Here is a 56,540-nt window from a genome sequence, read left to right as displayed (position 1 = left end):
GATATTAGCATGGCAGTACTGTGATTCCAGCACTTTCAATTTTTAGAATACTCACGTATATTTATCAGGGATGATAAGTTATTAATATGTCGACCATTTTCGATTACAAATAAAATGTGATTTAAAACGTAAGTTTTATTATTTTCAGTTTAGTAAAAATATAAAAATTTTACATTTAGAAGTATTGCAATTTACTTTATCAGACACTGAACTTTATTGAGAGAAAAAAAGTTTTTTAAATAATTTTAACTTATTCATCGATGCATCCTTTTTCAAAAATGTACTAAAAGCGTTTCCTCTTCCAAAGATACTGAATTTTTTCAGAACTAACTTTTATTCTTTATAGTCTATTAACGGAAATTTTGTATTTGTAACGCTTTCAATCTAGTTTAGAGTTTATTAGCAGAGAAATCTCCCTTGGTGATATTTTTGCACTAGATTATGTGACCGAACATACTCCGTTCGAAACGCTGTTTCTGTTCAGTGATCTTAATGTATTTGTACATGAAGTGTTTTTAAGAAAAGTTAATTTTCGATTTAACTTTATTTCCGCACACAAACCCTTACATATTTAAATACTAGACTAAATATGGTGTGAGGTATTTGACAATGGAAACTTATGATTAAATTATTGTATCAAAAAGAAATTAAATAACTTTTAGTGTTATAATTTTTAATATTTTTTGTAACAATATTTATGAACTTTTAAGTGAAAAAATAACATATAAGTGTTTCGCAGTTTAAAAAAAAAAAAAAAATCAGAAAATATCATAGTCTATCGTATCATGCGGCTTACGAACTTAACATTGAAGCAATTCCATTTAGTTGAAGAGAATATCTGCTATCTAACCGCAGCCAACTTCGCAGTCAATTTCACTTTTTGTTGCACAAGAAAAAATGCTTTTAAATAAACTTCATTAATATTTTCAGAAATTTCTATTGTAATATTAAAAAAATTCAGTCTCTTTAATTAATTCTGAACATTCATAATAAAAGTAGCCTACTTTCTTCACAAATAAGTAACATTTTAAAATTCGTTTAATTGAAAGGAATTATTTATTTATCACATTCTAGTTGATTCCTCCAAAATTTAATATTTTTTATGATTTATACATTCGATAAATATCTAATTATAAGGCCATATTGAATGGGAGAGATTCAGAAGAGAGATAAACATTTAAATTCAGATTATGTATAGTAAAAAACGAATATATTTGATAATAATCAATATGGCAGTATTATACTATATTTTCGTATGCGAAATAGGTTTTTTTTTAAAGTGATATATAATAAAATTTTAAATTAATATCTCAGAAGTGATATCCTGATTCAAACATTTCCAATCGAATTGGCAGAAGAATATTGTTTCATTTCCGGCTGTAGGCTCTCTTAGTATGTCCGTTTGATGTGATGCTTTTATATTTGGGAATGATACAAATCGTAATCTTTTAATCACGTTTAACCAAAGCTTGCCTCATCCTCATTTTCCCCCCTGATTAATCATGTGCAACAAGTAAGGAAGCTAGTACATTTTATTTCTAAGCAGCGTAGAGCAGCCGACGTAGTTCTGATTACGACTATCAATCTTCAAATCCGCAGCCTTGTAATTCTGAACCCACCCCAGAAGCCTTTGGAGGACTTTTTGATAGAGCTAACCCGCATTTGCGTTACACCGGGCACAAAACCACGAAAACCTTCCACGGTTAGCCCGGTGATAAGGGGATTCCAACTCATGATCCGTTTACCAGGATATTTTACGCCAGCACTGTTGTCAGTGCGAGCAGGGAGCGGAGTTCGTATCGATCAGCCACCGCTGGAATTCGAACCTGGGTAACTTCATTTGAAGGCGAATTCTCTATCCCGTGAGCCACCACCTCTCAGTTATTTTATTTCATTTTATAACAGGCGTTGAACAGCCGACCCAATTTTGGGTTTACGACTACTAATGTTCAACTGCGTAGCCTTGTAATTTTGAACCCAATCCAGAAGACAAGGGAACTCCTGAATAAAGTATTGGAAAACAATTGCCTTCGTGAAGGACTTTTTGATGGAACTAACTCGCATTTACGTTACATGGAGAGGAAAACCACGAAAACCTCTCACGGTTAGCCTCATGGCAAGAGGGCTCTAATCCATGATCCGTCTGCCACTGAGTAAATTTTACGTCATCACTGTGGTCGGTGCGAGCCGGGTACTGAATTCGTATCGATCAGTACCAGCCTCGCTTGGAGTTAAACCTGGGATCACCTCATTGGAAAGCGAACGCTCCATTCCCTGAGCAACCATCCTCAATTTTGTTTTATAACTGCCGTTGAATAGCCGACCGAATTTTCAGTTTACGACTACCGATGTTCAACTCCGTATCCTTGTAATTTTGAACCCAATCCAGAAGACAAGGGAACTCCTGGATCAAGAACAGGGAGAAATTTGACTTTGTGGAGGACTTAATGATGAAACTAGCCCGTATTTGCGCTACGTGGTGAAAACCCATTACCCTACCTAAATGTTTCCCTAAGTGCCATCACTTAATTTTCCCTACATTAATATTTTTTTGGTTTAGTGCCATTGCTAGGCACTCCTTGTACGGATGTTTTTCATAATATACCCATATCTGGCATGGTGCTATGATAATAACTGTCTATTATTTAAAATAACCAAATAAGCTATATAAAGAAAAATTTGTATTTTCATACTAAAATTAGAATTATTGTTTAAAATTTTAATTTTCTTTAATCATTTACATTTTCTCTAAAAGGAAAAAAAAACATGCCAGTGCTTATAATCCAATTATGATAATCTTAAGACCTACAGCCCAAAACAAGACAAAACCAACAACCCCTTTCTTCTTATACGTCTGATATTCCAACAATTTTCCAACAACGCCTCAAATGATGCTGAACAATTTGAAATAAGAAACAATACAACACCAAAAAAACTAAAACATGTTTTTTCAACAAAGGGACATTTAAATTCATGTTCTTTTTTCTATTAAATTTTGGGAAATTTTTTCCGCTATGAGAGAAAATACCTTCGATCGCTATTATTTAAAAGCTTTTAGAAAAATATACGAAAATTTTTGAAAATTATAACAAAATGTTTGTCATCAGGTAAGAAAGTTTATTTTTTTCATGAAAAGGTAAGAAATTTAGCGTACTCTGTATATTCGACAACAAGTAATATTTCCAATTTTCCATCAAGTTCTACTAGGAGTTCAAATATTACATAAAATTTAATTAAATATTATTAAATTATTTTATTAAATAAAATAAATAGTTCAGGAATTGTAATAAAAGAATAATTATATGCTTAGATTAAACGTTAAAAATACCGCATAACGCATGTTTTCAGACATCTGTATGCACATTCAGATCGATTATTTCATGGAAATATAAAATATTTCAGTAAAGGGTTGCGTTAGACATGACTGTCTTTTGACATGATATTCTTATAAAGAGTAACATGTGAAAAAGAAATAATCTTTCTTTCTTTCTTTTCTTTTTTCTTCTTCAAAAACGTTCGTTTTATTCTCATAATCCAACTATCAGTCATCAAAACAATCAACATTTAGTTAACTTTCATACTTGCTTCGATTTTTTAAGTTTGTTTATAAGTTTTACATTTATTTACACAGTTTGTATTCATTGTAAATTTGCTCATGCATTTATTAGCCGTTTAAGAGTCGGAATTGAGAAAAAAAAGAAGAAGAAAAAAAACTCATGCGCTGGTTTTACGTCGATACACTAATTTCTATTAAATAACACTCGAAAAAACTATTCAGTAGAATAAAAAGTCATTTCGTTTTTTTTTTCTCAATTTTTCAAAGTCATGCATTTATATAAAGGTTAAAGATTGAGCAATGATGTATGTTCCGTTTTATTTGATAAACTTTTGCCATAGTTCTTTCAGTTTCATAATTCCTCCTTCGTAGATGGACCTGTCTTTATTTGCAAAACAAAGTGCTGATTTACAGCTTTATGTCAATTTAACGTCATTCCCTACAAGAAGTTTTGAAGAAAGGGAAACAAGTGGAAATCGGACGTTGAAAGGTCAGGAGAGTATGGCGGGTGGGACAACACATCCAATCCCAGCTTCACTAACCTTTGACGGGTCGCCAAAGATATGTGTGATCTCATGTTGTCATGATGAAACATTACTCCAATGCGATTGATGATGCGATTATTCATCACATTGTGATGAATAATCCACTTTCCATCACCAGTTATCATTCGTTTCAGAAAAAAGGTAGTTTTCTTAACTTTACTTGAACATATCGTAGATTTTATTCGCTCTGTCAAATGAACTTCTTTAAGTGGAACACAACTTGAGGAACACAACTTCCAAGCTTTCTTACATGCCTCAGTTTCTTTGGATGAACATGAACACTATTTTGACTAATTTTCAATGTCTCTGCAATCTCTCGTGCCGTGTAAAGTGGGTTTAACAGGATTAATGTCTTTATTTAGTCATCATTAATTCGGGTAGACTTTCCTGATCAAGGAGCATCCTTCAAATCAAAATCACCAGCTCGTCATTTCTTGAGTCAGTTTCGGCATTGACGTTCTGGTAGAGCACAGTCACCGTAAACTTTACGCAATTTTTCACTGGCTTGACGTGTGTTTTTCCCTATACGGAAGTAAAATTGCAAAATATGGCAAAAATGAACGCTTTAATCTTCCATATTCAACGTGATGTCAAATCTCCAAAACTCAACGAAATACTCTAAATAGTTTTTTACATTAAGGCTTAAACTGACAGGTATCAATGACGTAAAAACTACAATTGTAAATGTTCCTAGTGTTTCAGAAACTGCACTACTGCCATCTTTTCCAAATAAATAAATAATAAAATGCAATGACTTTTTACAAAACATAATAGTTTGTAATGCAAGAAAGCAGTGAGGTATAATCTGTAAAGATACTTTTGGATAAATGAACGATTTTTCAAGATAAAAAATACACATTGTTCAGAAGGTTTAACAATAATTAAATTAATTTCAACATGTGATTAATTTTAGATTTCGTGTTTAGACCACGTGTACCGCAAGAAAGTAGTCGGATATCATGTATTAAGACATGTTCATTATTCTTTCATTAAAATTCACAAGTTTTAATGAAAGATGCTAAGATAATATACTCTGGACGAAAGATAACATGCACGTAATTTAAATGTTTAAAATCCGGATTAATGTTTTCAGAGTCTGGCATCTGTATGCTCATTCAAATCGATTATTTAACCAAATGAAATGAATTATAATTCGATTAAATAATCAAAAAAAAAATTCTTATAAGATAAAAAATATTAATTGTTCCGTAAGTTAAATAATAATTTAATTAATTTAAGCAAATGTTTAGTTTTAGACCACGTTTCGCCCTTTGTCTTGTCCCAATGACTGTTTGCTAATAAAGTTTCATATAGAAAAAAGAAGAAAAAAAACCCAGACGAACTCTAACATCACACTACTATTACAATTGAATTGGCTAATAGAAAAGAAAAAAAAATTCTATATTACTGACCATTTCTCAGGGGGAAAAAATCAAAACTTTCTCTATTTTTCCCTTTTAGTTTGATCGAAATATGAGAAAATGATTATCATTTACTGTGAAGTTTAGTTTATTTCTGTTCTTAGTAATTCTCCATACTTATCTGCAAGTTTGTATTTTTTACCCTCAAAATAATAATTCCTTTTGGGGAAAAAAAGAGTTATTTTTATTTGTTTCCTGTTCATTAATACTCCCAAATATTGTGCTTATTTAAAATCTGAATAGTTTATTGCAATTTTGTTTATAATAATTTATTGCAGTTGAGGTTTTCGAAGAAAAAAAAGGTGCCATTTCAAAAAAATAGTCTAATTGATATTGTATTGTGTACAATGCTTGTAAATTTTTTTTTCTATAAATAGAATATTTTTAGAGAAATTTCAAAATTTTGAAGGAAAAAAAATATTTAGATAGATATGCTGTTGTTGTTATTGTAATTCATTTATGTCACACTAGAGCTGCACAATGGGCTATTGGCGACGGTCTGGGAAACATCCCTGAGGACGATCCGAAGACATGCCATCACAATTTTGATCCTCTGCAGAGGGGATGGCACCCCCGCTTCTGTAGCCCAACGACCTGCACGCGAAGTCGAGCACTTTACGGTAGCACAGTTTAACGAGGACCAATACCGCACACCCTCGGTTTAGATGGATATGCCTTTATCCTGAAGTTATTCCGATGGCGCAGTTAAGGCGTCGCTCACATCGCTGGTTGGAGAGCTGGGGCTAGTGGGCTCGATCTTGACTACCGAAAAAACAACCGGTGTTATACTCAGCAAGATGCACGTTAAATTGATCAGGGCTGAAAGTTTTCTCGTTGGTTGTCGTGTGGAAGTTAGGAGAGAGAGGTGCCAACTCAGGCGCTGCTCACGTCGTTTGACCAAAGTCAAAATTGCGTGGCATTTCTACCATTGCACTACTTGGTAGGGTCGCACAAGAGCTACTTAATGAGCAATTGGTGACGGTCTTAGAAACATCCCTGAGGATGATTCGAAGACGGGACATCGCAATTTTGATCCTCTGCAGCGGGGATGACTCCCCTGCTTTGGTAGCCCGACGACCTGCATGCGAAGTTGAGCACTTTACGGTAGAATAGTTTAACGAGGAACGATACCAAGCACCCTCGGTCCCTACGCAGGCTGATCAAAGTGGTCACCCACCCGCTTACTGACCGCAGCCAGTGATGCTTGAGTTCTTTGTTCTACTGGAAACAGTGTCTTTAGAATCAGTTCACTGCATTACTTGGAAACTAAAGCATATAGTCACTAATAGACATGCATTGATTTCTCATTATTTTAAAAGCGGTTTTAATACATTTGTTTATTCATTTTTTATTATTGTAATCTGAAGTTAATGGTATAGAAAATACAATAATATTTAAATTTGCTTTTTATCATCACCACACACATCGGCGAAATAATATTTGGAGAATATTAGATACATAATTCAGTTTCAGAAACTAATTCTTCGGTGGCTTTTATGTGGTATTGTGTTCATTTAATAAAAGCTCCCGTGTTATCACAGCAGAAAAAGAAATTCTAATCTCCTTTGCAAAATGAAAGAAAGATTCAGGAATTTGGATTCTTATATTTTGATTTTTCCTTTTATTGACATTTATTTCCCGTTATTAGAATACGTAAGAAATGTGCATTGTTGCTTCATAAAAGTAATTACTGAAATTGGCTTCTGACATTAAGCATTTATTGTGAATGAAATTTTTTTGAATCATTTCAACTATTTATTTTTTTAGATAACGATACATTTTATATAAATAACTCTCAGAGATTGCGTATAACTAAAGCAAAATAAATTGAATAAATCACGTTTGAATACAACAGTACATAAATTTATAGAAATTTAGTGTGATTTACTTATAAGCAATTTTTTACTCGAAAAATATATTTTCAATTTAAATCATTATCTATAGAGTAACTCATTATTACAAGTAAGAAAAAAAGTAATATATAAATTAGGAAAATTACGATTTATTAGCAACTTATAACACAATAAAATTTACTTAATTTTCACCTTCAATCTAATTATTAGTTTTGGGAATAGAACTTTATTCACAAAGGTTAAACAACATTGCAGAGTAGTCATCATAAGCATAATTGTTTGAAAAAATATATTATTCTTTTGATGTCTCCAATATTTCAGTTCCCTTCAAATATAATAATTTATACTAACACAAAATGTTATTTAATACAGTTTTATTGGAAGTACTGATAAAACAAGTGATTAAAAACGCATAATACAATATAATGATTAAAAAAAATTAAATAAAATCGAAATAAGATTTAATTTGAGATTGATACAGTTGTAATCCTCAATTTAGAATATTCACAATTATTATTCTTTTGATGTATCCAATATTTCAGTTCCCTTCAAATGTAATCATTTATACTAACACGAAATGTTATTTAATACAGTTTTATTGGAAGTACTGATAAAACACGTGATTAAAAACACATAATACAATATAATGATTAAAAAAAATTAAATAAAATCGAAATAAGATTTAATTTGAGATTGATACAGTTGGAATCCTCAATTTAGAATATTCACAATTATTATTCTTTTGATGTCTCCAATATTTCAGTTCCCTTCAAATATAATCATATATACTTACACAAAATGTTATTTAATACAGTTTTATTGGAAGTACTGATAAAACACGTGATTAAAAACGCATAAGAATTCAAATACAATGTAATGATATAAAAAAAATGAAATAAAATCGAAATAAGATTTATTTATGAATGATACAGTTGGAATCCTCAATTTAGAATATTCAAAATTTTGTTAACAACGCACTATTTCTCATTGTATATGCTCAAATGCCTGGACGTCTTGGCTCTTTGCCCTACTTTCTTTCTATTCACTATTTAACATATTAACCTTCCGCTACACGCGCTCCTGGCAAGTACCGAATATTTTTTTATTCTGTTACTGAAAGTTGTATTAAGGTTTCAATTTTGATTCATCCAATTAATCAGTTTTCGTTCTCTGAATTAAAATGAGTTTTAACTCCAGGCGTAATTATTGTAATGTTTTTATTCACCTACCTAAACGTGTACTTAATATTACGAACCTTACATTTCTTAAGATATACATATAGAATCAAGACAGTCACGAATTCTGCGGGAGCCATGTGGGGTGTCAAATTCCTTTTTATTTCTAGGTTAGGGCCGCGAATTTTAAATTTATCCCGTGAAAAAATGAGAAAAATATTGCTCTTATATTTTTTAACAAACATTAAAAGGGCCGACAATATTTTAATTTATATTGGAAAGGCAGTTTTGAGCCTCACAACTCTACAGATAAGGGCCACATTTTACAATTGCTTAATAAAACCCTTAAAAATTATTTTTATTAAACTTTTTTTTTCATTATATTTGCCTTTATTATTTTTATTCATGTTAAATAGTTTTCTGATATTTATACTGATATATATTTAACATTAAATAATAAAAAAAAGCTTTAATGGACACCTGCAAGTGTCGTAGTGCGGGTGTCTCGATCATGATTGGTTGCTGAAACGTATTATTTGTTTACGTTAGCAACTGTTCTTTCGATTCGATTTCGAGTAAACTAAACCCATAGAGTATCATCAATTCTCTTAGGTTATATATATATATATATATATATATATATATATATATATATATATATATATATATATATATATATATATATATATATATATATATATATATATATATATATATATATATATATATATATATATATATATATATATATATACATATTTTTAAATCCGGCTTTAGTTGGTTGCCACTGACAAATGTGTATAAACTCAAATGTTGAAGGATTATGTAATAAGTATTAAATATACTAATGTAGGTATAAAATATTAAATTTATACATTTGGTGATTATTAAAACTGTACCAATATTAAGCAATTTTAATACCAATACTTTGGACGGCCCCTCGAAAGGGACATGTACCTGAAAAAATCACTTAATAGTGGTAAATTTTAAATGTTATGAATTGGCCGCATCATGCCAAGTGATGCGAAATACATTTTATCTTTATTCTAATGGTATGAATTAATAAGAACGAGCTTTGCTCACTTCAATAACGTAAAGCCACCGAAGATTACAACATATAATATTAAATAATTAAAAAAATGAAATTATTTTACTTATATTAATTGAAAAACGTAGTGAAAGAACCAGGTAAATTTCAAGAACGAAAAAAGAAGTTGCATCCGAATTATTTATTACCAATTTATTAGAAGGAAGTAGTAATAATTCTTTACTTTATTTTATTTACCGCAGCCTAATTTGAAATAAAAATCATGCAAGTATACTAAAAACTAATATGGATTAGTTATGTTATGATAAAAGAGAAAGCAAAAACAGTTCTGTTACATTGAACATACCTATATCGACGCAACCACTTTTAGTTATATTCTCTAATTCATTAATTCTCCTAAAAATGTCATTCACCTGGTTCTGTGTTTCTCAGTGCTGATTTATTGATTCTTTTCTTTTTTTTATTCACCCCGTGCGAAGAACGGGTATTCAGTTAGTAAATAAACAAGAGCCTTAAATTGATACCAAAATAACAGTTCTTAAAATCCTCTTTCTAGTTAATTTATAAAATCGCCATTAAGGGATTATAGCTAATCGCAAGAGTTATAAGAAGTGATATTTCCAGCATAATGTATTTTAATTCATGTACATGCATGTACATTTTATCATGCATAACAATTGTTTTAGTTGCTTTGAAACATGTTCGGAAAATCTGAGAAGTTTCTCGAAGGAGGCTTCAAAGTCAAAATTAAGATAATAACGAAAGATATTACTTCAAGATAAAATAATTCAAATTTCTTTTAAAAAACAACAATTTTCCTAAGGGTCTGCAAGGAAAAAGCAATAAATAAAATATTGCTTGTAACTTATGAAAACAGGGTTGATACAATCTTATATAATTTTCCAGGTAATATGTTAATTTTGTTATTAAGTTAATCTTAAAATTAGTTGTGAGAAAATTTTATAATTTTTTTTTAAAAAAGCAGATGAAAAGTCAGTGGTTCATTTGATATTATTATTATTATTCGAAAACCACCGACTTTTTCTTCTTCTCATCGAGAATACCTTATAAAATTGTTTTAAAAAAGCCGATGGAAAATCGGTGGTCTTTGAATAGCAATAATAAATCCATATTAACCACCACTTTTTCATCTGCTTTCTTAATACATTTTATAAGAAATTCTTGCAACATTTTAAGGTTGAACTTTATATGAAATGAACATAACACCTGGAAAATTAGTTGAGACTATACAAACTAGATTTTTATAAGTTACACGCAATATTTTGCTTCTTTTTTTTTAGTGCAAAGTTATTTTATTTAAAAAAAAAGTAAATTAGTTTATTTTATACTTTTTCATCTTAGGAACATTAAAAACATTGTGCTTTATTTTTTTCTCCCAAAACAAGTTTTAAAAGCACAACTATAAACAAAATAAACATGTGGTTTCAGATAACTTTAGAAATGCTAATTCGGTGACGTAGCACCGATCCACATGCCATTCATTGTAATGACTGATCAAAAAATAATTAAGCATCAAAGAACGTGCGATAAAATCCTAAACAGAATCGTTTGCAATTTTATTTATAAAAATGGCTAATGTTAAGCTCATGCGAAGAATAGACATTTTTCTAACTAAAATTTCAACTAAAATTTTTAACCATTTTTTGAATCGGGGGCTAAAATCGCTCACGTTGTAGATGTCCGAATTTCAGAACACTCCAACAGTTTAATATTCAAGTTGAAAAAAAAATTCGAATATCGAGCAAAATACTGGGTAAACACAAAAGAAAAGTTGAAAAAAGAAATAAATACGCACGTTTGAAAAAAATATTTTAAAATGTTGATAAAAACTATGACCCACGCACACGCACCCGCTCACAAATTTCTTTTGATTGAATAGCTTAATTTTAAACTGCCCCATAATTTTCTTTCTTTTATTATCTTCTCGGAAAATTATTTTACCCATCTTTACAGTTGCCACTTATTTTTTTTTTTTTGAATTTGACATATTTTCGGTGTTATACAGATACCATTCATTAAAATAGACGATAGAGCCAGGGTTTAATGGCATGGAATTGGCTATACTGCGCTAAACGTAAACGTCATCATAACCTATTTTAGGAAAGCTGAAAAAAACGATACAATACAATATAGAAACAATACAAAAAAAAAACAAAAAAACAATACAATAAAGATTTAATGAGAAGAAAAAGAAGTACGTCTCGCTTCACCTAAGAAAAGTGATATCAGAGTTAATAAACAGGGATTAAAGTATAATATGTCTGCAAACTTCTACATCTACGTGTATACTCCATTCCCAGCAGTCTTTGTCCCTTGTTTGTTAATAAAAAAAACAGATAGCTAATGGATTACCTGAGTAAGCCTCTTTTTATAAAACAGTGTCAATTTTTGATAGAGAACAAAAGTGTTAAATTATAATCGTTCGTAGTCCACGTTAATAGAAAAGTAAAAATTATTAAAAGATAAGTAAAAAAAAATCTTTACATATTAAAGGAGTGCAAATTTATAATTAAAAGAAAAAAAAAGAAAAAATGTTATTAAAATTGGGCGAATCATTATCGAAGGAGTAGAATAACAGTTTGTCGGACAAAACGGAAAGACCTTTGTCTTTGATCACGTGTATACATTAGTTTAAGCTTATTCTAATCCCAATTTTGTTCTAATTAATATCGATAATAATTCGCCAGAGTTTGGCTGCGTTTTTGTTGATTTTTCAGACTTAAATAATTATTTGTGACCCTTAGTGTTATGGATTTTATTACTTCATTATTATCAACGTTTAAAAAGTATAGGCTTTAAATATTATGGAGCACCGCACTCTTTAAGTTCTTATTTTGAAATCGCTTTTTTTCTAAATATATAGTAAAATATAAATTGAAAAAAAAAATTTTTTTCTTAAAAATACAAAAAAAAAAAAAAAAAAAAAAAAAAAACATAAACTATCAAAACAAACAAAAAAAAATTTAAAATATTATATCATGGGCCCTCAGGTCAACATTAGAACTTAAAAGCGACGACGCATGCTTCCATTTTTAATTCAGGAAAATAGTACTAGGAAACAGTATAGAGTGAAGCTAGCCAACCTTGTACAAATCAATAAAACAAATGGATTACGTGAGCGAGAATCTTCTTTTTATCTATAAAAGAGTGTCAATTTTTCACAGTAGACATACATCGGCAGTTTCAGTGTCGTATATGATGAATATTTTTCCAGTACGTTTAAGATTCGTTGGCAATCTTGGCGTGATTTTGTCTCATTAGATTTCCCTTTACACTATAAAAAATAGAATCCTCCTGTTTCCCATTATGATAAGTTCCCGCAGTTGATGACTAATTTTTAAAATAGAATAATACGTTTCAGTATTAGTAGTGTAATTCTTTCTACACTTTCAACTGCCATAATTTAGGTACTACAGTTTTTGGAAAAGATGGTTTTGTTAAAATTTATATATATATTTTCATCTCTTACTTGATTTTGTCTTTAAAAAAAAAAAAAACATATTGAGTAGGCTCAAATTTTTTTATATCATTTAATGAAATTATACTTTCTTTAAAATAATGAATGTTGCATTTTATTCTGTAGTGGAAATTTTAGATGTATATAAAATGTCAGGAATTTTAGTTTCTTGCTATATGTTGGAAAGAACCCTTGAGTGCTGTAAATCTTCATGATTATTGCAAGATTCTCATTTAAAACACGATATGTTAACTGAAAACAATTATTTATGAAACATTTTAAATTTTGTTTTTCATCCATGCGAATACTACCCTCTTTCCTCAATATTAAAGCTAATGCATTGCGTCTGTAAATGGTATGTACTAATAAATATATATTTTTTATTTGAAATAGTAATTTTGTTTAATTTTTTTAAAAGACAATAGTTTTAAAATTCTATTTCTCAAGAATTATTCAACAGATTTCGACCAAATTTTTTATCTTGTTATTTAAAATTACGCAGTTTGAAATGATGCATAAATTTGTATACCTTACAATTAAAAATTTTTCAACTCTTATCAATTAAAATAAAAAAAGTAAAATTTTTTTAGCTTTTAATTTACTCAGGATAAACTAAATTTGTAATTCTGTGCGAAAAGTTTTCGCTTGGATCAAAAAATGCGTGAGATATGTCGAACTAAGCAGTGAAGTAATTAATAATAATATTAGGAGCCCAGACTATCGACAGTTCTCCTGAACTAGCTATTGGGTCCATATTTTCTAAATTGCAGCTACCCTCAATATTTTGATAATAAAAATTTCAAATCCATCGAAAAAAAGGTATGTTTATTCTGTATAAGTAAGTATTTGTAGCTGATTCTGCAACTTAATTAATATTTAGCTCTCGTTACTTATCACATTCGAGGTCACCCCCTTTGAAAAATTATGATCGAAACTTTAGTTTGTTAAAAACCGATCATTAGAATAAGAGTTACTCAGGGTGATACTTTTTTATATTGTGCACTGTACAATTGATAATATCTAACCGGTCTTGAAGGGCTACAGTTTTACGGTTTTGTTTGGACGAACGCTTTAACACTTGAAACTACATGAATTTCAAAATTCTTATTTTCTCTGCATTTCCAATGGTTTCAGAAAATATATCTGGGTGGGTTTATAAAAGTGATAGATTTAGTATTCATGAATTTTCAATGCATGACAATTTCAATAAAAAAAAACTTTGAAACAATAAACTACTTTTAATTAAAATTATTAAATAACACTTATAAATTAATAAGAAAGGGAGGAGGCTGTAGACAATATTTATGAATGAGTTAAAAAGTTAATTTAGCATCATTTTGAATATATCTGGGTTCTTTTTATTATTATTAAAATTTTAATTTTTATCTTCAAATTGAATCACTCCGAGGAATAAATTTTTTGTTGCATTTATGCAACTACTCGATCTTACCTGATTCTGGTGCTAGGATTTCAAATCTCAAATTAGTTTTGCTCCTAAAGCTACAATTTTTTTAATGACATTTTTGTGAAACTTTTGTCAAAATTTTTATATATAACAGACTAAATGTTGCGACAAACTTTTAAGGATCATCACCAGGATTAAAATTATATCGGAAACCATGCCCGGAAATGTTGTCGTACTCGGCTATGGGCGCTTCCTCTATTATGATCTATCCAGAAGCACACGAAGTAACAGTTCATAAAAAAGAAGCGTCCACAGAGGCGTATGACGATGTTTTCAGGTCTGGGTTCTCATGCAGTTTTAATTCTGATGATGTGTTTTAACTCCCCTAGGAATGTGTCGCAACATTTATGCGAACTCCTGTTATTATACATAACGTTTTTAAATTTTTAACACTAAAAACTGTATTTTGAAGAGAGAAACTGATAGTAGATTTGAAATCAGTACTATCGCGTGATTCTATAGTTTCGTGTGCGTCACGTGATACGAAAATATTTTAGATCTGTTAAAAAAAATCTCACGCAACATTAAATGTTTTTCCCTTTATTTATTACGTTTATTATAAAAATAGAAATAACTATTCCTACGAAACCCTTTCCATGCCGATCAGCAGCGTATTTAATTCTAGGTGACGATATCTGTTATATAGGAGGTTTAATGTCCAAAACACCATTTTCACTGCGGCCACTGTTTAGTCTTACATATTTCTATAATTACTTGCCCTTACTATGCCACCCCGTTCTATCCCATACATGAGGCAGGGGGATACAACACTTAATATAATTTTCTATTTTATAATAAAAATATTAATCTTTTGTTTTCTTAAAGCATCATTGCATTTCCGAGAATACAGAAACATAATGCGTACAAAAAAAAAAAAAAAATTGCAGTTATTTTAATTAACTATTTTTTTTCCAAACATATTTCAAACTAGGTACACCAAAAAATTTGCAGTTATTTTAATTAACTATTTTTTTTTTCAAACATATTTCAAACTAGGTACCCTACACTTCTCTATGATACATTTTTTTTCGTAAATAGCATTCAAAAATTTCAACCCTTTTATTTAGGTCTGTTCAGAGATTTCAGGATAAAAAAAATTGCTTTGCAATACGATAAAAATTTTTAAAAATAAATAAGAAATATATAAATTTTAAACTGGATCCTCTCTCCTTAAGTGACTTGAAGCTATTTTAAGTCTAAGGTTGCAAATGCGTTTCATCGCATTGGGGCATACGGGGCTCATGCTCCCCTTCCCCATAATTTTCGAAACATCAGAAATGTTTTTAAAGGTATTTATTTTTTAAATCATCAAGAAAGCTATTTTCTATTTAACAAATTCGTGAAATAATTTCGTGATTATCATATTTAAGTAAGTGATTTTAAAAACAATGTAATGATTTTTTAAAAATAATTCTTTCTATTATTACTCGATAATTTCCTTACAAGTTTATAATTGCAGTTAAGAGTTATTTAATTTAATATTAGCATAATGTATTTTTTTTAAGTATAATTGTTTTATAGCAACGTTGTTTAATAATTTTTAAAAACACTTTTTGCTTTCTGTAATTGTCAAAAGTGTTTAGTATCATTTTAACTTACTTTTGTTTAGCAGCAATAAACAACTTACAGCTTCTTTTGATTGTTACAAATATTTACACTGCTAAATTGTAATTAAAGTACATTAGGATGATCCTGATTTTCTCAAAGTCACGTGGAAAACAGTTTTAAGAATGATGTAAATGTGTAATAATTTTTTACATTTCGGACAATATGACAATATTCTCATAACAGCAACCGGATATTGGTATGACCTGCAGATGTGGAACTTTATCTTCCTTGATACCACTGGTAGATAGCTATATGTGAATGCTTTATATATATATATATATATATATATATATATATATATATATATATATATATATATATATATATATATATATGTATATATATATATATATATATATATATATATATATATATATATATATATATATATATATATATATATATATATATATATATATATATATACTGTGGAACATCGTTTATACGACGCCGAAGGGACCACCGAAAAACGTCGTATAATCGATTTTTACTTCTAAAACTGAAACTTACTCTGTTTTCAGTTAATTTTAATGTTTATCGTGTTGATTTACATAAATTTCTAAATTAGACAAAGCAAAACAAACAAATAACCAAAGAAGAAAAATTGCAGTGAGCAATTTGAATGTATGTTAGCTTTAATTATATTTTCTTGCTATTAGTCTCTACAATGCTTTGAATAGCGAGTTGAACTTATTGCTTTCTACTTGTATGATGCAATTGTAGATTTCTAATCACGGCCAAATCTAACGGCAGAAGTGCACTTGTGCAATTTGCTGGGCATTGGGTGCGCTGGACATTGGTTGATGAATAGCAAAATTTTTCGTTTTTGCCTCTTCATAACATTTTTAAGTCATCTAGTAAAAATTACGGTCGTCATCCAAGCATTCATGTTGGCAAATTACGCCAACACAAGAAAAAATAAATACACAAGAAAAAAGAAAAAAATTAAATAAACGTGAACAAAATCTAAAAACTGACGTATAACCGATTCTGTGCGTCGTATAAACGATATATTTTTACATTAAAATGAATAGGAATGATTTGGGACCACACTAAAACGTCGTATAAATGTAAACGTCGTATAAGTGATCGTCGTATAAACGATGCTCCACTGTATATATATATATATATACAATATATCTTTATATAATATAAGAAGAGAGTGAGATGACAACACATAGTCAATCACAGAAGACTTGCGGTTAGTAACGCACGAAACAGCCAATCAAAATTGAGATTGTTGCTGTTGTAGTTCATTTTCATTTACGTCGCACTAGAAATGCACAATGGGCTATCGGAGACGTTCTGGGAAACATCACTCAGGATGACCCGAAGACATACCATTATAATTTTGATCCTCTGCAGAGGGGATGGCACCCCAGCTTCGGTAGCCCGACGTCCTGCACGCGAAGTCGAGCACTCAAAATTGAGAATGCATGCGTGTAGAAAAGGTAATAAATTTTAATAATGCTGCCTGCTCAAATGTTACAGCTAAACTTACCAGCTATAGCTTGCTGCGACAACGTGTCGGTGATCTATTGTTGTCCGCGCATTTTCATTGGCCGGAAAATCAAGTGGTAGGATCCAGTTTTTCCTAATTCATTTCATATTGTTTAAGTTGTTATCAGTATAAAATTACTAAAAGTTATAAAGGTATTGTTTTTCTATAAGTATTTGTGTATCTCTAATTTAAAGTTATTTTCCTTTACTGCTATTATTACGCTTTGAATTCTAGAGTTTAAATGTTGTAGTTAATTTACGTCGCACTAGAGCTGTACTATGGACTATTGGCGACGGTCTGGGAAACATCCCTGAGGATGATCCGAAGACATGCCATCACAATTTTGATCCTCTGCAGAGGGGATGGCACCCCCCGCTTCGGTAGCCCGAAGACCTGCATGCGAAGTCGGACACTTTACGGTAGAACAGTTTAACAAGGACCAATACCGCACACCCTCGGTTTCTACGCAGACTAATCCAAATGGTCACCCACCCGCACACTGACCGCAGCCAGTGATGCTTGACTTCAGTGATCTGCTGGAAACCGCGTCTTAACGATCAGTCCACTGCGGGACTCTAGAATTTGAAACTAAGAGAATTAATTATTTCGATTTTATTATTATTATTATAATGCAATTATGCGCTACATTTTAAGATAAAGTTGTTTAGAAAGGTGGTCTAATATTATTAACCATAATTATTTTTGTGCAAATAACATTAATATACTGTAATAAATTACAGTTAAAGAGATCTGTTAAATGAATTATAATTTAATGATCAGCTTCATGCACGATGAGATGCAAGCAAAAATTGTATTTAATACACTGGTTATCATAAATTAAGGAAAAATCACAAAAATAGCGATAACTCTTTCAAAAGTAAGCCAAACCGTGCAAAATTTGCATATGTTGTCCACTAAGAGTAGCTGAGTAAAATTGCAATATGCAAATTAGTGGCGCTGCACTCGGCTTACGTCATCTGCCTGGAGCATAAAAGTCCAAGTTTGAGAGAAAGCACACAAATTTTACTGTGATTGCGACATTGAAAATCTGAGATAGCCAATTCGTAATAATGACCTCTAGGCATCATTTGCCTGAAGAACTACGATGGAGAGCCATCGGGAGACTAGAGGCAGGGCAGAGTCAATCAGAAGTGGCCAGATGGCTAAATGTGAGTCCATCTGTGGTTCATAGACTTTGGAGGCAATTTCAAACCACAGATTCGGCATCTAGGAGGTTCAGTCAAGGACGGCCAACTGTTACGACCAGTGCCGATGACCGATATTTGACATTAAGTGCACGCAGGAATAGAACCGCTACTCCGACACATCTTAGATCCTCTCTTGCTGCAGCCACCGGAAGGTTGGTGTCAACGTCAACTGTGCGCAGAAGGCTCCACGAAGGTGGTCTGTATGCGAGACGACCAGCCATTTGCGTGCCGCTCACATCACGCCATAGGAGAGACCGTTTGCAGTGGGCCCGACAACATGTCCACTGGACGTCAGATCAATGGAGGCCTGTTCTCTTTACGGATGAGTCCAGGTTTAGTCTAGAAAGTGACAGTAGACGTTATTTGATATGGAGAGAACCTGGGACCCGTTATCATCCATCAAACATCCGTGAAAGAGATGCATACGGAAGAGGCAGTGTCTGTGTTTGGGGAGGCATATCCTTAGGAGGGCGCACATACCTCCATGTCTTTCCAAGGGGAACCGTGAATGCTCAGGTTTATCGAGACAACATCCTTGATGCTTATGTGCGCCCATATGCCGGGGCAATTGGTGATTGCTTCCTGTTACAGGACGATAATGCAAGACCACACAGAGCTCGCATTGTTGATGATTATCTTCAACAGGAAACAATTACTCGCATGGAGTGGCCAGCTCGATCCCCGGACTTGAATCCTATCGAGCACGTTTGGGATGCTCTAGGGAGGCGTGTATCTGCCATCAATCCGCCCCCTCAGACCCTTGCCACGCTTGCAACTGCTTTACAAGAGCAATGGCTCTCACTTCCTATTGAACTGATAGACCGCATAATTGAAAGCATCACACATCGCTGTTTGTGCTGTATTGCTTCTAGAGGCAATCATATTCCATATTAAAGGTACTTTTTCTATTGCAAACCGATACTTCCAATTTGTTTATTTTATACATGTGCTAATTTCTATACTACTATTAATGTCTGATAATTTCTTTTTATGTTGTTTAATACCTTACTATGTGTTGTATATTGTGGGTAAGTTTCATAAAATTCCATGTGTAATTTCTTGAGTTATCGCGATTTTTGTGAATTTTCCTTAATTTATGATAACCAGTGTATATCCGTCCCTTTGGTAAGAGAAAATATTAAATTACGGTTGTGAACTCATCAAAATTGTTCGAACAATATAATGTTATAGCAATATAAATGTTATTTTAAGAAATGATTACTTAGAAAATCTACTTCTGCTCATCAATCGATCTAAATATTAATAATACTTATCGATAATTATATTTGGACGTGGGAAGTGGAGGCAGAAGCGTAAGCAAACAGAATTCCTTTCATCACATATATGTTACGATTGTTACGTGTGAATAATTTTAACTTAAGTAGAAAAACTGTTATCTGCCCAGAAACGTCAATTATTGCGAAGCAATCATCGGGGTTGGTGAGCGGCAGCGAACAGGGGACTTAGCCCCCTAGTATATATACATATATATATAAGTTCAAAATGAAGATAAAACAAAGAAAAATTACAGACATATGAAAAAAGGGAGAAAAAGAAAAATAATAATAAGAAAATAACAAACAACTGGAAAAAAAACAGGATAAAATTTTTTTAAAAAATCCGGAAAATAAAAGACATAATCTTTTTATCAGCCCACACGATTATATCCGCAAAAAAGAGTGCTTTCTGATATTGTATGAATATAGCCAAAGCAAAATTTTTTTACAAAAATTACAACTAATAAAATAGAACACAATAAGTAAAAATAACGCGTAAAAACAGAAAATGAAATAAAAGGAAAAAAGAGAATAAACATAAACATAAACAATAAGGCTTATTGTTATTTTCTTCTTATTATTTTTCTCCCCCCTTTCCCCCCCTATGTCTGTAATTTTCCTTTGTTTTATCTTCATTTTGAATTTATCTTATGAGTTCTGTTTACTTGCAGCTTATGCGCAATAACTGAAACTTAGTGTTTTTCTTAATTTTCTTCGTGTTTTTTTTAATTTATTTTGTTGTATATACACATATATATATATACATATGAATAAATAGAACATGCATGAAATTTCGCGAGCTAAATTTAAAATTTCCGAAACGCAAATACGTAAAGTTTGTGCAGTAGAAAAAAGCCTGAAGCAACTATCAATCGAAGTAGAAGAGGTAGCGCTGTCGTACTAAGCCGATAAGTGATGTCATGTCCAGTGCGCGCCAAAACCTAACAACAATTCTATCAGCTTTTTGTGTTTATATTAATTTACTGTTTTTAATTGTTCTTCATTAATTTTTTACTGTATAATTTGCTTATTTTTTCGATTAAATTGTTTCGTCTGGAAGATGTAAAGCTTGCTTATAAGAAAAATTTTATGTATGAGTTATATATAATTATATGGATTATAAGAAACACAATTCTTGTCTTTTATATTTTTCAAGGCTGATTCTATAAATCATGCGTTATTGAAAGATTTCAAAATTATATTTCATGTGATCATGAGATTTACTAACATTTATGCATTATGTATTTGAAAATTTATGTAATTTAAAATTGTTTCCAGTGAATGCTCTCTAATGTTTATAATGCTATAATTAAAACTTAAAAGTTTAAAATTTGTCATAAATAAGTTTTGTAGTATTTAACCAGGAAAATTTTTTCGTTGATTTCATGAAAACTTTTCCTAATTATAATTTTACAAATGATATTTATGTATTATTATATTATTACTATCCTATATTAAAGTTTTGTATAAGTAGTAATAAAATAGAAATTGTTATTTTCACAGCATATTTTATTACTCTGGCTAAAAAAAGTGCTTCACATTAAGTTATTATTATTGAATCTTAATTAAAAGTCTTTTTTTCTGTGCTTTGTTTACAATAATTTAAAATGTAGATATTACAACATTAACCAAGTTAAATCTATATTTATGGCTAAGTTTTCCTTAGTGAAATAGCATTTAACTATGTATTAATTATATGCCTAGTAAATATAATTTTTTATTGAAAAAAAATGCTATTATCATTACATTACTGTTATGTGGTTAATGCTTGTTTTTTATAAACTTTTTTTATAAATAATTTTAGTTTTAATTGTTTTTCTATTACTACTTATACAAAGCTCTATTGTCACCTGTTTAAGTATTAGGCTAGAAATGATATTAAATTTAACATGTTGAAAGTATCTGAAGAGATGTTTATGTATTTATATCTACAGTGAAACCTCTTAGGAGCGACCACTCTCAGTCCCTCAGTAAAATGGTTGTTGATTGTTCTTAGGGGTTATCTCCATTGACTTCAAAGTGTTATTGAAAGTACATAATTTTTCGCAAACAATTCTAATTTTAGTCAATGTCATGCCATTTCCTTGTCTTTAAATTTAAACAGTGTCTTGTCATTTCCTTGGTGCAGAAATGCCATTTGTCTTGGTGTCATGAGAACCAGATCGGTGAATGAAACTTCACGTCAATAAAATTGATCCCTACTGATATAATTATGAGTAAAAATAAATTTTCCAATTATGAATGATAGAATTATTATAAAAATGAAATATTATGTTTTATTTTTTTTAAATTCACATTTAATTTTATATTGAAAATTAATTAGCTTTGAAAAAAGAGAAGAGGTTAGTTTAAGATGCTCAGTTCTTTCTAAATTATCTTTTACATTCTAAATTATCTTTTACATTCTAATTTAACTTTTAACTCTAAAAATAAATCATTGATAATGTCATCTTTAGTGCATTCTTGACCTGAACATGAGGTTGGAGATTTCTTTCAGAGATCGTCAAAAAGAGTTCTCTAAATTAGAACCTCACACAATTATTTTGAATACATTTGAATCTACTTATTTGTTTTGTTAATATCTTTTTTGTTTTTCCTTATTTGATCTTTTCGTCATTTTGGGCAAAGGTTTTATCATTCGTTGGGAGAGGTTTTAATGACCTGTAAAAGGTCTAAAGGTTTTCTTCATCATAAAATGGAAAAAATTATGTTTCTCCCAAAAGTGGTTGTAAATAGGGAGGTAGCTACATAGACGTGGTCTTTCCTAGATGTTTCACTGCACAAAAATATCAATGGATAGATTCCTGTCTTGTGGTTTTATCGAATAAGTTAATGTTTTGCTTGATAGAATGAATTAATAGTTGCCTTGACTGTAAGTTCTGCTTACTAACTTATTAATTAGAATAAATTTCAGTTTATTTAGCTATTTTGTAGTTTTTTTCTAGTTTGTGTTCTTTAATTAATATTCTCATTAAAAAAGTGCTTTTTAATCAGTTTCATTGTTAAGCAGATTCCTTTATTAATGAAGTGAGTTTAGAATGTTAGCTGTTTAGTTCTTTAAGGGTTTGGTTAGCATCACTAATAAAATAATTTATTTATCTAAGGTTGGACGCGCAACTTTTATTAGGACTGAGATAAGAATGCAATCAAATTTGCTGCTAGTCCAAGCTGAAATACCATCTATAGAAGTATATATGTACTTCTATATTAATACTTCTTATTAAATTAAATGAAATTATTCCCACTTTCATGCTGATGCAAGTCTTTAACACTTATTTCTGCAGCATACCTAATTTTTCAGCTTATTTTTGCTGCTCAACAAATATCTGTGACCAGATGGGATGATAAACAATACATTAATAGCCATTATTCGAACTTAACCCATTATTCAAATAGTGCTTACAATTACTATCTAGATAATTCATTACAAAATGTTATGCACATTTATTGTTTAGATTTGAAAATTTTTCATCATTTTTCTAAAATATTTAAGTTAAAGGTAATTATTGTTTATATAATATAACTATGCACTGCTTAATTTTCTTTTTTTTAATTGGGTTATATATTTTCTAAAAGTAAACATGTTTTTTAGCTGTTCAGGCATGTGTTTTTTTACTAAGTGAATATATTTTAGGAACAGTCTTTATATTTTTTTGATCCCTTTTATATGAATAAATTTTAAGGACTACTATATGCATTTTTTATTTTCTACTCTTCATCAAAGGAATAAATTTTTAGGCAAATCTTGAAAAATTAATCCTCTACCTTCTCTTCCAAATGAATAAATTTTAAGGCTAACTCTTAATGTGTATTCTGTTTAATATTGATAAGTATTTAAATATATTATGTTTTTGAAAAGAAATATTCTCTTTTTCAGAAATATTTGCACAATATATCCTCTTAGCACTGTTGAAAATGCCTTTACAGGACGATCAAAAAGGTAATATTTAATTTGAAATTATTTGCTTATAAATCTGTATGGTATTTCTTTTCCTTTACATTTTAAAATGTCATTTCAATTTTTTATTTACTATTAACAGTTGCTTAAACATTTTATATTCAATATAAGACTCTATACACCTTACAATTGCATTTAAGGAACTCAGGTGTTAAAGTGCAGACACAATTGTTAAGCGTGAACTCATTACATGACTGTTATCTGATATGTGTGCTTTATTTAACTTATTCCATGTAATTTTAGTGTTTAAAGTTGATATTCATGTATCTTTGCGATTTTCTTTAAAATATTTGCCGGATGAATTAGGTATTTCACCCACATCAGCCTTTATGAAGCACAGGTCAAAAGATCTCAAGATATAGTTTGTCTATGGTAAGACCCCTCATCCCACTGGTCACTAAGTCTGGGCCTGTCTGCTGCTATGTCCTATGCTATGCTATGCTGCTATGAATAGTATATTTCAAGGAGAGTAGCTTCTCTTCTCTCTAGGGCTAACACAATATACTGAAGAAAACTATTCCCTTTCTCTCACGAACCCTACCCTAAACAGTGACCCCACTACCCTACTTGAAATGGTTACCATAGTCACCTTGTTACCATAGTCACTGCCATGGGCCCAGACAAATGGCTGGGGGAGTTCTTAGTTTAGACAAACTGTACATTAGTGATCATTGCTGAATTTGTTTTATTCCACCACTTATCTGCTTGCTTAATAAATATTCAGTGCTTCTGTTTAACACTACAAATCTTTTTTCAGTTTATGTGAACTGTTTATTTAATTCCACCCACATATATTCAGATGAAATAATGTTCTAATGGTTTTTAAAGTACATTTTCTTTTTGAAAGTTCAATTACATACTTTTTACTTTATTTAAGCTTTTAATATTGAGAAATTTTGATTCCCTCATGAAGGTATAATAATTTCAAATATTAATTTTTGGTTTGATATTCATTATTTAATATTAGTCCCCAATTTCACGTTAAAAAGCCATTGGCCTATTTTCTTGTGTTACTATAAATATTTTATACATTCTTAAAGGTTAGATATCTGTTAAATTTAATATGCAGCGCAATGTTATATTTATGATAATGTATTAATTTCTTAATTTTCTCCTTTTTATGATTTGATAATTTGAAAATGTTTATTTTCTGTGATGTATAGTACTTATTTAAAATTAGTATACTATTTTTCTATAAAATTTCTAAACATTTATGTGTATATATAAAAGATATAACTTTGCTTTTATGCTACAAAATGTATTTAAATTCATAAATTTACTTGGTGAACCACTTAACATGTTTGTGTATTTTCCATTTTTTTTTTTTGGATCAACTAAAATATATCGACTTTTTCTAAGAAATTTGTAGATCTACATTATGCCATATTCTTTTTTTTATTGTAATGTTGCTGCATGTTTATTATATTATGTTTTTCAATGTGTTATGTGTCAAAAGTCAGAAGTTTCAGCTTACAGTTCACCTTATATATATATCAGGGTTGGGTTTTTGCTGTCAAAAACTGGTTTTTGACATGACAGTGGTAAAAACCGTGTTTTTACCAGTAGAAACCGTCTAAAACCTATTGTTTTCTTTAATTTATGGCATATAGCAGACAATATATTATTTTCACATAATTGCCTTTATAAATGAATGTTGTAAATGATTGCTATTGATTTTGCAACTATATACATGTATTCTTATAGAAGGATATACATTCATACAGAAATATTGAAACTCTAAATGGATTTCCCATGTCTCATTTCTGTGTAAAATATTGAAAGCAAAATTGATAAGAAAAGTTTATTTTATGAGGTTTTCTATTTATGTGTACATGTGTTTCTCATAGCAAGATTTTATGAATGAAAGTAATCAATCTTGACATTCTTCAGTAATGTAATATGCCAAACAAAATGATGCTAGGAAATGTTGAAAATTTTGTTTAGTATCCTAATATTTTACTTCAAATAGTATGTTTTGATATATTCATGTTGGGAAAGAATCTGTTCTTAAATATCTTTTAACAACTTTTTTTCTAATTTTATTGCTCAAAAATGAATTAATTTTAAATTATAAGCAGTTAAACTCAAATAAAAGCACACTTTTACCAAAACTATGGGTTTTTGACGTTTCTGACACAGAGGTTTTTGACATGACGGTAAAAACCATGTTAAAAACCGTCATGTGTCAAAAACTTGCCAACCTTGATATATATATATACTAGTAATAATATAAATTTACTCAAAAATAATTTAAATATAATTTAAATAAAATTTAAATAAAGATGTGTGTTTACAGAGCAGCACTTCATCAGGGGACACACTATCTGTAAACACACAGGAGCCTTTCTGTTGTTAGTGGCAAAGCCAAAACTAACAGTGCCCCGAGGCCCCTAATGAAAATACAAGCATAAAGAATAATAATAATTACCACATTAAATAAATATTTACCATTATAACATTCATATAAATAATCACCTTTACTGAAACAAATATACAAAACACTTAGATGACATCAAAAAAACCGCCCCTAAAGCACATATAAGTATTCAAAACAGTTACAGTTAGTAAAAATGAAAAAGAAATTCCTTATATATTCCAAATCAGCTCAAAAAATAATGTGCTGACACCTAGATAAAAATCAAGAAATTAAAGAGCAATAAAATCCAAGTGCTGCCATCTGTCTAAAAAATCCCAACAGAATAAGAAAACATAATCCCAAGAAATTTTTGTAAATGAAAACAAAATCCCAGTAAATAACAAGATGAAAACCAAATAATTCACCGTCTAGGCCTGCTTAGACGGGCTTCAATATCGGCCAAGTTAATAGGATTTTTTTTAAATGAAATTTATTTTTCTTTAAACTGTTTTTTAATATCTCAATAGCGGTCAAAAAATCTATACGAATCTTGAAATTTTTGAACATTATTTGATTAATGAAAGTATTGACAAGGAAGACTGGATTAATTTATGCAATGTCAACATTTTTGAAAATTACCTTTTTAACGGTATTAGTTTTTACAGGCAAATTAAGGGTATTTCTATGGGTAATAGTTATTCAAGTGCATTCGCTAATATTTTCCTTCACTTTTATGAACATAAATTTTTACAGAATAATTTTTTAAAAGGTTTCAGGTTCATTGATGATTTAATCATATTCGATTGTTGCGATTTTGATTTGATTAATAATATTTATCCTGAAGAACTGAGTTTAATTAAAACCAATTCACAAGACTCTCGTGCTTATTTTTTAGATCTTGATATAAATATTTCTGATAACAATAATCTCATAGGGGTTTATGATAAAAGGAGAGATTTCAATTTTAATGTTATTAACCTTACGCATTTTTATTCCAACCTTTATTATAAAATTTTCAAGAACATTGTATTTGGTCAAATATTGAGATTCAAATTCATTTGTAATAACCGTATAGATTTTTTGACCGCTATTGAGATATTAAAAAACAGTTTAAAGAAAAATAAATTTCCTTTTAACTTTAATAATTTTGATGTTTTGATTAAAGTAACTCTGTAAACACACAAGACTCTGTAAACACACAACTTTATTTAAATTTTATTTAAATTATATTTAAATTATTTTTGAGTAAATTTATATTATTACTAGTTTATATGATTTGAATTTGGTTTTAGCTGCCTTGTGCGCTGTTCCAATTTGAATTTGAATTAATGTAGCTATGGTTATTTTTATTTTTCTAACTCCTGTTTAATTTATTTCACTTAAGAATTTGAATTTACGTTTGAGTATATATATATATATATATATATATATATATATATATATATATATATATATATATATATATATATATATATATATATATATATATATATATACATATATACATACTTGTATGTATATATATATATATATATGTATATATATATATATATATATATATGTATATATATATATATATATATATATATATATATATATATATATGTATATATATATATATATATATATATATATATTATATATATATATATATATATATATACATATATATATATATAATATATATATACATACATACATACATACCGTAAAATACCGATAAAGCGCCCCCCTTAATTTTGACGAAAATCGGCGTGATATAGAGGGGGGCCGATAAACGGTACTCAAGAAAATTCTAAGCACCGTTTATTTCTAAAAAATCGTCTATATTGGTTGGGCATTAATAATTATGAATCGTAAAATATACAGTAAAAATAATCATAGCAAAAGAGAGAAAATATAAGTTTTAATTAGTAAAATCACTTACCTTTACAGTGATCCTTCATTTTTAAATTTCAGTGCGATTGCGGCACATGCAAATAGGTGAAAAAATAAAAAATATATACAACAGCATATTTCATAAGAAGAAAGATATTTTATTTAGTTACTTTAATCATTATCTGAAAATCCATTAAAAGAAATATCAGAATCGTCATCCAAAATAAGGTTAACACACTCTTCATTCAGTTCATCAGTGATATCATTGTCTACAGATCCGACATTGACTTCCGCTAATCTGGTATGAAATAGCCCATCTTCGCTTCCATCTAAAGCGTTCGATATACCACAACGCTTGAAGGATTTAGAAATAGTCTCTTCGGTGACCGCTTCCCAAGCAGCTGACACAAAACCAATAACATCTTGCCGAGTTGGCCTTTTTAAATTCCCAGCAAGAGTCTTTTGTTTGTTTCTAATGAAGACGGCCCATTCTCTTCGCAGTGCACTTTTGAAGGGCGCCATCCACGAAACATCTGCTGGCTGCAGAAGACCTGTGCACCCTGCCGGTATCAAAACCAAATCAGTGTCTAGATCTTTTAATTTTTCTTGGAGACTTGAAGTTTTATGGATTGAAGCTCGATCTAAGATAATCAATCTTCTTACATCATCTTCATTGGGACCCCAAATCCTCGTTAACCAACTTTCCATAAGGTTGGTCGTCATCCATCCGTTGAAAGAGCAGGTAACTTTTACATTATGAGGAACTTTTAAGTCTTTCAGCACGCGAGGTGGGATGCGTCCTGTTGGCTCTTTTAAAATCACGAAAGCGGGAAGCTTATGCCCTGAGGCAGTTGCTGCTAGCGCTACGGTAAAGCCTCGCTTTTTGCACCCCGTGTTTGTGATTCTGATTGTACTTTTTCCAGCAATATCATTAGTCCGAGCGTATGGCTCATCAAACCGCACCATCGTTTGATCCATATTTCGAATATTATATGGCGTGTAGTCATTTTTTATTCTTAACGAACGAATAGCTTGAATGAAGCTATTTGCGGCTTCAACGTGATCACTTGGCAACTTCTGGCTTTCATTTGTTCCTCTTCGCATGGAAATGTTGAACCTTTTTTTCCATCGTTTTATATACATAGAGGATGCTTTGAAATCTATAAGTCCAAGAGAAGCTGCTATTTTTAATGCTTCTTCTTCTAGCATTCTGTTGGATACAGCAAAGCCATTTTCTCTTTCTTTTTCTAAAAATTCAAACAGGGTATCATCTAATTCTTCTGATAAAGGTTTTCTCCCAGTGATTAATTTCCGAATTTTCTTTTGTTCCCCATGATTATTAGCTAATAAAATTTCTTCTTTATTAATCCACTCTCGAATTCTTTTTCTGTCGATGCCGAAATGCCTAGAAGTTCGGTGTATAACAGAACCATTTTCCTTATGCCATTGGATGACTTCCAACTTTTTAGAAACAGTATAAGAGCTGATTTTAGGCATCCTGCTTGTTAGAGATCACAATAAGGACTGATTCTAATCTCTGTGAACAAGGGGAATGTTCAGTCTCCACCCCCAAAATATTCTGATTTTTCTTGCCCCTGTAGTACAATTCTAAGAAATGATAATTCCCTTTGACTCCTTATCTCTTTCATTCAATTCCACCCCCTTCCAATTTACATTCTTCTTCCCCTGCTTGGCAAAGGATATTCTTTCTTTTCTGCTCAATCTTTTACATTCAACTCTCCCACCACACCCTAAATTTTTCTCACATTCTTATCAGTGAGTGTACATTCCAATCAAGGTGACCTTGACTTCTAATCTTTTTCGTTTTTTCTTTTAAGAAATTTATATTGTTAAGACAAAAAAAATCAGCTATATTCTTTTTATTTTGAATTTTATTCTGTTGAAGTAACTTACTTTATTTTATCTTTTAAAAATAAAAACGAAGCCTGAAGAAAAAAATAATAATAAATCTGTATCAAAGGAAACATCTGTTTCTAAAGCAGTTTAAAATAAAGTGAGAAGTAAAAACACCCGCATTTCCAATGAACAAAATAAAGAAATGGAAGTTGGAAAAAACTGATCAATCAATCTTGACAGCTGTGCTTTACTGCCCCCGAATTTCCCTCCTCTGTTTGACCATAAATTGGCCACACCCAGTTGACATTGAAACTACCACATGGACAATAAAATGAATTTATCCCTTTTGCGATTTTTTATTCGATTCATTAATTTTTTTTATTTTGCCGCTTTTTATTTTTTCTTGTTAATTGTTGCTTGCTTGCTTTTTTTCTTTTTTTATCGTTATTAATTTTTAGCTTGTTTTTTGTTGCTATTCATTGTTAGTTTGTTAGCATTTAGTTTAAAAAGCTTTTTTTTTTTCTTGCGAGGTAAGCGTCTTTTGTTAAAACAAAATGTTATCTAAAAGAAAAAACGAGAACTATGATCTCGCTCCAAAGAAGAAACGATTATTTCTTCTTCATAGGATTCTGATTATTTCTTCTTCTCTTATGATGGGCCAGTTTTAAATTCACCCCATCATAATCTATGATCGAAACTTGACTAAATTTATTGGTTTTTCTGAAATTAACAGTGGAATTGAATTATAGTAATATTTGGGGGCCATATTGGAATTTCCGAAAGAGATCCGAAGTGCGGCATTTCGTCAGTCCCGTGAGTGTCGGATTTAGGGTCCTATTCTTCCTTTTCTGTTCACTTAAATTACAATTGCTAAGGCGCTAAATAGATTTCTAGCTTGCGATTTTTCTTCAAGCTGGGGGTGGATACAAGATGCATACCTTTTAAATTTTCTCCTTATGCGATGTTTTTTTAAAATTATTATTTCGTTTATTTATTTTCTTACAGGCTGCTGCCGAAAGTTAGCTAAGAATTGGCGATGTTCTGCAGCAGATCGCGATACGGGCGAATATTTCGTCGACTTCGTTATTAATTTTTTTTAATAGTCAGAAAATTATTTCTTAAATAACTTTCCTTGACAAATTTTTTTGCTACAAAAAAATATTTCGTCGGAAGCGCCGCTGCATGTAGGAGGGGGGGGGGCGTTTTTTGGGTACTGATTGGCAATCTGCATAGATGTGAAACTACAGGGGGGCGCTTTATCGAGTTGGGGCGCTTTATCGGTATTTTACGGTACATACATACATACATACATACATACTTGTATACATACATACAGTGGTATAATACTGGGGGACTTTTGCAAGCCATGATAATAGTTCTTATGGTAAGCAAACATCAAGACTTGCATTATACAATAAAAATTAATTAAGGAAAATTTCATGCAACATTTTCTTATAGGTTGAATAACCTTTAAGTGAAAACTATTTTTGGAAATCAAAGCATGGTTTGTAGTTAATAGACAGTAATTAAAAACTACTAAAAATGTAAGGTTCAAAGGCAAATGTTTTGGGGATTATTGTGATCTGACACCTAAGCTTTATATATTATTTTTTCCAGCTGCTATAGAATGAGATATATGCAATTGAATTAGTTATGTTTTGAAGCAGTGTTCATAATTAAAGGTAGTAATTATATTTATAAAGTGTGTCTTAAATTGTGAGATTAAATACCACAAAATTTTGAAATGGAGATTCTGTGAAATTAACCAAGCTCCAAAAGGTTTTTTTTTCCCATGGTTGTAAAAAATTTAAATGTGTAATTCTGTATATTTTTCATTTCTAAGTTACTGATAAATTATGAGAAATTGCACATTAAATTTGTGTGTACCAACTGCCCGTTAAAAGCAATTAGTTTAAAATAAAAATGAAAATTTTATTTGGCTCACTTTTATAAAATTATAAATGGGAACAAATGACAACCCAAATGATTAACCCAAAAAATTAAATGAACTTTCAAAATAAACTAACATTTCTATTCAATTAATATAATTTCTGTTTTTAAATTTCGTTAATTATTATAAAGGGTAATTTGATCTTTGTTATGCCTAAATAAAGTCATTAACATAATTTTAAAAGTATCTAAGTATTTAAATAATCTATAATTTATAAGTAAATATATATATATATTTTTTAGGTTCTACACCATTTAAAAATGTAGACATCAAGACATTATTCTTAGCCGCTAGTAACAGAAAACGGAAAGCTTCTTCACCTATACCTCCCCCAACTGAAGCTAAAAATGTGAAAGTATGTGATAAAGATAGTGATGAGGATATTCAAGTTCTTGATGCATCAATAAATTCTGATGTATCTGCGAGTGACTGCAAGGAGAATCAAGATGTGAACACTTTAAAAAGTGAACAAGTTGCTTCTCTTAATAACTCTAATGTGATTATTGATAATGAATTGAAATCAGTTGGAAGTGACGAGCATATATCTGGCGAAGATGATTCATCAAAAACAAGTTCAGATGATTTAAATTCGTCACTGTTGAATAGTTCAATTAATGCCTTGAACACCAGTGGTTTATCTGAAGCAAACCAAAGTATTGTTGAAAAAAATGGTTCTGCAAAAGTAGATGAAGCTGCTTCAGAACTTAAGCCTGGAGATGCAAATGAACAAGAAAAGAAAATTAACACTAAAAAAAGAAAAGTTTGTATTTTTTTAAAGTTATTATTACAAATATATTTGGTTTGGTTAAAATAACAAATAAATAAATAAAATTTTAAGATTTCTAATAATAATTTTTGTAAAAATAAGTTAATATATCATTTACACTACATTAAGAAATTTCAAATTTCTTTCAAAAATTAAAAACCAGCTGTTATGAAGTAAAATATTGTGTTCTGTCTGCAGCACCCAGTTTTTAATTATTAAAAATTAAATTTCTGAAAGTTACTAAAAATAAGAGTTAATGTAAATTGACACTAATACTTATTTTAACAAATTATGTCTGTCCAATATAGGTAATAATAAGTTTCTGCCTACTTTCAAAGAATAATTAATTAACCAATTTAAAGTAAAGCATTCCCTAATCATGGAAGATAAGGCTACATGATTTCGGGACCAACAGCATGATTGTGGCAATGTAGTCAGGCTGCCTTTACTTCCCTGACAAGCTGGTACCCATCGATCTGAAGCTGAGTGGGCTTCAAAGCCTTCACTGGGAATCGAATCCTAGCTCTTCTCAATGACAGCCCAGTGCCTTAACCACTGAGCCATCACAGAATTTACCAATTTACCCAATTAATTAAATATTGTCTTTCATTAAGAAAATTTCTCATCTCAAGCTAAAGTGTTGATTTTGTTCTTTTAGTTAAGAGAAAATAAGTTGGAAGCATTTATTTTCTCTTAATTAGTAAATTTCAATAAAAAAAGTTATGTAATCGATTTCTGTAATAAATATAAAAGTTGTAAGGGCTACGATAAACAGGTATAAATGTGAATGATAATGGTTTATGGAATATTATTTTAAAACAGCACACACTCATTTTCTGTAAGTTAAACTGAACTTGTTAAATATGTTTTGTGTTTCTATAATCTTGAACTAAGGCTACTATAGGACATGTTATCTAGTTTTATCATATAATCTAGGATCTTATAACCTAAATCATCTTTGAATCTAGGATTTCTTGTTAACTAATTTTCTGTTTTAATAGCATCTTAAGTGAAAAAATGTTCCTTATTATACCATTAGCATCAAGAATATATTTGTACATTATGATTATTTTAATTTCCATTGTTTCTTTAATTTAGAATACTTTTTTTTTTGCAGAGAATGACCCCTGAAGAAGCCAAACTGAAAGCTGAAGAGAGGGAAAAGAAACAACAAGAAATAGTAAGTTATATTTTAAATTCTATTGAAATCAATTGAATCCTTAAAATTTTTACCATTAGAGCAAGTTTGTAAATTTAAACCTTGCACCATTTTTCTATTGAATAACACAAAGAAACCAGTTTGCTACGGAGAAAGGCAGCCATCTTAAATTATTAAAAATTCTGAACAATCTACAAGTTTTTATATAGTCTAGTAGCCTCTCTGGCAATTAAAAGGTAGGTGAACAACAACAAAAAAAAGCTAAACAATGTCAATGCCAATAACAATAAAGGGGGAAAAAATGTAGACTTGTAGAGATTTGTGTCTTTTATTTCTTCTATTTATTTGCTTTCATTGTTTTTGTGTCACGTTTTGTTTAAAGTACTTTTTGATTTTGGTATCTGTACTAACCATGTTACATGATAAATTTATTTTTGACCTTTAGTGATATGTTCAGCCATTGTTTTTTTTATGTTAAATTCAATCAAACTCAAGTTAATTAATTGGGATTGAAATCATGTTAGTGCAATTAAATTGGGTGGTGACTTTGGCTAATATTTCAGCTAATCAGTGTTTATTACTTTCTTGTCATTGTAGGCACATTTTAATTTTATATAGAGACATTAATAGCTAAAATATTATAAAAGTTGAGTTTTTAAAGTTTTAATTGTAATACTTTGCATTTTTAAGAAAACATTGTTATTTTCTCTAGCTCCTTAAAAAACAGGAACGTGAGCGTGAATTGCAACAGCGCAAACTTCAAAAGGAAATGGAGAAAAAAGCTAAGGAAGAGGAAAGGAAAGAAAAAGAAAGACTAAGACTTGAAAAGAAAGAACAAGAGGAGAAAGAAAAACAACTAAAACAAGAAGAAAGGGAGGCTCAAAAACGAATGCGCCAATCAATGTTAGAGTAAGTATGTTAAAGTGTTTTTTGTTAAGTAGTTGTATGTTAAAAAGTAGGACTATTTTTCACAAGTCTATGCATACTGAATGGAGAAAGTAGAAATCTATATATTAAAAAATTTGAAAGTAAAAAGAAAAATGTCCGTCTATTTGAACAATTTTTAAAGATTCATCAACAGTCAATTATAGATTAGTCCGTTTATTTGCACCTTCTACAGATAAGCTGCATATTTCAATAGTGGTCGGCAAGAATCTTGTTCTAATGAGTTTTTTAAGCATCTTTACAAAAATCGATCATAGTTAATGATGGAAATATTTTGACTAATCAACTAGATCTTTCCTCATATTATGCTTTTTCCTAACTTAACTACAATTCAGAAATAAAGTTTATAGTTATGATACTTATTATGAAGGAGTAACATACCTCTTTTATGATCTATTGCATTTTAATTAAGAAGGGCTGTGAGAAGAGTTGAGAGTATCTTTTTTTTCCCCAACAGATTAATTATAAGTACATTTATGTGTTTTCAATTATATACATTCATAAAAGATTTTTGAGCATGTAAAACTTTCATTCAGAAATGTATTTTTGAGCTAACAGTTTGAGTTTATTTGAGCCCTGAAATATATAAAGACTGCCTATATTCTTTGGCATGAGCCATTATAAGGACCCTTCCACTATGACAACCACACACATCACCCAACCATCTTGTTGCATTTTTAGGATTCAATTATATAACGGCCATGGTAGGAATGTTCTGTAATTTTGACCTTGATCAGACGCTTCAAACATTCGTATCACAACCAACAAGGGGACTTTCAGCCACAGCAGATTTAATGTGTTTTTTACTGTGCATATGTGCCGGTTTTATAGGGTGCCAGAATCAAACTCTTTACCCCCTGCTCCAACCAACAGTGTGAGAAATGCCTTAATTAACTCTTTCTGGGAAATGTCTCCTTCTAACTTAAAGTTTAAACATGCAGTTTTTGCAATTGTCTTGATGCATGCTATTTATTGAAAATTGTTGCCTCTAACCAGCATATTTTTTTATGAACTTTTCAATTACAATATGTTATTTTAAAAGGTACTTTTGCTAATAAACATATATTTTATTTTTAACCGTCTTTGAACCGCCACCCAATTTTTCGGGTTTACGACTACTAATGTTTAACCCCATAGTCTTGTAATTTTGAACCAAATCCAGAAGACAGGGGAACTCCTGGTTCAAGTATTGGGAGAAATTTGCCTTTATGGAAAAGATTTAAAAGAAAAGGAATGGAACGCTCTACTAAACGATGTTTTAGGAGCGAAAGCTCATTTCTCTTCACTGTAGGACTAACACAATAGACCGAAGAAAGAAGTCTCCTTTCTCTGGCCGAAAACTAGTCCTAAAGAGTGACCCCGCACTCCTATATGAAATAATCATACCTCGTTACCATAGTCACCGCCACAGCTCCAGACGAATGTCTGGCAGAGTACCTATCTTAGACAAACAGTATATACACTGTAGTTATTTACGCTTTTTATTTTTTTTACAATAAAAATTAATCTTAAATCTTCAGGTCAATTATTACTTTCTTTCTAGGGCTAAGCTTGAAAAGAAAAAACAAATGGAAGAAATGAAGTTGAAGCAGGTAGAAGAACGCAAAAAAGCTGAAGAAGAAAAAAAGAAAGCCGAACTTGAAAAAGTAAAAATTATCTTCTACTTTAGAATAAGTGAAAACTATTGTTTTTGTTGTATTGTTATTGTTTATACGATTTAATATCTTTATATTTCATGTTGTATTTTTTAAAAATGATAATTTTAGTAAAAAATTTTGCTCACAGCAAAGAAAGGTAAGAAAGCTGATGTTGAAAATTAATAACTAAGTAAATTTTCTTCCTTTAGTGGGATTTTTGGGACAAAGTTAGTCACAAGGATTATGAAAAGGTCGCTAATTTCTATACATCAAGCAGAATTAATTCAAAATTTTTCGCGAACTTTTCTTGTGCATGCACTAAATTGGAAGAAACCACTGTGTTTTTCTTCCTTGATTTATAGTGGAGGGAGAAATTTTTGAATCTCTGATTCTCTTTATTATGATGTGTGCTTAAGTTATGAAATATTCATTCATTCCATTGTATCTGGTTTGCCATTTTTTGATTTTTGTTGTTTCAAAGCACATAGTCAAATGAAATAATTTTTGCACTTTGCCGTCGTCTTTTTCTGAAGATGTAAGTTTGTTGCCAGTAGCATAAATCCACGCTTTTAATATTTTATTAATCAAATTTATTAAAGTAAGGTTTGATTTAAGGATACAAAATTTAATGCATCATATTGTTTGATAGGTGTGTATTTGTTTAAAAATTTACACAACATGATTAGGAATGTGGAAGTTCAAATTAAATTAGTTTTGTTACTGGTTATTTAAATATTTGTTCCATGTTGTAAAAGTATGATCAGTATTAAAGTGACTGTCACTTAATCACTATGTTGAATCGGTTGAAATTGAGTTAAAAATGTTCTACCCATTTTTAATGGTAGGTTTGAATGGAGATGCATCAATTGCTTCTTGAATTCTTACTTTTAAAATTAAAAGAAAAAAAAAGTTTTGGGAAAATCAAGCAATTTTATTTTCATATATTTCAAAATATTTTGTTTGTTTTAAAGCTAAAAACTTAGAACTCCCACAGGTTGATAGGTCTCATGAAAGGCTTATATGTGTGTTTCAACTCAATCAACTACTTCATTGTCACTTAGATAATTTTAATATTAATCATTAAAATACCAAAGTTTTGGCCAAATGTCTGTAGAAGTTTCTTTTCAGTTTTTTTTTTTTCTAATTGTAAAACACACAGAAATCATCATGCTGTTCTAGAAACCATTTTAGGTAGCTTAGAGTCAAAAGTTGAAGTATTAAAAATGTTTTTTTCTGAGGCATATTCTTAAAGGAATATATTAACAGGTTGAAAATAGAACATGTAAAATTAAAGATGATACTGATATGCAAAGTTAAAAAATTTAATAACTCTGGAAAAAATCTAGGAAATGTCAGGAAATTGAATTAAAATTTCTAAAAAGTTTGAAAAATTAATTTCAGTTTGAGGTAATAAAACTTCCAATATTTTTCCCAAAAGATTTTTCTTGTTATAACTTTTTAAAGTTTAATTTTAGCTCTAATAGCAATATAAGTGTTTTGTAGTACTTTTTATGTATAAGAATTAGGCATAACTTAGAAATCAATTTAAAAATTTTTTCCACTAGAAAAGAATCAGGGAAATTTGATAAAATCTGCCTGGAAAAGTCATGGAAATTTTTTCTGTGTGTTTGCAATCACTCTAAATAATTTTAAATGTCTTAAAAATTTTACATACATTTCTTTTAATGTGTAGAAAATATTTCGATGAAATTTTTTCTGCTGGATGCAAACTCATAACTAACCTTTTGGTATTTATTCCTGTGTTTATCTACTATGTATATTTAATCTTATTTTTTGCTCAGTCTAATTTCTCTTCCTTTATCTTTGCAGGAACAAAAAGAAAAAGAGAAGAAAGAAAAAGCTAAAGCTGCTTTTGTTAAATTTTTTGTCAAAGAAAATGTTTCTCCCCCTCCTGTACAAGTATGGAATGACTTTTTATTTAAGCTTGTGACTTATGAATATAGATTAATGTTTTAATTTTTATTATTTGTTGATATTGTCTTCCTTTAAATTTACGACTAAAATCATATGTTAGCTTGTATTTGATAAATATTGATTTAAAACATGAAGTAGTTAATTTCTTAAAATTGAAACAAAAGATTGATGTGCTTATTATTAAAAGAATTAGTTTTTAAAAAATGATCTTATTTTTAATAAGTTTATATTTTGTTAAATACAGTAGAACCTCGATTAATCGAGGTTTCTGTTAATCGAGCCGATAATAAAGTATGCTTTTTCCCCCTGATATTCTTGTAGTTTAATCATTGCGAAAAGTGGTCTCTGTAATTCAATAACTCTTGTTCAAAGTTGTTCTATATATAAATTAATAAACCATAATTAATGAACTATAGCAAATAATTTAAAACTATAAATTTATGGCAAAAATTTGGTACATATAAAATTACCATAGGATATTCCTACAAGACATTGCTTTTGGTAAAATTTTACCATATACTTTTACCACATACTTATGGCAATTATTATTTCCCATATACACTTATGGCATCAATTGCCCTATGTTGAAGGCAAAGGTGTATGGCAAAATTTTACTGTAGGCAAAACCTCATAGGAATATCCTATGATAATTTTTTCATGGTAATTTTTTTTATGGCAAATTTTCCTAAATGGAATAAGTCCTAAAAAATGACCACGCATTTTAGTTCACTGTCCGGCTCTACTGCCCCCCGAAAATACTCAACTTCCAAAAAATATTACAGCACCCTCAGAAGTCAACAGTGGCAAACAATGCTTTGTTTCCACCAGGAGCAATGTGTTATTGGACTGTACTTTTGTAACAATGTACTTTTGCAACAAAGGTAACAGAATATTTTAGAAAATGGTAATGTAAAATTAACAAATTAATGTATATTAAATTCATAAAAAAATAAAATAATTTCTTGAGATTTGTGTTATTTTTAAAAATGCATCTTTTAGTTTAATTTCAAAAATAATTAAGAAAAAAATTCAATTTTCTGTTTAAAATTTATTACTAGTAGTTAATTTCCTTTTTAAATTTGTTGATCTGCAAACATAACTTTGTATATGTTTATTTGTATCATTTAAAAAGCATTTCTTATTTCGAAAGATGTTGTATTTGCGAGCACGGTGAGTTTTTTGATACATTTTCGATTAACCGAGATTTCTGATATCAGAGGGTCCCAATTCACTAGGATAATCGAGGTTCTACTATATGTAAATTATTACTGCAGTGCATATTGAACTGTTGTAGCATAGTTGATGGTGACTGGGGAGTGCTGAAATCTAACTCATACCTTTATGAAATTATTATTGACAGTTCCCTGGTCAGTTGCCGATAATCAAGTGAAAAAATATGTTGATTAGGTATTTTTGATTTGGACTGTGTTATCACTGTAATTCTCTGAATTATTTAATCTTCATTCATTTTAATTATTTTTACTTTTAATATTTAATGTAATGATCTACTTATAGTACATATGTAACATTTGACCTGTTTATCAAAACATAATGATAAAATTTTGATTTATTTTAAGCAACAATTACAGTTTTTTATTTATTCTTATAAATTCTAATATAATTTTTGTTTTGTTTCATAATTTAAGTATTTTTAATGTAATTGAAACATGTCAACAGAGCAATGAAAATGCATGTACACTAGGGAAATTTTTATTTACTGGTTTGTTGAGTGATTGAATAAATTTTTATAATTCTTCCTTTATTAAACATTAATATTTTTTTGTACTTATTTAGAGGCCTGTTGAGCACGATAGTATCTTCAAGCCTTTTCAGATTTCTGAAGATATGACACTTGCTCCTGTAATACCATCAGTTTCTCAAGAAAGATTTAATCGCGAAATATTTGACACTGCTGTGATTTCACAGGTATATTTGAAATATTAATTTCTATAAGTTATAAAAAACCTTAAACTATTCACACAAAAAAAACTTCATAAGTTTTCCGGGCTCAAACTTTTAAAATTAAATTATAATAAATAGTAATTAATAATAATTATTTAGAATATTTATTATTAATAAATAATAATTGCTATTAATAATAATTATTATTCATAATAATTATTATAACAATAATTAGTAAAACTAATTAAAATAATATTATTAAAGTAAATGAATAAAAATGAATTTCATCTTGACTAGTAAAATTCAATATTATAAATTATAGTATGATTGTGACCAGGTATGATTTACTCCTTTAAGTTGTAAGGTGTGCAACTGATCATAATTTATATTTGCTTTCTGTTCTTTTTATTTATGCTAAATATTTTGATTTTCATTATTAATTATTATATTTGTATCATGTCTCATATTTCCTTAAAGCTTTGTAACTTCTATTATGCATTTTCAATGTCTATAAAGGTTCTATTCTTTTTCTAGTGATATTTATGGTATTTCATAGCACTTATAGAAAAGTGAAACACAGTGGTCAGATGGATTTTTTAAAAATTTTTTTTTGAAACATGGATGGCTTTTTTCTTCTTTTTTCTAGTTCTCTCACCAACCAAAAAAAGTGTTTATAATGCATTATGTCCCTGATTGTTCATTTCACTGTAGTCTTTTTTAATACCTCAGCTTTTTTATTTATATTTTTAAAAAATTATTTTAAATATCCGTTATGCTATGCCTCTGTTAATTTATTTAACTTATCCGGATCAATCTGAAATTCTCATATATATTGGTGTGGATAAATATTTATTCCTTGTTCCATCCCTTACAAATTCTGTTACTATTAGTCACTCATATGTTTTGAATAATTATATTTTTATCTGCTTAACTATTTAGTCAAGCATTTTGCCATATGCATATGGTTGTCTTAACTCTTTTGGATAAAAAGGTGAGAAATTAAATAATCTCTTTATTTACATAAATAATAACACTGAGAACAAATTAAAATATTATTATTTTTTTTAAAATTAAAAATAGATTCTTGGTTAATGTTTTTCTAGAAAATGGGATACGATTTTTTTTATTCAACTTTCAGGTTTATATAATACAATTCATTTAAAAATCCGAAAAAACAAATACCTTAAATCTTAATATCTCCAGAACTAATACAATTTTTTTTATAGACTAAAATCTTTTTTGTGCGTAAGTAAATCTTTTTTATGAGTGGCTGCAAAACTTTGTAATTTTGCTGAATATAATTTTACAGAATGAAATTTTCTGAATATTCTAATATTTTCCTTCTCCGAGAATATTCTCAGGAAAATATTTTGACTTCAAATCACTACATTTAATGCTACTTAATTAGCAAATCATGTATTAAACATACACACTACTACAAATTTATTAAATATCAAAATTCACCTTAAATGTACAATTGCTAATTAAGTAGCATTAAAGTAGCATACTAAATTTGATAATCAAATACTGTAAAGAGGGAATACTCATTGATTCTTAGATAATATGTTATTTAGACTTCTGTATGAAACTAAATTTAATAATATCAGGTTAGTAATTTTTTTTAAGAAAGTACTCATGAAAAACTTATAAATTTCTGGTACTATATTTAATTTCTTTAAATTTTAGATGACCTTGTAATAATCATTGTTAAACAATTTTATTGACCGTTTTTCTTCCATTTCATCCAGTTTTTTCCCTTCTTAAGGTATTTTCCAGTTTCTTTCACTGTTTTGGAAGAAATAGTATTCTTCCAGCCAATATGCCGACCATGATTACAATTTTTTTTTGATTTCTTAAAAAAAAAAAAGAAAGTGAAAAGCAAATTTTCATTAGTATTTAAGTGTAAAGGAAAAGTATATCATGATCTTCTATATATTTATCAATTTCTGTTGGGGATAAAAAGTTAAAAATATATGTATTTTGAAAAAAAAACTAAATGTTGCTGTGAATAGCTATATTTTTTTGTCTTTAGTCTTAATGTATTTGTGTTATGCTAATTCAATTATCAATTTTTTTAGAGTGGTACCCACTTATATCTTCAGCATTTAAAAAGTGGTTCTTATCACGATGTACAATGTAGGAAGAGAAAGAGGAAATCTAAGCAATGTGAAACTGAAGTAATTGTTATTGAAACTGATGAAATTGAACTTAATCTGACTCCCAAGTTAATACAATTTCATGAAAATGTTCGACCACCATATTGGGGTACTTGGCGAAAAAAAAGCAGAGCGATACGCCCACGCAATCCATTTGGGCAAGATGTAGGTTTAATACCTTAATCTAAAGTTATTCAGTAAATTACTTAAATTTTAATATTTAAGTTTAATTTGACTTACTTATTATTTTGCCATTGATAATGTACTTTTGTGTTTGATTTTATTTATATATATTTTATTTTAAGTTTAAAAGAAAACACTAAAGTATTTAATAATTATTTAATTTTGCTTATCTTTACTGTTTTCCTGTTGCTTACCTTTACTGTTTTCCTGTTGTTTACCTTTACTGTTTCCTTGATGTCTAAATTTTTTTGCTAGCTTTAATTTAAACTTTCTGACGCTTTCTCTTTTCAGAGGCAGTAAAATTTTTATTTTTCTTATTAGGAGTTTGTTGCTCAACATTTAGAAATTTAACTTTTGATTTGTAATTTTATATTGTATGTTAATGCCATTAAAAGTGACCTGCCAAAAACATCTTGAATTGTTTTAAAATGCTTTAATTAGTGTCTCATGTTATTAATGCGAACTCTAAAGTGTAATACTGAAAGAAAACACAAATAATTAAATTCGAAAAGGATAAAACTTCTTTGAAAAAACACGCTAAGAAGCAGCAGAAATTTCAGAAAAAAGTATCAATACAAGAAACGAATGAAATAAAAATAAAAATATGACCACCGAAGCCGACGTCTTCAGGGGGTACCGGCCTCGGTAGCCATTAAAAACAAAACCATTTCTAATTGAGGGAGAAGCAAATGCTTAAAATATCTCCCTTAGTACCCCGATGGTTTTGTATAGAGATCCAGGAAAAACAAGATACATTCAAAATAATTAACAAATTAAGAAAAGAAAATCAATCAAAATCATCAGAAAAATAAAAACTCACTAAGTCACTGGTCAAGCATCAACCTCAAAAGCAAGTAGAGGAAAGGAAAACACTGAAAACTGAAAAACCAACGCCCCCTATTATAATGCGCAGAAGAAGTTTAAAATGAAATGGAAAAGGTCAGGAGAAAGAAATACGTAGACAAATTAATAGAATGCTTAACTGGGGCTGCTCAGTTAAGACTGGAATTACGCCCTGTTAAAAGAGAAAAATTATATAAAAACTTAGAAACTATCAATCATTTTTTTAATTAAAAAATTAACATTACAAAAATTAAAAGGAAAATCATTTTTATTCAAATTAATTAAAAAATTATCCACAGCTTCCCAAAAACTTTCAACATTATTGCAAATTTTTTTGATCCTAACTAATTGTGAAAAAACAAGATTTTTGAATATTTTACTACACAAATTAGTTTTAAAGTTGCAGAAAAAAATAACATTAAAATTAAAAGCTTTTCTTTTATCAAACACACCAATTTTAATAAAACTGTTAACAATATCAATTTTAAAATCTAAATATTCAATATTAAAACAATTTTCATTAGTTTTTTTCAGGACCAAATCACCAGGATAAATACTGTAAATAAAATTATAATCATCACAATTAAACAAAATCAAATCATTAATGTATCGGAAAGCATTAAGTTCTTTATGTTCAAGAAATTTAGCCTCAAAAAAATGCAAAAAAATGTTGGCAAAAGCCCCAGAAAAGGAATTACCTTGTGGAATTCCAATAATTTGTTTATAAAAATTTAAACCATTAAAAAGAACATTCTCAAAAAGATTAAACTTGCATAAATCTAACCAGTTAAACCTATCAATTTTTTCATCAAATAAATACCTGTCATAAATACCTTCTCAAATCTCAATAATCTTTCCATGTGGTATACTTGTATACAAATTTTCAAAATCAAAAGTGTTAATGCTGGAAATATCATTACTATTAATAAAATCCAAAACTTCAAAATTACTATCAATAACAATATTTGTCACTTTTTTAATTTTAAGCAAAATAATTTTTAGAAAACTAAAAAACTTTTTACTAATATCAGAATTATAACTCTTAGTACCACATGCTATAAACCTAAACTTAATCGGATTTTTATGAAATTTAACAATTTGAAATAAATATGGAAATTTAATCCTATTTAACTTAAATTTAAATTTTTTACTAATTGCAATAATTCTTTTTTCAATGACTTTTTTATCTTCTTTTAATTTTAAATAAGTATTATTTGCATTATATTTGCCAATAATAAATTTTTTAAAAAAAATATTTACACATAATACAGAAATTATTTGAAGCCTTATCTACAACAGTAACAATTAATTTATCCTTAAGATTTTTAATTTTTCTAGATAAATCATAATCAATATAAGTACCTTTAGGAAATGAACTAAAACTGTTATTAAATAAATTAAATTTAACCTTTTCAATAATTTTAGCTTTCCACTCAGAAAAACCTTCAACGGGCCAATGATATTTTCTGGAAATCTCTAAAATGTAAAATATTAATTTAAACTAATGAATTATATTTAATCATATTAAAATTTCTCTAAGTATCATTTTTATAAAATGTTATTTTAAATTTTTTGAGACTGTAATTGTGTGCTGAATGTAATTACTTTTTTATTTTATTTTCACATAGCATATTATTTATCATGTCATTGAGATGCATGCTGCTATTCATTATTCTTAAACTGCTGTTTGAGTGTTTACAATTAACCAATATTGTTAATTTTTGTAAGCAATATTCTATTATTTAAATTTTTATTTTAAGGACGAAATCTTATTTACAAATATAGCTGTTATGATGAGGTTGTTTATGCCTGTTTTTATTTTTTTATAAGGCATCTGTGTGTTGCATTTTTAATCTGGTCCTTTCGTTTATTTTTTGTTGCATTTTCATATAATTCAATTAATGTGCATTTTCAATTAATGTGTATCATATCAATAAAATTATTGTTTTATATTCTATAACTATTCATGTGTCATTATTATTCATATATTAATTATATTAATTTGAATATCCTATAACTTTTATATTTTGTGGAATCGTTATTGTTTTAATAGGGAGCAGTTAATCCTTTTTAATCATTAAGTCTTATTCTTAAACTTCAAAGTTGTAAATTAAAAAAATGTTTTGAAAAAATTGCAAATCTAATAATTGCAAATTTAAATAAAATTTCATCCTTTTTTTTTTTTTTTTTTTTTTTAAGAAACTGTTATTGTTTTACTTATTCCCCCCCTTTTTTTCTTCATATGTCTATAATTCTTTGTTTTATTCTTCATTTTGAACTTATATATATATATATATATATATTATTATTTTTTAAATTCCTCATTCACTTCTTTTACTTCATATTTTTATCCCATACTTATTAACTACTATAATATCATCTTAATATATTTAATGGTTTAGTGTATAAACAGTGAATATTTGCATTGTTAACTGGTATTTATCAGATTAATTTTATTAAGTGTATCTTGTTCGAATCTCATAGAATAAACTTGTAACGTCAATTAATGTTCCCACATTCTTATTGGAAATTAATTGTTACAGGACATTTTCGATTACGATGTGGATAGTGATGATGAGTGGGAGCAAGAAGAACCCGGTGAAAGTCTTTCAGGAACAGAGGTGGGATTCATGTTTATTGCGTATATAATTATTATATTTCTTGTTACTTTTTTTATACAAATTTAACTTAAAAATAACTATTCTATACTGAAGCAATATCATCAATTAACTCAAAATAATCATTAACTAGATTCTAGAACCAGGGATTGAAATTACTTCTTGCAAGCTTGCCACTTGAGCTTCTAAATATTTAGAGCTAGTGAGTAAATTTGGTCTAGTGTAATGTTGTGTTTCAAATCAAGCTATCATATTGACTTTTAGTTTTATCTGGATAATATTCGAAACATAAAGACAATTTGGCAACTTTATTATTAACATTACTTTGCATAAAATATGTTTCAAGTTAAATTTCTACATTCTTTTATGGTTTTGGTATCAAAAGAATTTTATTAAGTGTAGCAGGGAGTTAAAATTGTAGTGAACATGTTAAAAAGTTTTTATCCGATTTTTTTTTTTGTGTAGTTAATAAGTTTTTCTTTAATCATGCTAACTAAAAATTTTAGATTACTTAACTTTCTGCCATAGATTTCCAATGTTAGTTCTATCACACTCAGGTAAGCTATGAAGACTTAAAAAGGGCTACAGCAAGATTATAGTTATTTAAGGGGATGTTATTTCTGGAAGGTTGATTCATCAATAAATATTTTGATTTGGTATTGAAGAATTATTTAATGTTCTTACGCAGCATATAATAAATATTTGTTGTTGAATTAGCTACGTAGTTAATGTTTTTGAGGTAAATAAAAAGAAAGCTTTTTAATAATGGCAAGAACATACTGTACTTAGTCTTAAAGTTATTAAAGTTAATTTTATTCTTTCTCCTAAATTTTTGTTTCCTTTTCACTCATTTAAACATGTTTGATAACAAATTTTACATATATGTTCGTTATTTGTGTAATTCATGCATTTTCTTCTAAATGAATTAATGGTACCAAAAAAAAAATCTACTTACAAAATTTTAATTTGATTTGATTTTGAAAATTTTTTAGTTCAGCTTAAGTTTTACTAAAAATATATATAGCATGGTGCGTAGCATTTTTAAAAAGTGCTTAAAGGTGCTTATTTTTGATTTTCGTTATTTAAAAGCCCTTAAAGGTGCTTTTTTCATTGGGTGTTTTTAAGACGTGCTTAATTTTCCCTTTTTAAAAATTAGATTTTTTTTCTTTACCATATCGATTTTCGCCACGGAATATGCAAAAGTGTGCTTTTTACATTGTTCTATCCAACGTTTTCACAATTCATTTAGCCACATTCTATTTCGGCTTACCATCGGTCTATAGCGTATGAAAGCACCTATCATTTTACATGTTTGATGAAATACTTGCAAGTCGTATGTGCGTCTACTGAGCTGGGTCTGGTGAGATTATTGCCTTTTTATGTGCAACTCTGCTACATTTTGCAAGATATTCTCAATTTCAGGCTTCATTTTCTTCCCTCTGATATCAAATCGAAAAATCTCTCCATCATTTTATAACGGTAAATATAATCAAGAAAAGAGTTCTTTGTCCAAAACTTGTTATTTTCTCATGATCATCTAAAGTCTTAGAAAATTATTTTGCTTTTTGTTAATGTATATAGTGCTTAAAAATATTTTCTAAGTGCTTAAAAGGTGCTTATTTTTTGTTGAAAGATTTGGCCTTGTATAGGTGGGGAATAGCAGGTTGACCTTATTACATTTACAAACATATTTAATTTCACATTTTTTATAATGTAAGAGAAAAAATTTATTATTTCATTTAAACTTTCTTATAAATATAATGAATTTATTTTTATGCAATGTTTACATTTGAATTATTTTTATTAAAACTAATATAAAATTGTTCAAAAAGATTTAAATGAGGAAAAAAAAAATTAGTATGTGAGGTGTTGAAAAATTTCCATCTTGCCAAGTGTATGGTGATCAAAAAGATATTGGGAACCTATGCTTTTATACTTTTCCTTCATAAATATTTTAATAATTTACAGCAAGAAGATGAAGGGGAGGATGTTGACAATTATGAAGAAGATGAGTTTACTGTACCCCATGGATATCTTTCAGCTGAAGAAGAAAAAGATGATGAAGAAACAGAGGTAATGTTTTTAATTTTGAAGTTAAAAACTATTTATTTGTTTTACTTAATTGACTTTTAATGATACATTTCGATAGTAATCAAATGTATATTTAAATCACTAGCAATCTGTAAAATGTAACTTTTAATTTTTTTTCCCTCCATTCAATTGTTATTTATTAGGGTAATTATATTTCTTAAAAATTTAAAATAGTTTAACTGTATGTGAATAAATTTTTGTTTCGAATTACATAAAATAACCACATATGATCGCGAATTAAATCCTGTTTTCAATCACATATGATTGCTACTGGTAAACACTAACACCCTGATTTAAAGCAACTTGAAAAAAAAAAAAAAACATTAATTACATTTTTCTTATTAGTGGATAGAGCATTAGTTGCACTTTCATTTATTGATATTCAGTTTTTATAAAATCTATTTGATAAATATTTTATGTTTAAGGATCATGGTAGGTTTCATAGTTGTCCTGGTTTTCCTGGCAGAAAATATATTGTCTTTATTTGTCTTGATTTTTAGCTTCTTGTTCTGATATTCTTGATTTTTGTATCTATTCAGGAAATTGCATTTTTTAAGAATAAAATTATTAAAATGTAGATTTATAAAAAGTAAATATGAAGAACCAAAATATTTAGATTTTTGATCTGTCTTTTTATAATACAAATGTAAATCCCAAAATTCGATAGTTCAAATTCGGAAACCGTGTACTGATTTAGGTATTTATCATTGACCACATGATTCATTATTTCTACCTCTTTAGGAATTAAGTCATTCTATGAAAAGGAAATTTGATTAAAAATTTTACATTATCTAATTTTTATGATGATTTCAAGGGTGATATACTTATTGTTTTTAGCATATGCAAGATGGAGCTTTTTAGTTTCAAAATTATTGATTTGTCTCTTTCATATCAACAATACAGTCAACAAGAGTTCAATTGAAGTTATTTTTTTAAAAATAATTCTTAAATTTTAATTAAATTAAACCAATTATGTAATTTTTATTACATTTTATAAAAATTTAATATAAAATATTTTTTTCCTTCTAAACGATAAATGGAGCTGTCAACTTTTTCTTCCAATACAAATGTAAGACTCATTAATTCATAAATTGAAAACAAAAATCTTTTTATAACTCTTTATTCTTATTTCTTACCAAAAAAAAAAAAAAATGTTTCAGTTGCATAGTTTTACTAATTCTTAGTCTTTTTGGCAATTCACTTTCGTCAAATTATTTTCAAATTTAATATTGATTATGGGGAGTTGACTTTATTTTTGGCTATGTTATCTTTCGATAAGTCTCCAACCATGGATCTCTTCTCATGCTCTTAACTGTCTTTTAGGAACAATTCAATCACTTTTTAATTTGGCTTTTGATTAGGCTGTTCATAGGGGATTTATCTCCCATAGCCTGTTTTTATTGATATCATTATGCAAAATTATTTAATTTAAGTCTTATTATGGAAAAAATATAATTTTGTATCTCGAGCTCTACAAATACTAAATAAAAGTTTTATTATAATTATGATCCGATTTTCATCTTCAGCTATCATTTTCATTTTCCTGTTTTCATCACAACCTTCAATTATTCAGTTACACTATACAACTCCAACCACATCTAATTTCGTCATTGTATTAAGTATGAATTTTCAATAAATTAATAAAATAAGGTATCATATCAAAAATATTAAACAGCATAAAAAAAGGAGGTTAATAATTTTCTTCTACTAAGGGTAATGGCATTGAAAATTATTTTCCTTGCCAAGTGAGCATTGTCTGAAAAAAAAGTTGGTAACCTATTCTAAACGATTGCGGGCACAACACGTTTTTTTAAGGATTATTTTCTTATTAATCTTTAATATTTTAAAAAATTTTAATCTAAGTTTTGTATTTTAGATTACAAACCTTTTGATGTCGTTAGTCATTGTTTTTTAGTCCTCATTTGGGAATTACAGCTTTGATGTATTTTTACTTAGATATATATTTTTTATTCCTGGTAAATTTCAGGTTGATAATGATCCAGAGAACAGGAAAAAACTACTTACAGAAAAGCTTAGAGAATTTGAAATGGAGCGAAAGAAGAAAACTACTCAATTAAAGCCAATTATTTTAGGTTGCTACATTGAAAATGATCTGTCAAAACCTATGAATAGTCAATTGCTTACTGCATTAGAACCATACTCTGCTGTTTTTCTGATAGATACTCCAATTCCGACATCTTTCACCGTGAAGAAGACGCAAAATGAATCTAAACCTAGCTCAAATGCTTCTAGTCCAACCTCTGCAGGCAATGCAGCAAAATCTAAAAAAGCAAATGTGCCTGATGAGGGTATGTAGTTCTAAAAATATTTACAATTTTTCATTTATATAGAATTTGTAGGCCATTTTAGAGGAATGCATTGCTGAGCTTTTTTTTCTCTCTTGAAAAAAAGGGCAAATTATGAGTACTGATGATGAAATTATACATTTTTTAGGGCAAAAGTAACTGTTGCCTTTGCCTAGAAGGCAACTAATTAGGACAAATGGCAGTTAAAAATGTTTTGCCAGTCACCGCACTTTTCCAGCTCAGCTGCCCCTTATGTGCATTTTTTTTAAAAAACTTTTTTTTTTTTTTTATAAATATGGAATTTAAATGGATATTTCAAAATCTGAAAATTCAACACGCTTCTTAAAATTTTTCTTCATTTTACAATTGGACTTTGTTTACTGTATTTTGAGAAATGCTTACCTTATGTTATAATATCTACAGTTCTTTTAAATAGCTTAAAATTTTCAATTTCTGAAAAAATAGCCACATGTTTCAAAAAGTGGCTACTGTTAAAAATGTTAACTCGCCTGTAGCAAAATTTTTAAATTTTGCCTCACAGATGTGGTGCATAAAATGCATATTTCCTCACACATAAAATACAACATTTTGCTTCAAAAATTAAGAGAGCTATTTTTACTAAAAGCAGTTAAAAAATGACTATTTAAAAGAACTGGCTATTAATTTTGTAATAAAGTGACTGTTTTGAATCTAATTTGTCGCCAATTATAGCTAAACACATCAAAGTTATTGAAAAAAGATAAATAATTGCCAAAAGAAAAATGTGGAACTATGAGTGAATCAAGCATGTGAATAAATCATTTTTCAAATTCTAAATTTTACAAAATAGAGTAAAATTGTATTATTGATAATGGCAAACCAATTTGATTCGAAAATGCCATAGATTTACAACAGAATCATTAAATCAAGAAGTGATTACTCAAATTAAAAATTTTGTGTCATAAGTATAGTATGATATTATAAGATTTGAAAAACAATGTTTAAAATAGCAATAAAAAACATTAAATAAACTATATAAAAAAAGTGGAATAGTTTTTTTTTTTTTTTTAATCGAGGGAGCATAAAGGACATTACAATAAACCATGTTCTATATTTCTCTCTCTCTCTCTTTTTTTTTAATATAGATTTTCCTATCTAATGTGCTACTTTTATCACTATTTATAGACTTATGTTCCTTTTGACTGCTAAAGCAACTATTTTTGAACGCTAATACCTAGAATACAAAATTCTATATGCAATGCAGTGTATCTGATTCTATATCTAATATCATTAAACTAAATATTTAAAATAACACTATTGAATAGGAGTTGATTGCTGTACAAGGAGCTTGCTATCATTCCTCTGCCTATGAACCCAAAATGTCCGAGGGATCTTTCATTTTTCTCAGTTTTCTTTTTGTGTGCATCTCAATTTATAGCATCAATTTTAATTAACTATGATAAGTTATTATTTAAACTCATACACTAATGTTGAAGAAAAGGACTTATCAGGAATTTTTGTAATTGTCACTTATTTATTAAATTTTCTAGCTGAATTACTGAGCATCGTACAGGGGAAGAAGTACAAAATCAATAAATTGGTATTAGAACTAGAATGAGATCATGCACAAAATAGAGGGCATGTGCTGACCGCAAATACTGTCTGATATAATTGAACATATTATATACTGACACAATTAAAAATATAAGAAATTAAAAATATTAAATTGTTATAATTTTACCTAATATGCTTTCAATGTTATTGAAATTAATTTATAATGTTTATAAAATCAAGACTTACCTACTATATGTTTGACTTAAAATTCAATAGTTTTCTATAGCTACATGAGAACACACCTTAAATTTAATTTAATGAATTATTATTTCAATATATTTGAATTTCTATTATTTTATGACACATATGCTCGTTTCAAAAATTGTGTAAAGTCAAATAAATTTTTTTATTTTTTATAAACTTTATTTTCCAAAAATATTAAAAAAAAAAATTATCGTCCTTAAAAAAAAAAAACTAAAATTTTTGCAGAAATTTTGCTCCGAAAAGAAACTTAGTTCATAGGGAATATTAGGCTCTAAAAGTTTTCTGCACATGTACATGAATATTTCCATTATTAGTGAATTAATGTTAATTATAATATTATAATTATATTAATAATGTAATTAATTAATATAATTAATAATGTTAATTATAATATTATTGTATAATTATTTCATGGATGAGTGAACTAATTATAATTTATAAAAAATATACATGTTTTTTTAAATGAGGGAATTTTTTCAATCAATTAATTCAAGGATTTAATTCAATTGCTATTGATATTTAGTACAGTTATTAGAATAAATTTCCTGGTTACATGTTATTTTATTATGTTATAATAGCTTTAGTACATCTACTTTCTAGACTATGCAACTCAGCATCAATTGAAAGGATAGATTTGAATTTCGGTCTTATTCATAGAAAACTGAAAAATGAATTTAACAATACAGAAAGCTCCTAAGCTTTTTTCTCCTTTTTTTAAAATTTTTTTATAATTGCATATTTTAGGGAAAGGAGTTAAAATGGGAGTAAATAAAACTTGATTTTATACATAATAAATAAGATGATTGTTGAATGTTTTTTATTAAGCTGATTGTTTTTGTATTTTTATTTTAAATTTAAGAAATTAACAGATCGGGTAAATTTCAATTTTACATATTTTTATTAATAATCATTTAATATTTTCTCCACCCAAATTCGGGTTTTTGGCAGTAATTATCAAAACAAAAAGAGAGATTAATATCATAATAATTCAAGAATATAATTGATTAATCACTTGTAATTTTATATGTGTTTATTTAAATGTGCGCCTTATTTTTATTAGCTAAGTTAATAATTATCCTTACACTAAAATGTTTAGTTTTTGACACTTCTAAAAAACAATTGAAAAGGTTTTTTTGACAATCGCAGGCAATCGATTGGAAAATCAATGAAAATTCAAATTATGCCTTCAATATATTCATATGCATGGAGAACACTTGCTGTGGAAACTTGAAATTCTTGGAATTTTCTGAGAATTTGAAAATGCCATTGGAAAATCTAGAATTCTCAGGGAAATTTACTTTAACATTAATATTTGTCAAATACATTTAACATTAATATTTGTGAAATTCATTCCAATGAATATGACATTAACCATATTCACACACAATTTTATTGCTAGTGTTAATGTTAATTCAACTCTTTTATGCAACCAAATATTTCTATAAAAACTGAAGCAGTGTCACTTGCATTTAATTTCTTGTATTCAGTGTTATCTTAATAAATAATCCAATTCTTAACTTTTTAAAAAACAACTAATTAATAAGTTTCATGTTTCTTAGCATCGTAAAATATTGGGATAATAAACATTTTTAAAGCTTACTTCCTATATCAATTTAAAGCTTGTAACATAATTAATAATGTAAATTTTTTAATATAAATAATAAAAAAAGTTTTAATACATACATTTTAAGCATGAAATAATGAATTGTTTTATTTAAAAAATTAACATTTTTGGTTTTAAATTTAAGCTATTAAAATTTTTATCTTTGAAATTAAAGCTATAAAAATTTGCAAAGCTTTTTTATTTTACTCTAAAAGTATCAAGGTAATTGATTTTGTCTGGTGGGTTGAAATAAAGTACAGTAGAAAGAACAGGTTAAAAATGTTGTCTTCCAGCACATTTCAATAGCCGCAATTTGTACTTCTCTCTTTCTCTTTTTTTATTGCCCCTGATAATCCAATTCTGGTTAACTGAGAATCTACTGTATATGTGTTTTATTTACAGTTTTAATTGAAATATTTTATTCTGAATGTATAGAACTCTCTTACTTAATGTTGCCTTGTGTTTATATAATTTTTTTCCAGCAATGCCATACTTAATTCGTCTAGCTCATGGTAATCACCATAGTTTAGCTTTCCTGATTGCAGAGTTTAAGAAATTTTGGCATCAACATTCCCTATCTCAAGAGAAATCTGACAAACCAGAAACAAAAGTTGAAGGGAGCAGCTCAACTTCTGTTCCCGATTCTCCTTCCTCAGACTCATTTATATCTAAGCGCCAACTAACTGCAACTTTGAGACAAATTGCCACAAAGCGTTCAGTGGACACTATAAAGAAACCGGTTTGGTGTGTACACGAAGATGTTCGTGAAAAATATGGCTTATCGGATTTACCAATCACAAATGCATGGACTTATCTGACAATTGATGTTAAAGATGATGTAGATGCATCTTCCACTACAAAACCTGTTAATTCTAAATTTTCAATTAAGGAATTTTTAGCATAATTCATTATTAAAGAAATATTTATTTTGAATATTATATACTCAAAAGTATTAATATTTTATTGACTGAAATGAAATTCACATTATTCATGTTTGTTGATTTTTTGTGTATCATTTTGGTGTGTGGTCTTTGCTGTACAGGGCAGTAGATAATAAAGCAGAACATTTTAATTACTTTGCGTCTAGTGACTAGATTTTTAAATGATAATTTTTGATGCTCTCTTAATGGTGGGACGGTCTAAATTTTAATATAATAATTAATTTTTATGAGTTGCATATTGCGGCACACAAACATAGTTTTTCTGAATAAATTTTTTTTTTCAATGCCTTGGAGGGGTTAACCTGTGAAATATGATTAGGAAAAAAACCTTTTAATATCAGTTTAACTTTTATTAGCATATTTTGCAATTTGTCTGAAATTATGGAAACAAAGATATTGCACAGAGTTGAAAAACTTGTTTAATCAAAGATAATACCATGAAAAACATTATTTTTATGATTATTTAGTTTAATTTAATATCACTGGAAAAAATTTTAAATTGTAAAGTTCACTAATTTTTATCAAATTTTAAAATTTGATTGTCAAAATGCAAATTTTGCTGAATAGTTTTCGAGTGATGAGAAGGAAATTTTAAACAAGTAATACTTTATTTTTCTATTACTCAAAAAATATTTGTCTTATTCCATTTAAATTTCAAATGTTGACATTTAAAATTACAAAACCATAATTTAGAACATTAAAAATTTTTTTGTACAGTTAAAATTTGTTTGACTTTTAATAAATTCTGTGTAATAAAATATATAGCATTTAACTTCTATGCTTATTGAAATTTTTTTTTATTAAGTAGTAAAATAATAGGGAATGGTATATTTTTTCATAGAAAGCATGTTTCTGTGTGTCTGACTTTATAACTTATTTTGTCTGCTCAAATTGTTTTGCATATTAAAGATTAGCCTTTTGAATTGTTAAGTTTGCTTTTTAATACAAACAATCTGATCATTAGATCAAAAGTTATTAAGATGTTTCAAAAGCTGTTTTATTTTTATTTAAAATCTTATTCAATAGCAGTGAAGTTCAAATGTACGGTTTGCAAAAAAAAGAAAGAAAAAAAAAGAGGAATGCTCTTTAAAATTTTTTCATTGAATTATCCAATTTTTATGTACGAGGACTCAATTTCAATGGTTCATAGTGGTGACCTCAAATATGCTAATTAGTTCAGACGATATTTTAAGTTAGAAATTGGACACATAAGGGTACTTAATAACATATGTTATTAATAACTTAATAACATAAAAGGGTACAGAATAAACACCTCTTTTTGTTGATGAATTCCAATTCTTGACCCTCAAAATAATAGGAGTTAAGTCAAAATTTAGATATTTAAAGGTTTTCTCAACTAGTCTACCAATTTAATTAAATTTTTTTATTTTGCCTCATAAAATTAAATTTTTTTTTAAAATTTCTAAATATTTTTATGTTTTACATTTTAAAAATTTTACAACTGTTATTAAATAAGATAATAATATATAATTATTTTTTGCATAAAATTATCTTTGGATTAA

At 28.5% G+C, this 56,540-nt stretch overlaps 1 protein-coding gene across 1 annotated transcript; it reads left to right on the top strand.

Annotated features, from left to right (window-relative positions):
- Window positions 1–21,032: 21,032 nt before the first annotated feature.
- On the top strand, window positions 21,033–55,845 carry LOC107455884 (uncharacterized). Its single transcript, XM_016073607.4, has 13 exons — window positions 21,033–21,226; window positions 24,013–24,075; window positions 32,378–32,895; window positions 34,019–34,081; window positions 34,773–34,969; window positions 36,549–36,651; window positions 38,473–38,562; window positions 40,372–40,503; window positions 42,558–42,800; window positions 46,205–46,282; window positions 48,248–48,352; window positions 50,358–50,679; window positions 54,559–55,845. The coding sequence occupies exons 2-13, from the start codon at window positions 24,051–24,053 to the stop codon at window positions 54,978–54,980; spliced, it is 2,298 nt and encodes a 765-aa protein (XP_015929093.2). The 5' UTR covers window positions 21,033–21,226; window positions 24,013–24,050; the 3' UTR covers window positions 54,981–55,845.
- Window positions 55,846–56,540: the final 695 nt, after the last annotated feature.

Source organism: Parasteatoda tepidariorum, chromosome 7 (assembly GCF_982258835.1).
Source record: "Parasteatoda tepidariorum strain Cologne lab strain chromosome 7, Ptep-v5.0, whole genome shotgun sequence".
NCBI classification, from domain to species: Eukaryota; Metazoa; Arthropoda; class Arachnida; order Araneae; family Theridiidae; genus Parasteatoda; species Parasteatoda tepidariorum.
The sequence above is the reverse complement of the archived record's forward strand: the minus strand, read 5'-3'. Positions and strand labels throughout refer to the sequence as shown.

Bases quoted from the DNA above. Each gene is read 5' to 3' on its own strand.
- LOC107455884 (XM_016073607.4), top strand. From the start codon at position 24,051: ATGCCTTTACAGGACGATCAAAAAG. The intron at 24,076-32,377 runs GTAATATTTAAT...TATATTTTTTAG, and splicing joins TTTACAGGACGATCAAAAAG to GTTCTACACCATTTAAAAAT. The intron at 34,082-34,772 runs GTAAGTTATATT...TATTTTCTCTAG, and splicing joins AAAAGAAACAACAAGAAATA to CTCCTTAAAAAACAGGAACG.